Source organism: Brachypodium distachyon, chromosome 3 (genome assembly GCF_000005505.3).
Source record: "Brachypodium distachyon strain Bd21 chromosome 3, Brachypodium_distachyon_v3.0, whole genome shotgun sequence".
Classification (NCBI taxonomy): Eukaryota; Viridiplantae; Streptophyta; class Magnoliopsida; order Poales; family Poaceae; genus Brachypodium; species Brachypodium distachyon.
Genome location: NC_016133.3, coordinates 14,369,400 through 14,428,361, shown reverse-complemented (window position 1 = coordinate 14,428,361; position 58,962 = coordinate 14,369,400). Strand labels below are relative to the sequence as shown.

Genomic DNA, 58,962 nt, shown 5'->3' with positions numbered 1-58,962 from the left:
CAAACTTTAACAATTTATTAGTCAAAAGTTATACGGCTTAGTAGTAGGCTGAATGGAGAACTAATAAAAACAGTCCGAGGTAGACCTTGAGTGTGTACACTTTCCATTTCCACATAGTACGGCCTGGGAGGTTTCAATGCAGGGCAGGGGAGAGCGCTCCCTGCCATCATAGTTCCTCCAACCACAAACTACCTCACTTTCCTTGACACTGACGGACAGACCAGGCCACACCTCTCTCTCTAAGAAAAAAAATAATTTCCAGAATAAAAAAAGAAATGCTCAGAGCCAAACAGCAGCACACATCATCAGCAGCAGCTCCACTCACGTCCCCTCCGTCCTCTTCCTTTCCTTCCCTGTCATTTTGGTGTTCTCCTCGGAAAGAGAAAAAAATTTTGGTGGAAAAGGACTCCTCAGTTTTTGTACTGCCAGTGGGGTCGTCACAGTGACGATACTGCCGACCATGTGCCTTCTGTTTGGCCTATCTGCAACAACACGTACCACTACCGATAATTACCGTCGGATAACTACTGACAGGAGATCTTAGTATGGTCCTTCTCGCCTAGCCAGGATCTGGGCAAAGATTTCAGTTGTCCGTACACGTACTCTATTTTGACTGACCTTGACAAGATCCTCAGAAATGAAATTTGTCAGATTTTATCTAACGAAGGAAAATGATAAGATAGAATTTCGTGGGTCAATATTGAATTCAGATTTCAGAATGGGGGATGGAGATGGCTGGGTAGTACACCAGTGACAATGCTTGAGCATTTTGGTGGAAGTTTCTGTGCCCCATACTCCGTATATGTATTTCCCTTTTCTTTTGCAAGAGTATATGTATTTCCCTTGACACAAAACATTGGTCCCGCAGTCCTAGGTGCCAATAATTGAGGGAAATTTGCTGGCGACACCATCTCTTACCAATAATTGGTGAGAATTCTGTAAAATTCATCGGCGATCGATGACTCCTTTTTCCCCAGGGAAAGTTCGATCGAGCACACCTAATGAAAGGATCTTGATGCTCTATAGTTTTATCTCTTGGCTAGCCTAGCAAAAAGTATCTAGCTAGCGATCAAGCCAGCTTTGTTGAGCATGATTAGCCTTTCTCTATTGTCCTAATTACAAAGTCAGGTCCCGGACTGGTACGCCTAAACGACAAACAAACCACGTTGATTAATACAAATAGCCAAACTGGAAATCTAGCATCAGGTTTCACATCAAGATGGTGACTTATACCGTACCAAAAATTAGCTCCCACGGTGCCTGTCCAAATCAGCACGCGTTAGCATCGGTACGACCAGCAAACTTAAACTTTTTATATATAATGTTCAGACGCAAGGAAAACGTCCAAGTGATGTGATTGTCAGCATGGAATCGTCAAAAAAAAAAACTGGAAATCTTCTTCTTCTTCCTCTTGCAAAGAAAACTGAAAATCATCATTATCATGGATTCTATTTTTGTATAGATTCGCCAAATTTCCGCGGTGACCAAAATAGCAGGATCATTCTGCTCCCTCTTCTTGCCACTCGCACAGTTATAGCATAACAAAAATACTCCCTCTGTTTCCTCAAAAAAAAAAACTCTGTTTAAATACGACACGTACAAAAGAGCATGATGGATGGCTTGTCCCCATCTAATGCACCCTATAACTTATCCTTTTTGGGAGCAAGCAGGTGTGGTTGTGGGGACACGTGGAGCTAGCCAGGCCTTTTGAAGCAGGTGTGAAATTCACTTGTCCATTCTTTATGCGTTGAGAGCAAGAGAGAGAGAGAAATAGATGGAGAGTGAAAGCTAGAGAGAGATCTTGGTGCTCACTCGGCTAACAATATTTTGAGCAGCCTCGTGATACAAGAGAACCATGGGTTTTGGATGCCCCCTGCTAGCTCCGTCCTCTACGCCTACACATGCATGTGGCACATGAAATCGGGTCCAAACAAGACTAGCCTAGTCCATACCCTTTCTAAATATAAGAGTAAATCAGTAGCTTTGTTCTAAGTCAATTTTTTTTTAAATTTGACTAAGTTTACTAAAGAAAGCATCAATATCTAGAATATCAAATAAATATCTTATGAAATATATATATCATGGTAGATTTAGTTAAACTAATTTGGAGTCGTATTGTTGGTAATTTTTTTGTATAAACTCGGTAAAAGTTCAAAAAGTTTGACTTGTTTGCGGCTAATTTTATAAATGGAGAGAGCATGACACAAAAGAATACACATAGTTTCTTATGCACTTTAAATAGACAGATCGAGACATGCATGTATATACGCCTAGATTGTTTTGCGTGGACATGTACGTGGGGTGGTTGTAGCAAAACAAGACCCACTAGGTGGAGAAAGGCGCGTCCTAGCTACCCGCCGTACACACGTTTGACGGTACGTACAGTGCACTACTAGTAGTAGTACTAGCAGCAGCGTAGCACGCACATGATGGCCCCAACCCAATTATGGCGTACCCAACAGTTTACCCCCGTCACATTCATCCCTCACTCCACAATCTCTCTCTCTCTCTCTCTCTCTCTCTCGTGCGTGTCCGGATCTGGGCAGGCGCTCCACTTGCAATTTTTTTTTATTTCTCTAGTTCTGTCTTTCTTTCTCGTTGCTTTTAATTACGAAAAGTTGGAAGATGGGCATTCGGTACTACTGGATCCATGCACGTACTAACACGGCAGAAGTAGCAAAGAGATATCCTATCTGCATGCAATTTTGATGCACTGCTTTATTGGCTTGCAGAAGCATTATTTTTAACCTGGAGTAATAAGTATAGTACCGGCAGTACCTAGCTATAGTAGGATCGATCTAATTTTTCTGCGGATGTAGTCCGTGTTGACATCAAAATTCGTCCTTGACCATCCAAGGCGTACGTACTCGATTGCGCGATTTAGTTTTCCACCTTTTGGGTATAATCTTTAATGTTGTGCATTTGCATCGGAGAGAAAAAAAAAGTTGTCCTCAGGCCTGTTGTGCTTGTAATAACGCACAGCGGGACGAACAAATTAACGTTGCACGTGTAGTAACAAGGTCCGGTATGACAGTAACGGGTGAGAAAGCAAAGCCCAGTTATATTTATCGGGTTGCAGACTAGATAACCTATACGCAGTTGTTTGTACGGAGCACAATTTTAACCTGTGCTGAAATTGGTGCTACAAATACATTACGAGGTTTGTACGATTTTTCTACACGAAACCAGTACACCACATTACTTTCTCACTATTAACATAATGTTGATCAAGCTTATACCCAAAAAAAATCACGCCAGCCTTATAAATCCGGACAAAGAAATACCGAGATCGCACATAAAAAATTGTGGCCCTAGCTGCTTCTGCTTCACACGGACGCCTAATCCAAAGGGACTTTCCGGCCAACGGTTCACGAGCCACAAACTCGCAACTATGCAAGATAGCATCCAATTTTTCTCTTCCAAGTCTAGCTTTGCATTCTTATCTAAAGTCTAGCGTCCATTTCCCCATGGACCCAAGGATCTGCCGTAGCGAAAACGGACAAGCAACCGTTCAATGAACTACTCCTGACCAACTAACTTTTTCTCGACGTTAAAAACATCATAATTCCAAAGGAAAGAAAATCTCTATCGCCCGTCGACTTCACTGTACGCGATCCAACGAGAAGAAGCCAGCCACAGACGATCCCGCGCCACACGCGCGCATGCATGTGATCCCCACTGCCGCGCAGATACGGACGGGGGGGCCGCGATCGATCCCACCACACCAGAAAAAAGGCACCCAGGGATTCCCTTTCCTCAGCCCCGAATTACCCCTCCGCCATTCCCGAGGCAAAGTTCCCCTCAGTGGCATTCATCGTAATTACTTCCAGTCCCCGAGCCCTCATATTCCGCGTCCAGCCCGTACAGGCACACGTAGTGGGGCCCTGCTTCCAGAGCGGTCAAAGCCAAACTCGGTACGTGAGCAGGTGGTCCAAGGACCTCGCCACGTGTCAGAGCCTGAGTGGCACGTGAGACGTGGCGGTGCAGGTTTTTTCTTCCTTTTCTTTTCCCTTTTAAAAAGGAATTAAATTCGGGACGGAACCGGACGCATGGATGGATGAACGAATGCGTGGCCAGTTGTCTGATAAGGTCCTGTACTTATATAGGGCTTTTGATAAGGTATCTGGCTTATAACGTGTTAAAGGCTCGACAGCTACTCGCTCGGCCACTACTACAGCGCAGAGGGAAAGCGACGGCTCCCGAAATCCGAAATAATTGCCCACCCGTCCTGCCTCCCTGCTACGCGCACCCAGTGGCTCCCACATGCTTTCCTTTTTTTTTTTGTTCTCTCTCTCTCTCCCCTTTGCTTTCCTGTGGATACTCAACTTCGGTTCTTTTGGCTGAGTGAGTACGTACACTTTCTTTCTCACCAAATTTATCTCTGATCTTTTATTTTAAAACTAGACATATCTGTGTTTTCTACAGGAATTTACTACGGAGTACTTCTTTCGTACCATATTAAGTGGTTCAAATTTAACTAAATATGGATGTATCTATGTATTAAAATACGTTTAGATAGGTTGATATTACGATAGTTGATATGTGACGAGTGAGTAAGGTTAAACAACTGACAAACAAATTCAAGTTTAGCCCTGGCATGTTACTTTCATTGCTACTGTAATGTAGAACTACATTAAGTCAGCTTTCATGCCCCACTTTGTAAAATTCTTATCATTGTCTGCATTTTATATTAAAAAATATTATGGTGTCGTCTTGCACTCACATGGTCAAGGAGAACATTTGTGTATTACACTTCTTGCATTGCATAATGCATACATGGTAAACGAAAGTTGTGTGGATATGCTGGTATACATTTTAATTTATATATGTATTTTTTTTCTAATTGCAGATCCTGTTGTTCAATCGCATTCCTTAGATTCACAAAAAAAAATCATTTTGGGCATTGACATAGTATCAAAAATCTAGAAATAACCAATGATTCCTATCGAATACTCCTTTTCGGACTAGAGGTCAGTTAAGAAAAACTTGTATCACAAAATTCCTTGGGTAGGCTGTAATCACGTCTGGAGGGAGTATATATAAATATCTGTCATTAATTCTTGCTTGACATGCCACCCACCCCTCAATCTTCGCCACCATTAATTATTATAACATGCACGTAATTGAAATGCCCTAGCCCATGCTCACTTGTATGCCCACCTCTTTTGCTGGACGCACTACCTAGCCCTCGATCTCCACATGCCACGTTCGCCAATCACCCCTCTCTTTGAGATGCCTTAATTAGTTACAACACGTGCTCAATTAAGCGACACACATCGTGTACTTCCCACGCCTGAAGGCGCTTGTTTTAATTGTTATTGCGGGCCACAACAGCTGCACGTGTGTAGTTGCTCCAAATCGCCGCCCCCTAATAATAGAACTAAAAAATCTCAGGCACCACCTAAAACATGAAAAAGCAAGTATATGAATAGTAACCACTATAGCTATAATAATATGAAAATTCTTCCTAAGACACGTATACGCATATAATACATACTTGTATTGATAGGATGGTCCAAATATTCAAGTTTAACTGAAGGCATGTGTGTAACGCTACTCCGTACGTTCCATAATATAGAAGGCATATAAATATGTGTGCGATCGACGATGTAGAAGTTTGACCACTGTTATAGGCCAGAGTATATGGATTGAGCATACAAGCGTGGTCTCATTGTATTTTTCCGCAAATCACTCGTATGCCACAAGTTCTTGTATGAATCATGCAAACATAACTTGTCAAACATCTTCATTGGAGCCCGTAAAAAGCCAAACGTTCCGTATATTTTGGAAAGAGGGTAATTTTTTTTGTTAACTAGAGGTAGTACGAGATAATGTTTCTCCGTAGCCTTGATATTAATGCTCAAGGAACACAAAACAACGAAGAAAAAAACATAACATCTTGACGCCACGTCTGGACCATCACACATATTTGCGCACAACCATTCATCTTGTGTGAGAAAAATAGGCTTCATGTCCTCCATAAATTCCTTCCCTCTAACTATGTGAATCCACCAGAATAATAACCATGTTCGACAATAGAAAAAAAACATATGGACCACATGGATAATCATTCCACGTTTCCTTATCATGAAAAATACAGTCTTGGTAGTGAGTAAGTACATGCCTGAAAAGCTGGGTAGCCAGTACGGGGTGCGGCTACCACCAACCCCCCCCTCCCCCCTGCGTGCCAGTTCAAATTTCGAAACCGGGGAGAGCGGATACAGAAAGAGAGAGAAAATTAATGCGTACGAGGAAGGATGACGTGGCGTGCCGAGAGATGGCTCACCAGAAACGGAAGCCAGCCAGCGGACGCGGTCGAGTGCGCCTGTCTAATGGGCCCCCCACGTACCCGGCGGGGCCCGCCCCAGAACGCGACGCGGAAATTTACCAAACTGCGCTGGAGATAAAGTGGGGTTTGCCCGTTTTGCCCCTGCCGCAAGTCGTTTTCAGTGGCAGGCGGAGTGAATAGAGCCGAGGGGCGAGGGTGCAGGGGTAAATTGGGGCGGCTGTCTGGGCGGCTATATAACGGGATGCGTGGAGAGGGTGGTTATAAAACGCGGCCCCGAAAAACCAAAAGCAGAGCCGGAAAATAAAAGCGAGAGAGAGAGGGACTGCTGGTTTTGGAGAGAGAAGAAAGCGAAGGTGGAGAGAGAGAGAGGTTGGGGGTAGAAGAGAGAGAGATAAGGAAGGGAAACGCGGCGGCTAGAGCGAAGGAGAAGGAAGCGGCGGCGGCGGGTAAACCCTAGCCGACGAAGCGCCGCGAGCGGTCGAGGGGTTTGGGTTGGGTTCTCCAGCCGCCGGATTCGCGCCGGCAGCTGCAGATCGGCGGTCGCGCCGCCGGAATCGGGGGAGATCCCGTCTGGATGGGCCTGCTTGGGCTGTGAGCTCGCTCTCGCCGTTCGGTTTGGAGCCTCGCTAGGGTTTTGAGCTGCTCGTGGGGGGGCTGTTTGGTCCGGGTTTTCGGGGGCGGCGGTTGGGGGGCCTTGCGGTGGTTTTTTTTTCTTCCGAGATTTGGGAGGGGATCTGCCGCGCAGGCGGGAGTTCTCCCTTTGTCGTGAGCGCTGGAGACGCAGGGCGGGATCGGGGGAGCCATGTCTTCGCTGAGCAGGGAGCTGGTCTTCCTCATCCTGCAGTTCCTGGATGAGGAAAAGTTTAAGGAGACGGTGCACAAGTAAGTGCGACTGCCGAGTTGATCGAGTCAAAAGGTTTTTGTAGCTATCTGGAGTTGTTGAGGAGGCTGGGTTTTTGAATTAATTTTTTTTTGTCCGCCCGTTTTGGTCGCGCAGGTTGGAGCAGGAGTCTGGGTTCTACTTCAACATGAAGCACTTCGAAGACATGGTGCAGGGCGGCGAGTGGGACGAGGTCGAGAGGTACCTCAGCGGCTTCACCAAGGTGGAGGACAACCGCTACTCCATGAAGATATTCTTTGAGATCCGCAAGCAGAAGTACCTCGAAGCCCTCGACAGGTGACTCATATTTACTTGAGCATTTCTCATGTCCATTTGTCTGTATCTGCTGTGATTTGTGCTGAATTGGCCTGGTGTTTGCAGGCATGATCGGGCCAAGGCAGTGGAGATACTCGTCAAGGATTTGAAGGTGTTTGCGTCCTTCAACGAGGAGCTGTTCAAGGAAATCACACAGCTGCTGACTCTGGATAATTTTAGGTATGATGCTAATAGTTCATCCGGAGCAATTTGGTATAGCAAAATGTTTGTGCATTGGATTGATGTGGTTGTGTGCCAATGATGGCCAGGCAAAATGAGCAGCTGTCCAAGTATGGTGACACTAAGTCAGCCCGGAATATCATGCTCATGGAGCTTAAGAAGCTTATTGAAGCAAATCCTCTTTTCCGGGACAAGCTTAATTTTCCTCCATTTAAAGCATCAAGACTGCGCACGCTGATCAATCAAAGGTATTTGGTCGATTTAAAATCTGGCATGCTTTTAGTTCTGTGCTAGTACCCCTTGTGTCCAATGGGATACTATCTCTATGAACATTATTTATGCTATACTTTTAAAGCAAATAAATGTTGCCGTGACTTAAGATCCCACATATAAATTTGTGTGCATAGCTGCCAGCTCACGTCATAAGTTGGGAAAAGAGCTGTCACTAAACTGCTATACTTGGAGGGTTTCCCTTTCTGTTCTTTGTTTTCTTCTGGTTGAGTTTCCATCTTTCCTAAAAATGATCAATCAAATAGGACAAAGGGGTGTGCGGTGCTTATATTGAAATTAATGTGGAGTTTTAGCACCTAACATAATGGAAGGACATTTATGGTTATTGCATGATTGGTTGTTCTGTTCAATGGACATGCCCAACCAATTAGTTTGGAAATTAAGAGTGATGGTTGCTTTATCAAATTAGCATCATTTGGTGCTTTATCAAATCATGGTTGTACACGTGAAGATGGAGGAGTTGCCGTGTCCACATATTGTAAACATGTCAATTCTTAAGACATTTGGCAAGTTCCAATTTTAAGCGCTCATCCTTTCAATGTCTTATCCAGGAAATCTACTTGATGTATTTTCTTTTTGCTTTCAAGATTTGTTTGGTGTCAGTTTGATACGCTGTATGTGATTCTCCCAGTTAGCAAGTTCGGATGGAATATAACGGATATATGTCAGTTGGTGACGTGTCAATGGTTTTATATTGGACTTTCTACACATGCAATTAAATGCTTGTCGTTTACTGTTTGCGATAACGAAGACCTACTAGGCTTCCAGTATGCCTTCTCTCGCTTCAGCTTCTTGTAAAGGTAACACTAACTTGACTTGTCTGTTTTCTTGTGCCATGTAGTCTTAACTGGCAACACCAGCTCTGCAAGAATCCCAGACCAAACCCTGATATCAAGACACTCTTTACCGATCATTCTTGTGCTGCTCCTACGAATGGAGCAAGAGCTCCTCCCCCTGCCAATGGTCCTCTTGCTGGACCAATCCCCAAATCAGCTGGATTTCCACCAATGGGTGCTCATGCTGTACGTATTATAGCAACAGTTAAACATTTGACTTATTTCTATCATTCTATCATTCACTATATCTCAATCTTGCAGCCATTTCAACCTGTGGTTACTCCAAATGCAATTGCGGGTTGGATGACCAATGCCAATCCTTCTTTACCACATGCTGCTGTTGCTCAAGGGCCATCTGGTCTTGTTCAGCCTCCAAATACAGGTAGGGTAAATTGCAATATGCTGAATGGCGGATATCACTATTGCAACGTTATTTGATTTTTCATTTGGATGCTCTATTTGTTTGCAGCTGCATTTCTGAAACATCCAAGAACACCCACAAGTGCGCCTGGCATTGACTACCAATCGGCAGATTCTGAACATCTGATGAAAAGAATGCGTGTGGGCCAACCAGATGAGGTACGTGGGTGAACTTGGACTTACCTGTGTTTCTGCTCTTATGTACTCATTTCTGCAACATTGTCTCATGAAATAATTTCTATACATAAAAAAACTATGTTAGGTGTCATTCTCCGGTGCAAGCCATCCTCCCAATGCTTATAGTCAAGAAGATCTCCCCAAACAAGTAGTTCGCACACTTAATCAGGGTTCTAATGTTATGAGCCTGGATTTCCATCCTGTTCAGCAGACCATTCTTCTAGGTACATGCTTCAAACATGTCGCTCGGTTCTTGAATCATTACTTTATCAGTACATATTCTGCTGTGCTAAAGTTTTTGATGTAACACAGTTGGAACGAATGTCGGTGACATCGGGATATGGGAAGTTGGTTCACGGGAGAGGATAGCACACAAGACATTCAAAGTTTGGGATATTAGCTCCTGCACCTTGCCTCTGCAGGTCCTTAGTTCATTGATCAACTCAGTCTATTTTATTCTGTGCTTTTACCATCTTTGTTTGTGCTGCAAGCTGTAATTACCTGCATTCTGCCTTGTCATTTGTTTGTTCTGATGCCCAATTTGTGCTCTTATGTGTCCAGGCTGCACTAATGAAAGATGCTGCGATATCTGTCAATAGGTGTCTGTGGAGCCCTGATGGAAATATTCTAGGTATAAAAAATGGACCACTTAAGTGCTATTATTATTCATCTATGGTCATGCCTATTTTTTCTAAAAAAGGACAGCATTTGCGTGGTACTTTGTAATTGGAAGTGTTCCATTCCTTTTCATTTTCCTGCTTATCTGCAAGAATGATTCAATAAGCTTAATTTGATTCTCAGGTGTGGCATTTTCGAAGCATATTGTTCAGACATATACATTTGTTCCGAATGGAGAGTTAAGGCAGCAGGCAGAGGTACATTCATAAGGATCGAGAATGAAAAATCAACATACTTTTTCCTTACACCCCCTTGGGGAACTATCAAGTCTCCATAATACCCAAACTAAGCCTTCACATCCAAACACCCTCTTAAAGGATCTTAACTCTTTGGCCTTTTTTTGTAAATTGCACAGATTGATGCTCACATTGGTGGGGTTAATGACATTGCCTTTTCTCACCCCAACAAGACCCTGTCAATTATTACATGTGGTGATGACAAACTCATTAAGGTGAGATTATTATTCATATGACATGCTACTGTTCTTAAATGTAAAGAGAACATCGTTAGCATTCTTGTACATTTCATTTGCAGGTATGGGATGCTCAAACAGGACAAAAGCAGTACACATTTGAAGGCCATGAGGCTCCAGTCTATTCCGTTTGTCCTCACTACAAGGAGAACATTCAGGTACTTTCTGATGATTTCAACTCTGATACTCGAGATATGCTGTATCCATTTTGTACTGGTACTGCACTTATTATCGTTGTCCACCAATTTTTATTTGTTTCATGTTCAGTTGGTTTAATTTTGATATGCCATAGCTTCAATTATTAGATTAGCATCATCTATTCTATGGGTTTCTACAACTTTTGCTTTATTTGCAGTTTATCTTCTCTACTGCCATTGATGGGAAAATCAAGGCATGGCTGTACGACTGTTTGGGCTCGCGGGTCGACTATGATGCTCCTGGACATTGGTGTACTACCATGTCTTATAGCGCTGATGGAACAAGGTGAGAAGCTTCAACTGTTAAATAGATTAGAATGGCTATCAGATATTTCCAAATTAAGTAAACATTTTAAGGGATGAAAGATCATTTCATCATCTGGATTTCTCAGGTCCCAATTTAATATTTTTCTTCACTTTTTTCCAACCCATATAATTTATTTAATATAAATTTTTCTTGCAGGCTCTTCTCTTGTGGAACTAGTAAAGACGGTGATTCCCACTTGGTCGAGTGGAACGAGACCGAAGGGGCTATTAAGAGGACATACAATGGCTTCAGGAAGCGATCACTAGGTGTTGTCCAGTTTGACACAACGAGGAACCACTTTTTGGCTGCTGGAGATGAATTTGTTGTTAAATTCTGGGATATGGATAACACCAACATACTAACAACAGCAGAGTGTGATGGTGGACTGCCTGTGAGTATATTTTCTGTGGCTTCTATTAAACATGTACCGACTTAAGGTTTTCACATGACTTTTTACTAACATGCGCAGGCAAGCCCTCGCTTGAGATTCAATAGAGAAGGCTCATTGCTTGCTGTGACAGCAAACGATAATGGAATAAAAATTTTAGCCAACACTGATGGGCAGCGTTTGCTGAGGATGCTGGAGAGCAGAGCTTTTGAAGGCTCTCGTGGACCTCAACAAATTAATACCAAGGTAATGATAGGCATCTACTTATCAGTATTGGTCGATTCGATTATTAATATTACATAGAGTCTTCTTTAGCTTGTTTTCTGGTATTTGTTTTTCCTTTGCTCCCAATTGAGATTTTTATTTGAGCATATAATTGCTGCGTGTTGTCTAAATAACATTGGCATCTGGTGTATCCGTGAGATGCACTGAAGATGGGTTCCAATGAAGGATTTTGGGACAACTGATCTATCTAACTACATATAATTCCACTTTTAATGCAGCCCCCATTGATCAACACCCTTGGTTCTGCTTCAAATGTATCTAGTCCTATAGCAGTGAACTCAGAACGACCTGACAGGATGTTGCCTGCTGTTTCAATGAGTGGATTGGTTAGTTCCACAGCCTTTCTTGTTCTTCAATATGTTGGTTTGCTAAATTTTCAAGCAAATTCGCAGGCACCTATGGATGTTAGCAGAACGCAGGATGTTAAACCAAGAATAACAGATGAAGCCGAAAAGATGAAGACCTGGAAGTTGTCCGACATTGTTGATTCAGGACATATTCGGGCACGGCGTTGTCCAGATACAGCATCAAATCCGAGCAAAGTACGTTAAACATTTGCTGTTTTTATTTTGATATCTGGATGTGATTAACTCATTATTGAGTAGTAAATACTATGCAATATCAACTTAAACATACGATCTTATCTTTCTTTTAAAGGTAGAGAGGAGGTTTAAATTTGCCCATAGTTTTTTCAGAAAGGTCAATGTTTGACCTGTTGTTCAGGACAATGTTTGTCTGTTTTTGTGAACAATAAGCAGTTCAGCAGTAGGCAAGCAATTATGTTTTGTGCTCCTGGCAATGTAAAATTTCTGAGTGAGGCAATTATTTGTTTGTTTCACAGGTTGTCCGTTTGCTATACACAAATAATGGGATTGCACTATTGTCTCTCTGCTCCAATGCTGGTCACAAGCTGTGGAAGTGGCAACGCAGTGACAGGAATCCTACTGGCAAGGTTAAACTGAAGAACTGCACCTATTTGGATTTCATTTGCAATGTTATTTTGCTTGTGTTCTGAATTGTCTTCACAATCTTTTGATAGTCTACCGCATCTATTTCGCCTCATCTGTGGCAACCGCCAAATGGGATTCTAATGACAAATGACACCAGTGATGGTAACCCAGAAGAGGCAACTGCCTGCATTGCATTATCCAAAAATGACTCCTATGTAATGTCTGCATCTGGTGGCAAAGTCTCATTGTTCAACATGATGACATTCAAGGTAATGCTTCTTGAGCATATAGCACAGCAAGTTGTGTAGTTTGATTCCCCGTCTCTCTTTGGTATGCAGCTTAATGGCAAACATAGCTTCCTGATAGATCATAACTTCAAATAACAAGAACCACCTAAGTTTGTCACTGCCTTCCTCCACATTTCTGATTAAATGTGTGGAATCTCTTACAGGTCATGACTACGTTCATGGCACCTCCACCTGCTGCAACTTTCCTCGCGTTCCACCCACAAGACAATAATATCATTGCTATTGGAATGGAGGACTCAACCATTCAGATTTACAATGTCCGTGTTGATGAGGTGTGTACAATTTATTTTAGCTTGTGATCCTCACTCTAAGTAGAGTATTCCTGTTTAATAACGTGTTGCTTATTTCACATTTTGTATCTCCTCTTGCTCCCGACAATCTTATTTGATGTATCTGAGGCTTGAAGCTTATTAGACACTTAAAGATGAAGTTTTGCATGTTCTTTTTTATGGTTACAAGGTGTAATGCTCAGCAATCATCAACTAGCATTTTTAAAGAATTGGGGGCTTCTTGGACTTGATGTTTATTTTTCTTGCACCAAATCATGATCCAATAGACATGCATATATGTATACTCACCTTAATTAAATTACGTAGGTTAAAAGCAAGCTCAAGGGCCATCAGAAAAAGATTACTGGACTAGCATTTTCTCAGTCAATGAATGTCCTTGTATCTTCAGGTGCTGATGCTCAGGTATGAATCATTATTCCATTGGATTCTTTTTTAAATGTTTAAATCTCTTTATCCGTACATTTGCTTAATTCGTAGTACACAAGCCAATCCATCTATTGGTCTGTTCTGTTGAAATCTTCTTTGTGATTGGTCTTCCAACTACATTTTATATTTGATTCATTCATTTCTGGAATGGAAATTTTGCAGCTGTGCGTTTGGAGCATTGATGGTTGGGAAAAGAAGAAATCGAGATATATCCAACCACCGGCAAATCATTCTGGTGCTTTAGTTGGCGATACAAGGGTCCAATTTCACAATGACCAAACACATGTTTTGGTAGTTCATGAGAGTCAATTGGCTATCTATGATGGGAAGCTCGAATGCTCACGCTCGGTTAGTCATCACCAAAATTCTTTATATCTCGTTACTTTCCGTATTCAAATTATGTCTTAGCCTCTTAGGTTTACATTAGACCACTGCTTGTTATCGCTACATTTATCAGTGTGATTATCTTATTGATTTCTCCCTTTGTTACTTGATAATGCAGTGGTACCCTAGAGATGCACTCCCGGCCCCAGTTTCAAGTGCAATATACTCATGTGATGGTCTCCTGATTTACGCTGGATTCTGCGATGGTGCTATTGGAGTATTTGAAGCAGAGTCTCTTAGGTTACGTTGCAGGATTGCACTTTCTGCCTATATACCTCCTTCAATGCCTAGGTATGCCTAGTCTCATGAGTCACTGCTCTTATTTTTCTTTTCATACTTGTGTTTTGTTAGTCATATTCCAGGTGAACTTACTGTTGATTTTGCATCTTCTTATCCAACAGTGGCGGAAGTGTGTATCCGATGGTTATCGCTGCACATCCCTTGGAGCCTAATCAGATAGCAGTGGGCATGAGCGATGGTGCAGTTCATGTGGTGGAGCCATTGGACACGGACACAAAGTGGGGAGTTGCCCCTCCCCAGGACAACGGAGCCCACCCGTCAATGTCATCAGCGCCGGCAGCATCTAACAACCAGGCGTCTGATCAGCCGACGAGGTGACTCGGACCAGCAGCGCCTAAATTCGTTAGCCCAAAGAATGGTAGGACCGTAGGAGATAGGGAGAAAGAAGAAACAGTTAGATTCATGAGGTGAGGTGAGGTGATATGCATCAAGTCCGTACCACCGTCTCCCTTGCCTGTGGCATCAGCAGCAGGACAGGTGGCGATTCATGATGACTTGTCTAAACTAGTTTTTGGTTCATTTTTGGCCCCAAAAATCTTAACCTCGTCACCTGGTGTTGCTTGACATGGCTGGCATCTTTCCTCATCGTTTGTAAAGCTTTCCTGCTCTGAGCTAGTGGTGGTACCTTAGAAGAAGCTGTTCTTTGTTTCTGCCCCTTTGTTTGGTGGGGCAGCTATTTGTAGTGTAAACTGTTAAACGTGGTCGGCATGCTGGATTTACTTGGCCTGTGATGATGGATTCGATCAAATATTCGGTTTATTTGATGAAGTTGTTGTAATGTTCATGGGTCGGAAATGATTTGATTTGCCTTGTTTTATCTTTGCCGTGCGTGAAATTTGACACCGAGGACTACATTATGATCGTTAAGATAGTTTTGTTTGTACCAACTATTACTTCCAGCTTTGTTGATGTATTCTTTTGTCGGATCTCGCGTCAATGTTTCCCAAAAATATACTCCCTCGGATCAAACTCACTTATTATCGATCAGAGGGAGTACAAATGATTGATCTTTCTTCCCTTCTCACTAAGTTTCATCATATTTAAGCCCTGTCTTTTCGTGACTGCTTCATTTGATTTCTTTCTCACCACTATTCACATTCAATAAAGTCTTAACAAACTCATAGTAGATCTTTAGCTTTGGTTAGTAGTTACTTCTTCCGTTTCGTAAAGATTAGCATGATTTTGAATTTTTTGATTTACCTTTAGTTTAAAACTGTGCCAATCTTTATGAAACGGAGTGGGTAACAAAATAAATAAATATAAGTTGAGAACTTAAGTGCCAAGAATGTCCAACAGTTATTTCATTCAAGATTTCAGATATAACTTCTCCAAATTTCATCGTTTTCCTTGAGTTTTCATATTCAATTTATTTTTCTAGAATGTATTGTGAAATACTCATATTTGTTTCATGAGTTTTTTTTTTAGATATTTTGTGTCGAATCCGTTTTCAGTGATGCAAAAGGTCTTCCGCAAGAATAATACTATCCGGTATCCGAGGTAATACTGAAAAACGGTTCTCCTTTGTTTTTGCCTTTTCAAATTTGCTAGGAACAAAAAATGGCACAATACTCACTCTGATTCTAATTTAAACTAAAACAGCGGTAATAATTTAGAATTACTCCCCCGTTTCATAAAGATTAGCACGGTTTTGAAATAGCCTATTTCAAAACCACGCCAATTTTTTTAAACAGAGGGAGTAAGAACGTTGGAAGGCAGTACCATTTGTGCGGGAAAGCAATCAACCTGGAGCGAAGCATGTTTGTGCTATCTCCCCTGCCGGGAGCATAAGTCTCCGACGAGGACAGAGGCACCAGCCGGCCAATGCCGACGTCTACCGCCGCGTCCTGCGTCAACTCGCCGTTGACGCTGGCCATCCGCGCCGCCGCCGACCAGGGCCGCCCTCGCCGGGCGATCGCGCTCTACGTCTCGTCCTTCCGCTCCGACGCCGCCGCCCACCGCTCCTGCCCCTTCGCCCTCGCCGCCGTCCTCAAGTCCGTATCCCGCCTTCCCGCCCACGCCTTGGCCGCCGCCTCCTTCCACGCCCACCTCCTCCGCCTCGGCCTCCTGGCGCACCCGTACCCGCACGCCGCGCTCGCCCACCTCTACTCCCGCGACCACCCGGACGCCGCGCGCAGCCTGCTCGACGAAACGCCTCCCGCGGGGGCACGGTCGGCGCACTCCCTCCTCGTCTCCCGCAACTCGCTCCTCGCCTCCCTCCTCCGCTCCGGTGACCTCCCCGCCGCGCGCGCTCTGTTTGACCAGATGCCCGTAAGGGACGTCGTGTCCTGGAACTCCATGGTTGCTGGCCTCGCCAAGGCCGGCCGGCTCGACTGCGCCATCGAGCTCTTCCACCAGATGCCCGAGCGGAACGCCGCGTCCTGGAACGCTGTCATGTGCGGGCTCATCGCCCATGGCCACCTTGCCCGAGCGAGGGAGTGGTTCGAGCAGATGCCCGTCAGGAGCAATGTCTCCTGGATCACGATGATCTCCGGGTATGCCAAGGCTGGTGACGTCCAAGCTGCTGCCAGCCTGTTCGAACGGATGGAGAACCAGAACGACCTTTATGCGTGGAACGCGATGATTGCGTGCTACGGGCAGAATGGTTGCGCACGGGAGGCTATTTCTGTTTTCATCCGGATGCTCAAGCCTCATATCTGTGTGCTGCCCAATGAGAAGACTTTTTCGTCTGTCATCTCGGCTTGCTCACAGCTGGGGAACCTGAGGTTTGGGCTGTGGGTCGAGAGCTTCATGTGTTCCTTGGGAATTGAACTCGATGATCACCTGCGCACCGCTCTTGTAGATCTGTACACCAAGAGTGGCCGGATTGATAATGCCTTTAAATTGTTCAGAGGCTTGAGGACAAGGGATGTGGTGTCTTATAGTGCAATGATTGTGGGCTGTGGGATGAATGGCAAGTTAAGCGAAGCTATTGGTCTGTTCAAGGAGATGTCCGATGCAAAGATTGTCCCAAATGCAGTCACCTTTGTGGGATTGCTGTCTGCATACAACCATGCTGGGCTAATGGAAGAAGCTCGAGCTTGTTTTGCTTTCATGTCAAGCAAGTATAATATTAGACCTTCCATGGAACACTACACCATCATGGTAGATCTTCTTGGGCGCAGCGGAAAGTTGGACGAGGCGTTTCAGCTGATCATGAAGATGCCGATGCAGCCACATGCTAGTGTTTGGGGTGCTTTGCTTCTTGCTTGCCGGTTGCACACCAATGTTGAGCTTGGGGAAATGGTTGCTTCCAAGTGCTTTGAATTGGCACCTGGAGAGAGTGGATATTACATACTGTTGGGTAACATATATGCACAAGCAAACAAATGGGACAAGGTTAAGAGTTTAAGGAAGACAATGATGGAAATGGGCTTGAGTAAGATGCCTGGGAGTAGTTGGGTGCAGGCTGCATAAATTCATTCTGTATTGATCTTGCTCATTTTGATGAATTGGGTCAGTCAGTAACTCAATATAAAACTCTTCATGTTATAGGGTGGTTGATTCCTCCTTTGTTCAGTTGTTCACCTTCATCTTTCCTGACTTATCCTTGTAGGTGCAGATAATGGATTCAGTTGATTCTGCTGGCTCCTGCTTGGGTGGCTTGATGCATTCATCTTGGTACCTGAGAAATTTTGATCATTTCAAAGTAAGTTCATGATCGGTCCGTATTTCAAAGTAATTTGCACCGGAGAACTCTATCTTTTTCAATGTCCTTCGCGGTTGTGCACTAGCTATCTGCCTTAGATAATTGACACTAACTTGCCCTTTACATGGAGAGCTGTTCATTGCGAACTGTGGATATCTTCAAAAGTTACTTTCCATAGTGTAATACGCCAGCTTTTGTCAAGTGTTCGGCACATAGCCTTTTTATATAGTCAAACAGTAAACTATTTCTATTCGTTCTGATTGTATGCAACATCTGTTAACAAATTGTAAAACTAATATTACACACCACAAGGTTGTTTATAAAAAAAACTACATCTCACTAATTAAATTGAATAATTGATGATTTTGACAGGCTATTGACCCTTAGCTTGCTGTCTTGTAATGCAGTTTTCCCCCCCTTCAGGAACTATATCTGGAGAAGGTATTCACTGCAACGTCAGTAAGATGAACCAGGAGATTGGCATGTCCACTTAGTTGTGCCAAAAGAGGTGCCTCACTGCCAGTATGAGCAACAGTACTTGGCAAGTACATCGTGAGAGTATCTGGTTTCTACTCGTTACTGATCTGGCTCTAATATTTCCATATCTCAATCAAACTACATCACATTAGAAGTCGGAGAAGAATTTGGATTGGAATTTTCTCGATCACGTAATGTATTTCATCTTCAGACGCCTCTCAGGTATGAATTTTCTGATACCAAGATCTAACGGATGCTGACTGCTGAGTTTGTAAATGGTTAAAGCTCCATGTGTGTGTGTGCATATATTTCGTCTTGCTTAGTTTCTTGTTAGTTCCCATGCCAGTCATCACTATTTCGTAGTACTCCCTCCGATTCATATTACTTGTCTCAAATTTGCCTAAACATGGATGTATCTATGTTTAAAAAGCGTCTAGATACATGTAATGGCAAGTAATTCCAACAGGAGGGAGTAGTAAGTTTCTAGCGAAAATATTTTCTGTAGCTAGGGAAAGAAAATGGGTGTACCTGCACATGTTTGTTTCTGAATGTTACTGCTGAACGAAATTCTGCAGCAATGTGTTCCTAGCGTGGTCAAGAAGAAGAATACCAAAATATGTCCAATCCCCGGCACATCGTTCAAGCACTTCCGTCGGCTACCAAATAGCGGCAGCTACAAGTTCTTTATTTCGGTCCTTTTGTTGTAGTGTATGAGGGGCAGTGATGTTTGCTTGCCCTTGAACTATTATGACAAATTTGATCAAATACTCTGCTACGTACTGCTACTCTGGTTCATAAAAAGTGTCCGTCCATTTTGTACGAAGTTTGTCAAATTTTGTACTAAGGGGACGACACTTTTTATGTATCGGAGGGAGGGAGTACTTATCTACTAAATGTAATTGTCCTGTGGTTGAACTTTTTCTACCCTAGGTGTAGGTAGCACTAATCTGCGTCGTGTTCGAAACTGGAGACCTCATGTAAGCATGTATGCTTGAGTGTGAGTGACTGAGCGTGATCGTAGGATGACTGATGTCTACGTTGAACTACCTTCTGCTCTTATTTAAGCCACTTCAAGTTTTCAAAAGAATTATGAAAATCAAATCATCAGAACAGTGCAAGAAATGATTACTTGTGTTGTGTTCCGCACCCAAAAAAAACACTCAAACGAGTAACTGTATTAAGGTTTCGTATGGGATGCAATCAGTCAAGTTGTGCAATCGTGCAATCAAATTAGCACGATCCATCCGACAGGCGATCTGCAGCCTGGAACAAATCCCGGAACTCCCATCGCCAAGTTGAGTTTTGCGAAACACGCCTCGCATTCTCGGCTAATGCTGTGCAGAACCCCACCCCCTTGAGGCCTTGACCATCCCCAAACCAGCTTCTTTCCCGTCTGATCCTATCTCGCCTTGATCGATCTATCTCCTTCTCCCTCTCTGCATGGAGCAACATCAACTGTGCGTTTCTTAGGAGTCGACGGCCTACCTGTTCCCCCTCTCCTCGTCGCTCCATCCCCTATCCTTTGTCTTCCACATCTCCAACCGTGTGGGAAACTTCAATTCAATTCCCTAATCCCCGTTCATAACTCGATGTGCAACATGGTCTGAGACACCATCGTGCAAACCGCTTGCGTTTCTAAGTTGTAGAGGATCGAAGGGAGGACGCATCAATTTGTTCTCTGTAATTAGTTCGTTCTTGTCAGGTCGCTGTTTGGTCAAAGCTGCAATTGGTACTTGAAAAAGTAAAACAAACTGGAGAATAAAGTTCCTGAGTTGTCAACGGTTGAGCAAAGAAAACAAATCCCCAAATGCAACAGGAATCACTGCCTACAAATGCAATTGATTTTGTATCAAGAGTATGCTCGCAATGCCTTTGTGGGGGTGTGGGGGCTGGGGTGATCCCCTTCACCTCGGATAAGCGGGCAACCAGAGAAGAATCTTGCGCAGCATCGGCCGGTGGCAGCTGTATGCAGCCCTAGAGGGATCACGGAGAAGAAGATGTGAGATGGCCGATTTAAGACGGTCGAAGACGAGGAATTCTGCGCAACATCAACACGTTCCGCGAAGGTTCTTTGCAAAAGTCTGATTTACATGGATGCGTCAGATCGTGGGAGTAACCCAACCGATTTCTGGGCCGTAGTTTATGTATCGGACGGGGAGTGTTAATTTGATTGCAGGATTGCACCGCTTGCCTGATTGCACACCAGACGGACCCCTGTATTAATTAAGAGTAAAAAAAATCGTTTTGTGAGATGTACGAGATGTTTGTTGAAACAAAAAAAGCTTTTTTGTTCTCTTGTACACATAGAGGGTCAGAGGGTTACGCACCCGAACTGTGAGCTCCGAACCCACACGCCCGATTGCACAAGCGGGATCGAAGAGGACCAAAGAGCAAGCTCTCGGTTCCGTCGGTAAACTCCCAGCACACTGAGCTCGCGGGTGACCCTCATGGACGCGGGCGGAGGAGCCAGCCGCCGTGGAACAGAGATCATCCATTCGAAGCTCTGAGCAGTGCCGGGCGTTATTCCTGCGGCACTTTGCGGTGGGGAGGCCGCGGCGGCCTGGGAGTATCGGGGCCTCCTGCACACCAGCTGTTCGACGAGTTGCCGCGACGATGTTGACGCCGATGCGCATGCTGCTCCGCTGCCGTCGGCCGCCGATCGCGTCAGCCGCCGCCTTCTTCACCAACTCAGGCAGCGCGCCCCTCGCGCCTGCTCCTCCTCCTCCTACTCCGCCGGCGGAGCCCGCTGACGAGCGGGAGCAGGAGGGCTCGCTGGCGCAGCGGCTGGAGCGGGCGTCGTCGGCGTGCGCCGCCATCCGAGGCTGGATGGCCGCGGGCCGCGCCGTGCACCGCGGCCACGTCTTCCACGCCATCAACCGCCTCCGCCGCCGCCGCCTCCACCGCACCGGCCTCCAGGTCCCCCTTTCCTCTCCCACTCGCATCCCTTGAGCTTTTGGTTCGTGTTCATGCCTTCATGGTTGATTTTAGTGGTATATCACCTTGGCTCCGCACGATGTTGCATTTTCTTATGGACCAGTGATCGCCGTTGTTGTGCATGAATGTGTTGAAAAATGTTAAAGTCGTCTTGCATTTTGTGCTGCTTGTCTGTGTGTAAAGATGCAGAGATGATCTGATTTTTTTCTCCAGATGACTGTTAATTATTCCTTCTCTTTCATGGCATGATTTCTCGGCACATTATGATGAAATTAGCTCATCACTATGTACGGATGATGTCAACTAAATCAACATAGATATATTTTTACTTTCTTCTGTTTGTTCAGGAAGTAACAGGATTTTGCAATTTTCTTGCTACAGGTCATGGAGTGGGTGATAAGAGAGAGGCCCTACAAGCTGAGTGAGCTTGATTACTCATATCTCCTAGAGTTCACAGCTAAAGTGCATGGTATTTCTGAAGCCGAGAGCCTCTTCCTTCGCATACCTCAAGAATACCGGAACGAGCTGCTCTACAACAACCTTGTAATGGCTTGTTTGGAGTTAAGCTTGATTAAGCTTTCATACGGTTACATGAGGAAGATGAGGGAATTGTCCCTTCCGATTTCGCCGTATGTTTACAACCGCCTGATCATCCTCCATTCTTCTGAGGGTCGTAGGAAGACTATCCCCAAGATCCTCGCTCAGATGAAAGCCAGTAAAGTGACCCCTCACACGTCTACCTACAACATCTTATTGAAAATACAGGCCAATGAGCACAACATTGATGGAGTGGCGAGGGTGTTCAATGATATGAAAAGAGCAAAGGTCGAGCCGAATGAGATCACATACGGAATTCTAGCAATTTCACATGCTGTAGCAAGGCTATATACCGTTTCCCAGACATATATAGAAGCCATCAAGAATTCTATGACAGGTACTAACTGGTCTACGCAGGAAATTCTTCTTATCTTGTATGGATACCTTGGAAAGGAGAAGGAGCTAAAGATGACATGGAAACTCATGCAAGTCCTCCCTCATATTCGATCCAAAAGCTTCACACTAGCAATTGAGGCATTTGGAAAGATTGGTTCCATTGAACAGGCAGAAGAGATATGGGGAGAGATTAAATCAGCAAGAAAGCTAAGGCTTACAGAACAGTTCAATTCCATGTTATCAGTTTACTGCAGGCATGGCGTTGTGGATAAAGCATCGGCAGTGTTCAAAGAAATGAGAGCAAGTGGTTGTCAACCGAATGCTATTACATATCGCCACTTGGCATTGGGTTGCTTGAAAGCAGGCCTTGTGAAACAAGCTTTGAACACGATGGATATGGGGAAAAAAGAAGTCGTCACCAGAAAGGTGAGAAATTCAACTCCATGGTTAGAGACCACGCATATGTTGCTTGAGAACTTTGCAGAAATTGGTGACTTGGAAAATGCAAAGATAGTTTACGCGGAACTGAATGAATCAAAGTACTGCAGGAATTCCTTTGTGTATAATACTCTTCTAAAAGCTTATGTTAAGGCAAAAGTTTATGAGCCAAATTTTGTGAGGACGATGATTTTGAGAGGAGCAATGCCTGATGCCGAGACACATAGCCTTCTGAGACTGATTGAACAGTACAAGACATGATTGTGTATGTACATAGCTGACTACTGGGCCTTCTAAGGATCAGGATGAAATGGAAAACACCAGTGCTAATTGAACCATTTCTTTGGCACATGATTATCTAATCACCAATTTTATGGTGGGTATGGTAGATGGCCATCCCAGCATGTGTGCGATCTAATTGATGAAGTACACCTTTTTTTCCGCTATCCCAAGCACTTTGTGCAAGGTAAAACATGCATGATATGGATATTGACCAAGGTCACTGATTCTTGGTGAAGACCATGATCCCTATTGTAACTTGGAGTTTTGTTTTCTGGAAACCTCGCAAGAAATGTGCATTTCGTTTCAGAATAGGGTAAAAGGGCACAAGGCAAATTACATTAGCTGGAGTACAAAGATCTCAAGCAAGTGGAATCGTCAGCATATTACAATGAAAAAACGTGCATTCATACAAAGATTTCAAGCATATTATGGAAGAGTCTTTGCAGGCCCGCGGAGATGGTGCCCTGTAGCTCACTGCTGTCTAGATTCATATTGTGCCACTGAGGAAACAGTCGCTGACTCTCTTTGCAGAAGCCATGCTGAAGAAAAAGGTGGTGATCTGCCTCCAGCAAGGTAGTTGCAAGTCAGCAGCCTGACATTTTGTCTTGTACAAAACGTCCATGCAAAGACATCACAAATCTACAGTTCAACAGTGTCCATGCTAACATCTGGCAGTTGATTGGATACATTAAACACTGGACGAATTCATTCAATCGTCCTGACATCCAGCAATATGTTAATGATGATCCTTCTGGAGGTTGCGAAGGAACCCACGATCATTATCTTCATGTTTCATGAGGGAAATATGCTGTAAAATGTTCTGGCAACCAAATGATACAGCTGAAATGTAAATGACATTCGTCCATTTGCACCAATCTGATTGTCTTTCCATTTGCAACAAAAGGATGGCCGGCTTCAGATATGAAGGGCCCGGCAAATGATGATATTGCCCCATGTGAGATTCGGTTCAAACTAGACTTATTCTATTTTCGGGAAAAAGTAGACTACTGTTGCCATTACCAGTACAAAAACATAACATCCTATTTATGTGTTATCTACTTATACCATGACATGTTTGGTTAGTACTTAGTAGTCATATTTGGCCAAACATTGCAGACACAGTTGTAGGGTGCCACACTTTCTTATCCTCACCCCATCTATCATGGACTCGCTGTTAGCTAACTTCGCCACACTTGTGGCAACCAATTTGGGCGTTGCGAAAATTGTGGCTTGCTATACTAGTGGCACAAAAGTGTGGATGCCCCCATCAGCCCATGTCACTGCAAAAATACACCTGTTGTGGCTTGCTATACTAGTGGCACAAAAGTGTGGATGCCCCCATCAGCCCATGTCACTGCAAAAAATACACCTGTCGTTACAAAAGTGGCAAATCCAAAAGGATTATTCTTGTTCTGCAGCAGCCTTAACATAAAATTCTTTATTTGGCAGTGGCATGTACATGGAAATCTAAGAAAGAGATTTATCCAGATCTGGATGAGACAATCTTTCTTTGACACTAGATTAGTAGATTAACTACTGACATGAACTGATCACTATAAGAGGAAAATAGAAGGACAGTGCATTGGTTGCTATCTTCATTGGTCTTTAGTCTTGACAACACAAAAACTGTAGCTCAGCAAAGATGCTCACCTGACAACACAGAAACTGTAGCTCAGCAATGATGCTCACCTGACAACACAGAAACTGTAGCTCAGCAAAGATGCTCACCTGACAACCTCCGAATTCTGAGTTCTCAGTATCAGGAAACAAAATGGCATACCCATACACAGCGCAGAGGTAACTCTTAGTAATCCACTTTATATATAGGTAACAGATGCAATATCAAGAAAATTTATACCAGCATACACACTAAGAACTAACAACACAGCAAAGTATGCTGAAACCGGAAGTTTAACTCATTTGCCATGAAAAGAGTACACATGAGCGAGCGATAGCATATACAACAAACATGATATACAAACCTACATTAAGATCCCAACATGTTTTGGGAGCCAACCATGGTAACAATGGGGCATAATCTATATAAGTTTTAGGGAACCCCTAAGTTTTATTGCTGAAAATGGCAGCACCACCTTTACCTACTGCTGCTGCTGCCTCCTCCTTGTTCTCCTTGTGCTTATGGCGTACTCAGAAGGCCTCGATCTCCTACTTTGGGCTGCCTGCCCCACTATAACAGCCACGGTGCTGGAAGTCGATGCCTGCTCCATAGATGATGATTGCTGAGGAATTGCCAGTGCAACATTATCAGCACTAGAAGATGGCAATGTAACCTGATTGCCACCCTGAGGGGCATCATTGCCCCCGTGCTGCAGTGTTGGCGAAGCCATATTACCCACTTGCAGCACTACTGGGGAAAATGTAACCTCATTGCCACCCTGAGGAGCATCATTGCTCCCGTGCTGCAGTGTTGGCGAAGCTGTATTGCCCGGATGCCCCAGTATTGGGGAACGTGAATTAAGATTATCTTGTCTTTGCTGTCGCCGAACCCTAGCCCTTGGCCGGGCTGCAGGAAGCACAGTCACCTCAACCCCGCCTGCAGGTGCAGCAGAATGGGCTCTCACTGTATCCTGATTTTCTATCAACCGCCTCACCATGTTTGCGATGCCTCTTGGATCTTGCGTTTGCAGCTGCTGCCTCAAGCTCTCAGTTCTGTTAGCACGAGGCCTAGGAGGGATGTCATTGTTGGAGGCGCCCCGTTCATCATCTGATCTTCCATAAATGGGTGTGACGTTTACTTCGAGCACCTCTCCCTTGCAGATAGGGCACTCAGAGTGGACTGAATATCCATGGAGCCACTGGTACAAGCATGGCCAGCAGAAGAGGTGGCCGCACGGCGTAACCACTGGCTCTTTGGCTGCTTCTAAGCAGATATTGCAGTCAAAACTGGAGTTGCATTCGCAGATCTCATCGTTGACAGCACCCTTTGATGTGCCTAGAGAGTTATGAGACCGCTTGATGGCCTGCAGCAGTCTATCCGCTCCTGGACTGGTTGCCCGCTGGTTACGGGTCACTGGTCCCGGAGTCCCGATGCGGTGCTGTTCGCTCACCTGGATCAGCCTCTGCAGGCGGAGCTCAGGCGTCATCTCTTCAAACGTGCCGCCACCACGCCCGGGCGTCGTGCTGATCATCTCCCCTGGGACGGCAGGAGGCACCACAGCAGGGTGCGAAAGCCTTTCCACCCATTCAAGACGAACCCCTTCCAACCCAGCAAGAGTAGGCGGCAGTGGCGCCGGCACCGGTTGGGAGACATTGGCATCACCTGAGAGGGCGTCAAGCACCGCAGCTGGCTCACCAGCAGAAAGAGCTTCTTCACCGTCAGCAGTGAGGCCATCAAGCCAGTCAATGATCATGGGATCTATCAGCGAAAGCTCCGGAGTGGAGAGCTCCGGCATGGAGAGCGCGTTGGACGGCGAGTACACCGCGGGCTGTACCTCCTCCGGCTCACCCGTTCTTGGAGCTTCAGCAACCGGCATATCCGGCAGCTGCGCCGGCGCCGGCGCCGGACAGTCCATAGCCGCACCCAGCCGGCCTGGAGGCCGCGGCAACGGAGGGAGGCCCAGGTACAGGTTCAGATCCATCCGCCTCCTGCTCCGGCTTCCCTCCGCGGGATCCTCCCCCGCCATGTCCGAACACCTGCACGCAGGGGCCGGAGGACGCAGTAGGGCAAGGTAGGGCGGCCGCCGTACCTCGATTCTTGGCTCAGTTACAAATCGGGGAAGGTTTAGGAGATGGAACTGGGAGAGATGGGAGGAGAAACGGTCGGGAGCGAGAGAATCGAAGGGGGATCCACCGGCAGCGGCGGCGCTAGCTCGAGGAAGAAGATGAGCGAGGGGGCTGGGGCGGTCGGCAGCGAGATGGGGCAGAACGAGGGCTCGGTGCGGCTCACGAAGGAAAAGATGGAGATAGATGAAAAAGAAAGCAGAGGGGAGACCGGAGAGTCGGAGACCGGTTGCGGAGCGGTGGTCCGGAATTCATCTTCTAATTAAAAGGAAACTTGTAAAATTTGTCTATTTTCTCGTTTTTATTGAGCGTTTTTTCTTCGACTCTTTTGCAAGATCGATTTCAATTCATACCTAATTAACTTAGAAACAGCGAGTTGGACCACTACATGCTGTCCGCACGCTATGTGCACGTGCTTTCAACCCTTCGACAAAACATACCAAATTAGCACCTCTACACGCCAATGCTAACCCGAGCAGTAAAAGACGAGATTGCTGTGCCGGGGACGGTTGTGACGGCCGGAAAGCCGTACGGATCTAAGCATAAGACGAAAAGGACGGGACCAAAAACTAGGTATTTGGCCTAACCTTACAGGGATTCTTTGAAAGTTCACAAGCGTCGGGTTGAATCGACGGGATGCTGCCGGCAAGGGTTTTGCCCATGGACCGCGAGCAGTTCTTGCGGCGGGGAGGTGAATCGCTTTGCTCTGGAAAGCTTTCCGCTATCAGCGGTGGGACGGATTTCGGCAGGGATCCATATGATCATGTGGATTCAGTGGCGTAGACGGTATGCTCCATGGTCTGTGACGCATAGGACAAACCATGTATTCTCTGATCTACGTTATGGATCAATTTAGCACTCGTTTATGGGATTGCTGGCATGTGTATGTGTGCATGTTGGTGCGAGAGGCGGTGTGCGTCAGCCTCTGATAGAAGACACCCCCTATGTTTATTACCAGGGTTCCAGGGTGGTTAATAAACAAAAGGGGATTTCGATGCGGACCTACCCCTTTCGATCGATTGCGGGCTGAGACTATTGGAGCCCTTACATCAACCTTCTGTATCCCTCCGATTCATAATAAGTGTCTCAGATTTTGTACTAATTTAGTACAAAGTTGTACTAAATCGAAACACTTATTGTGAATCAGAGGGAGTAGGACAGAGTGAATGGATCATCTGACGTGCAGTGTTCGTGACTAAACCGTAAAACCATATTGTGTGAACCTCCAATTGATCTTCCTCTTGACGCTCATTCTTCTTCACTATATTCCCACCATAGCCTTCTCCTTGTCTCCCCAACATTCGCTCGCTTCCCCCCTTTTCATATTGCTTGTGCGCCTCACTGCATGCCTTGCTCTTTTTCACACTTGCATTGCTAGATAGATGTGGTGCCACATTTCCAAAACTATAGGTCTAGCACATCTGCACTCTGTAAGGTCTTTGGTGGCATCAACCTTGCCGCCTTCTCCTCACTCTGTAATGCAATCTTCTTCCCTTACAAAAGTGGCAATTCCAAAAGGATTCTCCATGTTCTGCAGCAGCCTAGCATGTAAAACTTCTTTATTTGGCAGTGGCATACTGGCATGTACTATATAATGGAAATGTGCCGCCATTCATATTGGAGCTGGCATTTCAGACCACTTAAGGGGAAAAAAGAGATTCACATCCAGATCTGGAAGCCAGTCTTTCTTTGACACTTAATTAAGATTAACTACCGATATTAACTGATTACTATAAGATGGTAATAGAAGATGAATACATTGACTGACATCTTCATCGGTCTTGACAACAAAACAAACTGCAGTGGATAGCTAGGCAAATGGTTGCAAACATGAAAACCTCCAAATTCTGAGTTTCTGACTTTTCTGTATCTGGAAACATACACAGTGCAGCAGCAATAACTCTTACTAGTCTACTTGAAAGTACATGTTGCCCCATGTGTGGTTTTGGTAATTAATGACAATCCCTATGGACTAATGTTTTAGTTGAGATATATTTGAAGGAATGTTTCATAGGCAATGAAGGAAGACCACTTGGTTAATTCAATGATAAATGTCATGAAGATAAAGATATACATTGAGTTGTTGACAATTGGATGTGTGGTTTTGGTATCCGATGACAATCCTTTTGCATAAGTGGTTTGCATTGAGCTTTAATTCAAGGAATGCTAGTAAGAAAAGTATATTGAATTGAAAGCATGAATTGGATTTCAATGAGTGAATCAAATATTATCAAGAAGAAGAAAGTGAAGTTCCCGTGAAGGATTAATATCTTGAGAGAATGATTACAAAATAAGGATTCAACATATGGTTTCATGATAAGGTTATGTTGAGCTCATGAGTTGAGTCATGGTTGACCGAGTTATGGAGCAAGCACTCAAGTGAAGAATCCATTATGTGTCTCAAGATATTGCGATAGAGAGAATAAAGAAGACCAAAGTGATATTCATGCTGAATCCCATGTATGGTCCTGAGAGTGCATTTGGTGATTAAGTCTTGAAGCAACGAAGGTTAAGTGAAGAGTTCATTATTGGCTTCAAGCTATCATAAAGATGGAAAGTGAAGCAAGTATGAAGGTTGACCGAAATGAAGTGCACACAAGCATAAGTGATGTACGGCGTGTGATCTAGTGGTATGGTAAGCATTTGTCAATTGCCTTTGTGAACTAACCCATAAATTATGTATTTGGTATATCGATATGTGGGTTAGGTGCAACTCATGGGTTTGGATCAAAAAGGAAGATTTCATATAGCCCATGAGAGATGACATCAAGTGGTGATTATTCTGAAGGTTGAGAAGAGCAAGTTCAAGAACAACACCTCGAGGATTATATGCATGAAGCATATGGTAAGCAATCGTATATTGAACTTGTGGACTAACCCATATTATGTATATGTTACTTGGTTGAGGGTTAGGTGATACATATGGGAGAACTTTGAAGGAACAACCTTTTATAGCCCATATGGAGGACGGTCATCAAGGTCGAATTGTGCAAGTTCAAGATGAGCATACAAAGAGAGTACATGCTTGAACCTTGTCGTCTAATTTTTGGTAATGTACTTGTGAATATTTGCTTAAAGTAATGGTCTCCCACATTGGAGTATGGGGGGAGCAAATTGACAATCTTCACCAAGTGACCGTGATCAAAAGAAGTATTCCAAAGTGAGACAAGCATGAACGTCAAGATCAACTTAAAGTGGATTGCTCAAGGCAAAGGTATATTTAGCTAGGTTTTCCTAGTTTTACCGGTCTCAAGGAGTTTGGTGAGAGACCGGTTTATAGGTTTGATAGCCATTCTATCAAGAGGGTCTTTCGGGCAGTAACTTGAACATGTCGTGCATAGAGTGCTCAGACCTTTGCATATCTTGCATCATCTCTTTTGGTTCATCTTTTCTGGTTTTCTGTGTTAAAATGTAAAGCTCGTTGTCTTCTTCGAAACGAGACCAAGTTCATCAAAATCAGAGTTCGTTTGCAAAAGTTATCGCCGTTTTCGTGTGTGTTGTGCTGCAGTTTTGGGCAGCCCGGATTTAAATCCGAAACCTGCGGGATTGCCTCCGGGTGTGTCCAGTAGCTTCGGGTTTGGTCCGGAATGAATCTCGGAGCCTCCGGGATTGCCTCTGGGTCGCAAAATCTATGTCTAACGGGTAGATTTTGGGGGCCCTATAAATAGGGGTCTTCTTCCCCATCGGGTTTAGGGTTCCAAGAGCCGAAAATCCCCATTCTTTGAGAGCTTTCTCCACCTCCCCCAAGCCCCAAATCTTCCATCCATTTGAAGGGAGTTTGTAGATCTATTTGGAGAGTTCATTTGTTGATCTCCTCCTTGTTCCTACTCTCTATTTTCTCCAATCCATTTGTTGATTTGGGTGAGATTTGGGAGAGAGGGATTTGAGCATTTCTTGTGTTCTTGCTTTGCATTTGGTGCATTGGTTTGAGCTCTCCACCTTGATTAGTTCGAGTGAGAGCTCGTGAGGTTGTTACTCTTGGAAGTTCTCCTCCTAGACGGCTTAGTGGTTGTTGCCCCGATGACCTCTTCCTGGAGATTGTGAAGAGGCCCGAGGTTCTCCTTTGTGGTGCTTTGTGAAGTGTTTGTGGAGCTTGCCATCTCCGGAGTGGAGGAAGAAGCTAGCCATCTTAGTGATTGAGTTCCTACTTTGGTGTGGGAGGCTCAAGGAGTTGGGTGTGCCCTTTCACGGCTATTCGGGCTTGTGGTGCCCGCACCTCTCCAACGGTGATTAGCTTCGTAGGAAGTGAACATCAGGATAAATCATCATCTCTGCGTGCCTCGGGTATTCCTAAACCGAGTTCATTCACTTGTGCTTTAATTTGTGATAGCCATCATGCTTGAAGTCATATATTATCTTATATGTGCTTTGTGCTATCTTATATATTGTGCTAGGTTGTTCTTTAGTAAGTGCTCATCTTGCTTTAGCTTTTATTGTGGGTGCACTTAGTTAAGCCTAGCATATTTATAATTTGTGCTTGAAAATGTCTGACTAGTTTAATTCCACATTTAGGATATATATAAAGCCAAATCCGTAGAAGTTTTAAAACGCCTATTCACTCCCCCCCTCTAGGCGACATCGAGGTCTTTTCAATTGGTATCAGAGCAAGGTTGAAAGAGCATTTCGATCCCTAAGTGTTTTGGTGTTAATGACAACATGACTCGTGGACTAACCGTGTGCTCGAGTGTTTCAGATTTGAGATCATATGGCACAAGACGGTTCGTTGCCCTCAAAAAGGAAAGAAGCGTACCGGTGTTTAGTGGCTTTTTATTTATATTGAGTCGTAGGAACTCCGTACTATTAAGAGGGAGTCCACAGGGGAAGGTAGTGGGTGAATCAACTTCACCTACACAAACTATCATATTTGCACCCACATAAAGGCTACCCGTGCGAGAGAGAGCCACCCAAAGTCTAACTGTGTTGCCAGGTCTGTTCCAGGCCCGGAACTTCCGGCCTATCTCCGGTAGGGAGGAACTTCCACCCAAAGTCCGGCCTACCTCGTGATGCTACTGGAATTCATTTGTGTTTGGCGGAGGTTGGACCGGAACAAGGACGGAAGTTCCGGGTTACCGGAACTTCCGGGGTATGACCGGAACTTCCTCCCCTGCCAGACTTAGTGCATAATGGTTAGATTTCGGGACCCCCATAAATAGTCATCCCCTACCTCGGGATGAACTTATCTGAAGCCCAACTCTCTCCACACCATTTCTAAAGCTTCAAAGTGCTATATCTCCCTCCATAGAGCTCCCCCCTTGTTGATTCTTTGAGGATTGGAGGAGGAGATCTAGATCTAGGGTTTCACCAAAGCAAAATGTTGATTCCCCTTGTTTCCTTTGTGGACTTTGTTACTCTTGAGATTTTGGGATCCCTAGCCGGAATGTGTCTCTTCAAGGCCTTCAATCTTGTGAGGAGGTGCTTGAGGATTCGGGAAGGAGCCTCCAATTAAGTTGTGAAGTCGTGCCCTTCTCTTTGTTTGTAAGGGTTCGGCGTTCGCCCTCAAGGAAGCCACTAGTGGAACTCACCTCACCTTTGTGGTGTTGTGAGAGCTCATCCCACCTTTGTGGTGTGGTGAGTTGGAGAATAGAGTGATCCTTTGTGGCGCCTCTACCTTTGTGGTAGAGCATTCCTCCAAACGGAGACGTACACCGACCCCAATAGGTGGAACTCCGGTGAAATCTTCGTCTCCCCGTGTGGTATCATTCTTGCCCCTTTACTTACTTGCAAAGCTTAATTGTTTATCATGTGCTTCGGCTATCAAGCAAGTTTCAATTGATTACTTATTGCTTGTGCTCGTGCTTCGGTTATTGCATCATACTAGGGGTGTTCATCATTTAGACGTTTTAGTGAACCCATGTATTGATGCTTGTATCCCATAAAAGTGAAAAGAAAAAGTAAAACTTGTTAGTCGCCTATTCAACCCCTCCTCTAGTTGACCATACTGATCTTTCAAAGGTCTCTCTTGCTTAGGCTTAACCGCCTTGAGAGTAAAGATGTTGACTAGTGGTATAGTGCACGATGACACTTTTCGTTTAGATGGCACAAATTATCACTTGTGGAAAAGTCGCATGCTTTGTAAATTTAGGGCCATGGGTCCAAATACTATGCGAGTTGTTGTTGTATGTGAAATCATATGTGATGTGTAACATTGGCAAGTGTTTTAGATGAAACATTGATGTGGATACTTTGGATAATATGAATATTTAAGTGATGACATGTATCTTGTTTGGACTTAGTGCTTTGCTAGTGGTGTGCTGATCCATTAGTTTCTTATGTGATAACATGGCGTGAGTTGGGTGGAACTTACCCTGAGTCAAGTCGTGGACTTGTGCTCGTACTGGTTATTTGTGTGTTCGCTTTCAGGTGTTGCCGGAGCTAGAGGAACGTGGTCGATGACGGGATCGAGGGACGAAGCTTGGGAGAAGCTGAGATCGAGGATCAAGGTCATGCGGGACGTTTGTGCGAAGGAACAATGGAAGTGAAGGCTACGATGATCCGAAAGGGCACCGGTTTGTCGTATGTTGTTTATACCGGAGATGTACGGTATTGGAGATATTCGATACGTGATGGTCGAGTTTTGAAGACATCACAAGAAGAGTTGATGGCATGAAGTGACATCGAGGTGAAGATATGTAGGTCCAGCCGTGGCTGGATGAGAGCTGTTTAAAGATTAAACAGTAGCATCATCAAGATGGCGTCGGATGGAAAAGTGATCCACATGAAAATTGTGCGCGTCGTCGAGACGAACAACTTTTCTTTTGGAGTCATCTCAATCCGAGGTCGTATGCGGGACCCACGGGCAAAATACTGACCGAGACAGAGGAGTCCGTGTTGGATTCGGATTCGGTTTAGGGTTGCGAATTTTTCCTTATAAATAGAGGGCATCCTAGCTAGGGTTTTAGCAAGGACGTGAGGGAACTCAAATCCTTAGATCTAGATCAATTCTTGGAGAGTTCTTCGATGCATGGTTGCATCTTTTGTAATCGATCGACATCGTTGCAATAAAGAGATTCGTTGGCGGTGTCATCTCTGTTCTTTTCGGATCTTCGTGAAATCTTCGTGCTAGATCTTTCTAATACTGTGGTGCAGGTTCATCACAAGTTCATAATACTTTGCTGCAGGTTTATCACGAGATCAAGAGAAGATTGCGATTAATTCATCTTTTTTGTTATTACTCGAAATTGGTTTTAGATTAATCCTCGTAACTTTCTGTCAGCTGTTACTATTTTGATCATATCTTTTGATTGGTAAGTCCGATTGAACTGATTCTTGTTGCGTTGGTTAGATAATTTTAATACCTTTCTTTTCCATACTCATACGTATTTTTTGGTTCATCCAATCAAAAGTTACGGCTGTTTTACTATCACGGACAGAAAGGTGATTTAGGGTTTGAACTTTCGGAAAAAGTTTTAATTTGCTTCCGCGCAATCATTCACCCCCCCTCTGATTGCCTATCTCGATCTCACATTGTAGGTTCTTCCTCTTGGGATGATTGGAATGTTGACATTGAAGCTAAGCTTGCCATTGACCGAGCTATAACTTTTGAAGTATTCTTGTCAATCAACCATTGTAAGACGGCTCATCAGGAGTGGACCAAACTTGAAGAGACATTTGGTGGGTGCAATCTTCATGAGGATAATATTCATTTGGAGGAATCAATTGAGGAGCTCTCTACTTCTTCATATCATGAGGAGCTTCCAATTGCATCCACCTCCGAGTGCTTGGACATCACAACCCCATCTACTTCACCAACATGTTGCTTATTACAAGGTAATGACATGGTGAGTGGACAAATCATATGTGATGATGATTTTGTCTTAAAAGCGATGATTCTTATGCTACCAATGCTTGTAGTGTTTTTTTCTTGGACTTCAATATATCTAGCACCGAAGATGTCATAAATTCTTTTGTTGATAGTTCATGCATATCATCTAGAAATTGCTTGAATAAGTTTTGTGATGATATGCTTGCTACTCCTTGTTGCTATGATCAAAATTCTTATATTTCCTCTAGTTCTTGTATGCCTAACCATGTAGAGGAAATCAAGAAAAAGATGTCACGCATTATCAATGAAGAATCATCTTCTCTAAAAGAACCTTTATCATCTTCCGATTCTCTCATGTGCCTCATGGCTAGGGAGTCAAAAGTAACTCACACTTCGAGTCCTCATTACTTCACTAATAATCCTGATATATCTATTGATAGTGATTGTAATAATGATGATGATAGTGATGATGAGACGAAAGCCACCTTTGATGATATGATTAGATTCATGACCACTCTATAAATTCAAATTTCTCATGGATTTCATTAATGAACATGGTGAGACCATTGAGGAAATGGAATCCATTATTGATGAGGAGAAAAGGGGAGTTAAACTCCTCGAGAAGAAGCTCCACAAAGAAAGGATTAGAAATGATTCTCTTAGCTTGTCTAATCAAAGTAATGATGCTTGTGCTACTAACTTTATTTCTTGTGAAGTATCTAACTCAAAAGGAGAATGTTGAGCTAAGAGCTCAACTTGAGGTGCTAACTAGCAATTATGGGAAATTGGAAGAAATCAATAAAAAGATCTTGAGCTCTCATGATAATCTTCTAATCTTTCATGGTAGGCTAAAGTTAGCTCATGAGGCTATTATGACAAAGGTAACATCTTGTGACCCTCATGTGGACATTAGCACTACTTCTATATCACATGCTTCATTGACTTGTGCTAGTCCTAGTAATTCATCTAAACATATTAATGTTGCTACATCTTGTGATGAATTGCTTTCCATGCCTTGTTGCTCTAACAATGAAGCTTCTAGCTCCTCTAGTTCTTTTGTTGATACTAACCTTGTAGAGGAAAACAAAGAGCTCAAGGCTCAAGTCACTAATTTGAAGAAAGACTTGGAAAGATGACATGATGGGAAATCCACACTCAACAATATGTTGGATATGCAAAAATCACCTGATGACAAGAGTGGATTTGGATTCAACTCCAGTAAGAAGAAGTCCAAGAGCAATAACAATAAGAAGAAAAAGAAGGGCCAAGATAAAATGAAGAATTTGGCCAACATCATTTGCTTCAAGTGCAATAAAGAAGGACACTATGTTAGAGATTGTCCATTGAAGAAGTCACTAAATGAGAAGCAACAAGGGAACCGGCCTCAAGTTCAAACTCAAGTACAACCTCAATTTGAAGAAAGGCCACTACCCATGAAAAATCAAGTTATTGCTCTCCAAGTTGAGAAAATAAAGAAGAAGAGAAAGAGGAGCACATGTTGCTATATATGCCGTGAGAAGGGACATATAGCCAAATCTTGTCCCAAGGGTAACACTTCTTATCCTCCAATTGTACTTAATGATTATTCTCTTAGGAAGGATAAGGTTGGTAATGTGTTTGCCAAGTTTGTTGGTGCCCAAAGTGGTTTGGAAGTGAAAAAGACCATTTGGGTTGCCAAGCCTATTGTGACTAACTTCTTAGGTCCCAACTTGGTTGGGGATCATCAAGCTCAAACTTGATCAATAGGTGTTGTGGAGGTCATTGGAGACTTGACATGAACATGGAGAGAAATGATCTTCATATCTTTTGGAGATCAAGCCAAGTCATGTGGATTATCATCATACTATTAAACCAATGCTCCTCCTTGCGGTAACTTCTTTTTGTATCGCTTACATTGAAAGTTGCTAGACCCATTTGCATGTTTAGGTTTTGTACCTATCATGTGTATGTATATGTTGTGCCTCTTACCTTGCTTAGCTTGAGTAATCTTGCATGTGTAGGGTTGCATTGCACATCATATACTTGTGTTTGTTGTGTTGAGCCTTTATTGCATCTTATTTGTATCTTATTCGGCTCTTATGAGAAATTAATGGATCATCATATTATGAGGGAGTGATAAGCCTTTGGCACTTCACAATCCTAAAATGTGATACATGAGAAATACCACTTAGTATTGATATTTCAAAATTATCTAGTCTCTATGTGGTATGTCAAGCTCATATGAAATTCAAATTATCATTGTGTCCATCAATTGTTTCTTGTTGAATTTTATTTGCCTCTTGTGGAAAATAAATGATTTATCACATTATGGGGGAGTGATATGCTTTGTGCACATCACAAGCCTAGAAAATGTGAACATTTGAGGAATGTCACTTAGTATTGATATTAGAGATTATCTTGTATCTTTGTGGCATGCAAAGTTCAAACAAACTCCATTTTTATATACTAGTCTATTGTTCTTCATTTGGATTTTGTTTGAGAGATATTTCTTGATGTGGTTTTTCGTCCATGTTTATCTCAACATTTTATTTGGGAAACCGCTTGCTTCATGTTATTCAAATTGTTTCTATCAATGATCTTTTGACTAACTGGAATCTCAAGAATCTCTATCCAAGCATTGTGCTTAACTCTCATATCTTTTGATATGCTTTTTATAGTGAAGTTGATCTTGCATATGTTTGCAATCTACCAATGAGTGATATTCCAAATACCAAGTTGTTCTTTTACATTTGGTATTCCTTTGTGTGGTAGAATTTGTTGATCATCTTCACCTTGGCTTTTGTTTCATGTTATCTTATCTCTTGCCAAGAAAATGTTTTTTGACTCCCGTGTCTTCCTTGCTTTCTTGTGGATCTTTTTGAGTTCTTTTCTTTTTGATTCATTCCAATTGTGTATTGAGGGGGAAGACAAACCTTTTCTTTTGGTACTTGGTGCCATCGTGAAAAGTGTATGAGCTTATTTTGGTCGTTTTAGGAAACCTTGCGCTTTTGGGAGTTTGTTATCTCATTGCTTGTATAATTCTTTATTATCTTCTTGAATGAGATATGGCTATGAGCATGTATGCAATCTATACCTATTATGCTCATTAGTTTGCTTAGTTCATATGTTGAACTTTGAGATCTATCATGTGTTGATTTGGTTCTTGGATATAATTTGAACACCATATTTTATTTGCCACATGTTTGTGATTCTTTTGTTGTTATCCAAATTGTGTCTCCTTTTGGATTTTGGAAGCCTTGTGCATATGTACTTTATGTTTATTATCACGGATTGCTTGCTTTCTTTGATCCAATATATAGGGGAAACTCCTTCATACTTAATGCCTAATGCCCTATTTGTTTGGGCTTCTGCTTTAGCGCTTCTAGCAATCTCAAAAGCACTTCTTCTGGTTACACATGAAGCTGAGAAGCACCTCCGAACGTGCTTCTCAGATACACTTCTCCCGTTTACACATGAAGCTGAGAAACACCTCCGAATGTGTTTCTCAGGAGAAGTGCTTTTGAAATTGCTAAAAGCACCAAAAGCTGAAGCAGAAGTCCAAACAAACAGGGCCTAAGATGTGCATGAAATTCTAGTTCATATAGACATGTACATATTCAAGTGGAGTTTGTCCTATGTATTGTAGTTGATTCTAACTACTTCGGACCCAATGAGTTTGGGGACCAAATGTACTTAAATGAGTTGTAGGTACATTGGAGATGCATTGGATGCTTGGCTCATACATGTGGAAGGAGATGACACCATGTGCAACTTGGAAGCCAAGCTATATATGATTATTTGATCTACTATACATCTTACCAATGCTATATCGGTAACAGGTATTTAAATTCATGCATGTATGGAAATTGTTCAACCTTGTGTAGGTTGCATCATGGCATGAAAAATGTTTGCAAACTTTGAGTTTATTGCAAGTGCTTAAAAACCTCTTTAGCGCAAATGAGAGCAATTTGAGAAGTAGCATACAGTGTGGGATCTACAAATCATGTTCATGATCCATTAATCCCATATATGCAAATAGGCAATTTATTGCATATCAAATACCCAAAGTGCTCTCGTATGCAACATTGATGGAATTTGCAAAAGGTTTTATCCTCAATTGGTGAAGCGATCCCTCTTCACCAAGGGTTCGATCTCTGTGCTTACCTGTGCTAGTCCCTGGATCGACTCACTAGCACACACAGTTCAAGATGTAATACCAAGATACAATGGTCAAAAGTACTTTATTACATCGTATCATACAGAACTTAAATTGTACTTACAAACTTGCATGACCTCCTAGGCCAGCATAAACAAATAATGTTCAAAATCATGATAACAAAGTATCACGAAGCTGCAGCGGAAAAGTAGAGAAAAAGGGCCTCATCTACTCCCAGAGGAGAGAGCATGTTAGAATGTAAGCACATGACCCAGAGAAATATCGACGAACCTCACTCTTCGTCAGTTTCACCTGCATTATTAATTGCAGCCACTACGTGGTCAATACATTTGAATGTATAGGCAAGCTCAGAGTTATAAAGGACCTACCAAGTACATGCATAGTTTGGCTAGGTGGGGTTTGGTTATTTTGCATAAAAGCATCATTATTCAAATCCTATCATTTTTAGACAAATAGTTTTGAATTCTATTGGACATGGGGTAGAAACACCCATGCTCCTATTAACCTAGGCACATTGAGTAGAAACATCAATGCTCCTACCCAGTTCAAACCATTCATTTTATTAGGAAATTAAAATGAGTGAAACTTTCCTTACAGCTCCAATATCCAGTTGCTCATAATTGTCCGTAACCGGGGACACGGCTAAGTACTTAGTTTGACACTCTCGAGAGGTGGTACACTTTACCCACAAGAATTCGACGTGTTAATCCCTTGCTGTCCTCTGGGTGGAGTAGCAACGGCATCGACTTCAAGAATTTTCAGAACATGTTCACCCAAACCACCTGAGGGACCCGCGCTCCTACCTACACAACTACCTCAGTACAATCCCTCGGATCTGGGTAAACATTTCTTACTCCATCCAGGCAGAGCCCATATTACCATGTGGTTGTACTGGAAGCTACTAAATAGGAAACTAGTCCAGTCTCTGGTTATCCCGGGTGGCATCCCACATTGTGACGAAGGCGCTCCCCGAATCCACGGGAGAGACGTCCATGGACGATCCATCTCCGAATCCACGGAGACTCGACTCAGAGGGACCCATTGAAATGGACCTAACGTCACGACATCCGAATACTCAAAGCAGCCCACTCAGGATGGTTCATTGAATTACTTGTTTTGCCATACACTAGGAAAACTATATTTGTAATTCAATAGTATCACATTGTAATAATACCACCCTCGTATATTATCATAGCATAGCATTTTACTACTACGATGGCAATTGGTGGTGAAGTCATGGCAAAGGTATCCTATACTACTAGGACAGATCATAACTAGCATAGATACAATAATAATCCTGACAATGTAACTAATAAAATCTAGTGCACAATAAAATAATGGGTAAATGATCAACGTGAACTTGCCTTGATAGTAGTTGGAGTTTAAACACTCATCACAATCGCAAGGTTCGCTCTCCGAGAATAATATACAATCAACAAACATATACACACACATAAACACACAATACAAACATGACAAAAGAATATGTATGCCATGATGCGATGCAAAACATGTGACATGAGTGGGTTGGTTTTATTTGGGTGATCTACTGGTCCAAGGCGTTGATAATTAAGCACATGCAATTAGGGTTTTTAAATAAATTGCAATGGCTAGGATTTAAATCCTAAAATGAGGTTTTATTTGCATCTGCAAAACAATTTAATTCAAAATATTTATTTCTCTGCCCCATTGGACAGAGGACATTAAAACAAAATTTTGGGCACTGGTTTCATTCAAAAAGGACTTCTAAAGTTATGATTTAAATGGCATAAAACCCTAATCTGTAATTTGAATGTGATTCAAATATTCAAATTTGAAATTGGACAGTGCCAAAAGATTCTACACTTCCTAAGGATTCCAAAAAGGTGTGGATCACTAAATTTGGCCAAACAGATTTAAAATTATGATCATTTGAAATAACAGGGGCCTATCTGCAAAATGCCATTTAATTAATCCGGGAAATTAAAAATTAGATTTTCATTTTATTAACTAGGGCCACGTGGCGCGTTCTCATTGGTGCGTACCGGTTCGGTTTAAGTGGATTAATCCGAGCCGTTAGATCTAACTTATAAAGATCGGACGCTCCACAGTGCGTACCGGTTCGTCTTATAAGTGATCTAATCCTAGCCATCGATCTAGATCGGACGGACGAGGGGGGGGGGGGTTCTAGGGTTTACCGGGCGGCGCGGGCGGCCGGAGTCGGGGGAGACGGCGGCGCGGGCACGGGCGAGGCGGCGCGGGTTGCCGGAGTCGGGGGAGAAGGCGGCGCGGGCACGGGTGAGGCGGCGCGGGGTGCTCCGGCGTCGCGGGCGGCTCGGGGAAGTCACGGGGAGGCGCGGCGCGGCACGGCGGAGACGGGGGTGCGGTCGGCGGCGCTCGGGGACGGTGCGGTCGGCGCCTAGGACGAAGAGGATGCGGCGGCGCGGGTGCGGCTCCGGCAAAGGATTCCGGCGGCCTGGCGGCGTGCGAGCGAGGGAAAACGGGGGGGAAAAGAAGAGGGGGTCGCGGGGGTTATATAGACGTGCTCGGGCGTGAAAATGGAAGGCCGGAGGAGGAGATTGCGGCGGCGGGCGCGCCGGGATGGCGGCCGGAAATCGCGGCGGCGGTGCGAGGGTTTCCTTCCGGGGAAGAAGCCCCTGACAGGTGGGCCCCACCTGTCAGCGGGTGCGGGCGCGCGCGGGCGGCCGGGCGGGCTGGGCCGGTCGGGCGCGGTCGGACTGGGCCGGTTCAGGCGCGGTCGGACGGGGCCGGTTCGGCCCAAAGTGGCCGGGCCGGTCCGGTTTACCCTTTTTTTTTCTTTTAGACCTTTTCTTTTTTTTGTTTTTCTCATTTCTTTGATATCTTTTGAGTTTGAACTCCAAATTGGTCCAAATAAATCCCAGAAAATTTCTAAAATCATATTCTACCATGATACACTTTTGGAAATAGTTTATCTTCAAAATAAAATATATAAAAATACATTTGCCCTATAAATGCCTTTAGGGCCATATATCTATTTAAATAAAGTACGTTTTCAACTCTAAATAATTGTCCAAAAATTATGGGATAGCTTATATATGCATTAAACCCTTTTTATACATCAACCCTATTGGTTTGAAAATCCAAAGGTTACAGGGATGTAAACAAAATCTCTTAAAGCTTTTTGTGATTCAAAATTTGAATTCAAACATGCAATTGTGGCATGATGCTCATGGATGCAATGCACATGTAAAAGTTTGAAATTTTGAGATGTTACAATTGGCATCTTCAATTGGATCTGCAAAAGATTTTATTTCCATTTGGTATCTTAATTGGTTATTTGATTTTAAGCATCTCAACTATTTTTCAAATTGATTCTTCTTACTAGTAGGGATGGCTAGAATGCTCTCATGCTTCAATTCATGATTATGCAAATGAGATCACTGTTGTGCCATGTGCCATGCTTGTATGCTAACATCAAATTTGTGTGATTATGAATACCTTTCTTTTGAACATCTTGATCTTGTCTTAAAATTGCTTTTTATGTGTACATGTTTCCTTGTGTATGGACATCTTGATGACTATTTTTGTCACTTGGAAAATTTTATATGTGAACAAGTGCATATCTCTATTTGAAGTTCACTTTTATGCAAATGAGATCAAATTTAGCCGTGGGCTATGCTTCTATGCAAAGATCAAATTTGTATATTTTTGTCATTGTTCTTGGATATCATGTTGCTTTCTTTTGTAACTCTTTTGTGTGTACATGTTTCTTTGAGGATACATATCATCTTGATTATTATCCACCTAGAAACTTATACATATAAGAAAGTTCATGTCTTTTCTTGATATCCTCATTCCTTGTCAGTCACCCATCTTATCCTTTTAATTCTTTGGTGACTCGAATAAAAATTTGCTTTATGAGTGCTTGTATTATGAATTTCATCTCTCTTTATGCACTCATCTGTTTTTGGATGTATTTTGAATCCATGCTTGACTTGGTGATCTTATTGAATATCTTTGTTGCATCTTGTCCAAAATATGTCATTTGGATCCTGAATGAATGTTTTACATGTTTGATGCTTTTATCTTATCATATTATCTTGTTGCATTCTCTGATCCTCAATATATTGTGAGCTCCTCCAATTGTTCGTAATTGAATATGTGCATTTGATTTCAATGAGTGAATCAAATATTATCAAGAAGAAGAAAGTGAAGTTTCCGTGAAGGATTAATATCTTGAGATAATGATTACAAGATAAGGATTCAACATATGGTTTCATGATAAGGTTATGTTGAGCTCATGAGTTGAGTCATGGTTGACCGAGTTGTGGAGCAAGCACTCAAGTGAAGAATCCATTATGTGTCTCAAGATATTGCGATAGAGAATAAAGAAGACCAAAGTGATATTCATGGTGAATCCCATGTATGGTCATGAGAGTGCATTTGGTGATTAAGTTTTGAAGCAATGAAGGTTAAGTGAAGAGTTCATTATTGGCTTCAAGGTATCATAAAGATGGAAAGTGAAGCAAGTATGAAGGTTGACCGAAATGAAGTGCACACAAGCATAAATGATGTACGGCGTGTGATCTAGTGGTATGGTAAGCATCTGTCAATTGCCTTTGTGAACTAACCCATAAACTATGTATTTGGTATATCGATATGTGGGTTAGGTGCAACTCATGGGTTTGGATCAAAAAGGAAGATTTCATATAGCCCATGAGAGATGCCATCAAGTGGTGATTATTCTGAAGGTTGAGAAGAGCAAGTTCAAGAACAACACCTCGAGGATTATATGCATGAAGCATATGGTAAGCAATCGTATATTGAACTTGTGGACTAACCCATACTATGTATATGTTTACTTGGTTGAGGGTTAGGTGATACATATGGGAGAGATTTGAAGGAACAACCTTTTATAGCCCATATGGAGACGGTCATCAAAGAAATAAGAAAAACAGAAAAAGAAAAGGGCTAAAGGAAAAAAAAGAGAGGAGAAAACCGGACCGGCCCGGCCACTTTGGGCCGAACCGGCCCAGTCCGACCGCGACCGACCGCACGCGAGCCGGCCCAGCCAGCCCGGTCCGCCCGCGCGCGTGCCCGCGTAAGCCACCGACAGGTGGGCCCCACCTGTCGGGGTCTTCTTCCTCGCAAGGAAGGCGGCCGGAAATCTTGCGCCGCGCGCCATCACCGGGATCCGCCCCTCCCGACCTTCCCGAACCGAGCCGCTCGCGTCCTTTTAAAGCCAACGCGCCCCTCTCCTCTTCTCGTCTGCTCCCCCTCGCTATCACGCCACCAGGCCGTCCCGATTCTTCGCCGAAGAGCTCCGCCGCCGCCGTTCACCGCGCCGCCCGGACCTCGCCGGTGAGCATTACCGCCCGCGCTTACAAATTTCTGGAGCCCCTCGTCCAGGCGCATCTTTTGACGCGTGTGTTTTTGACCATGGTGCCCTGCAGCCGCCGGAGTAGCGCCGCCCGCCGCTCGCCGGAGTCTGCGTCGCGCCCCCGCCCGCCCGCCTTCTTCCTAGGCGCCGACCGTGCCGACCCCGAGCGCCGCCGACTCCGCCGTGCCGCGCCGCGTCGACCCAGCCCGTCCCCGAGCCGCCCGCCGCCGCACCCCGCCGCTCGCCGGAATTCCCCCGGCCGAAACCCTAGCGTGAGCCTCCCCGATCAATCTCGTCCGTCCATCCATCTCCAACGGTGTAGATTAGATCTCTTTTATTTCACTTAAACGAACCGGTACGCACCAATCAGGAGCCGCCACGTGTCACTGCGTAAATAAAATGAAAATCTAATTTTTAATCCCCCGGAATTAATAAAAGGCACTTTTGCAGAAAAGCCCTTGTAACTTCAAATGTTCATAACTTTAAATCTGTTTGGCCAAATTTAATGATCCACACCTTTTTGGAATCCTTGGGAAATGTAGAATCTTTTGGCACTGTCCAATTTCAAATTTGAATATTTGAATCACATTCAAATTACAGATTAGGGTTTTATGCCATTTAAATCATAACTAATTATTTAGAAGTCCTTTTTGAATGAAACCAGTGCCCAAAATTTTGTTTTATTTTGAATTAAGTAAATTTGCTGATGCAAATAAAACCTCATTTTAGGGTTTAAACCCTAGCCATTGCATTTTGTTTAAAACCCTAATTACTTGTGCTTAATTATCAATGCTTTGGACCAGTAGATCACCAAAATAAAACCAACCCACTCATGTCACATGTTTTGCATCACATTATGGCATACATATTCTTTTGTCATGTTTGTATTGTGTGTTTATGTGTGTGTATATGTTTGTTGATTGTATAGTATTCTCGGAGAGCGAACCTTGCGATTGTGACGAGTGTTTTACTCTAACTACTATCAAGGCAAGTTCATCTTGATCATATCCTATTACTGTTTGTTTTTAAAGTACTTATGCATTAGAGTTGTTTGTAGAAATGCATTGATAGGACTATTACTCGTACTTATGCTAGCTATGATTGACCTACTAGCTATAGGGTTACCTTTGCCATTACCCTTCCACCAATTGCCATCGTGAGTAGTTGATTTGTTACGTTATGTTAGTATACGTGGGAGGAAATCTCAATTACCATGAAAGTGTTATTATAAAGTATTTTGGAAACTTGGCAAAAACAACCCTAATGAACCGTCCTGGGTGGGCCGCTTTGAGTATTCGGTTGTCGTGACGTTAGGTCCATTTCTATGGGTTCCTCTGAGTCGAGTTCCTGTGGATTCAGGAATGGATCGTCCATGGACGTCTCTTCTGTGGATTCAGGGAGCGCCTGCGTCACAATGTGGGATGCCACCCGGGATAAACAGAGACTGGACTAGTTTCCTGTTTAGTAGCTTCCAGTACAACCACAAGCTAAATGGGCTCTGGCTGGATGGAGTAAGAAATGTGAACCCAGATCCGAGGGATTGTACTGAGGTAGTTGTGTAGGTGGGAGCGCGGGTCCCTCAGGTGGTCTGGGCAAACATGTTGTTGCTACTCCCCCAGGAGGACAGCAAGGGATTAACACGTCGATTTTTTGTGAAAAATGTGTACAACCTCTCGAGAGTGTCAAACTAAGTACTTAGCCGTGTCCCCGGTTACGGACAATTATGAGCAACTAGATATTGGGGCTGTAAGGAAAGTCTCACTCATTCCAATTTCTTAAATACAATGAATGGTTTGAACAGGGTAGTAGCACTTGATGAATCCACTCAATGTGCTCTAGGTTAATAGGAGCATGGGTGTTTCTACCCCGTGTCCATTAGTTAACAATATTGTAACAATCACTTGTAGTAACATAAACTATGTTTTGCTACCACGCCACAAAGCCTGAACTCCACTCTACCTCAATGACATATATTTGGTAGGATCTGTTATAACTTCCAGGTGAACTTGGCAATATATTCAAATGTATTGACCACGTAGTGGCTGCAATTAATAATGCAGGTGAATCTGACGAAGAATGAGGTTCGTCGATGTTCTTTGGGTCATGTGCTTACATTACAACACGCTCTCTCCTCTGGGAGTAGATGAGGCCCATTTGCTCTACCTTTCCGCTGTAGTTTTATGATACAATGTTATCATGGTTTTGAAACAGTATTTGTTTATGCTGGCCTAAGTGGTCATGCAAGTTTGTAAGTACAATTTAAGTTTTGAATGATACGATGTAATAAAGTACATTTGACCTTTGTATTTTGGTATTACATCTTGAACTGTGTGTGCTAGTGAGTCGATTCAAGGACTAGCACAGATAAACACAGAGATCGAACCCTAGTAAGGGGGCGGTCGCTTCAAAGAATTGCAAGGGCAGCATTATCAGCACTGCAAGATGGCATTGTAATCTCAATGCCACCGTTAGGGGCAGGATTGCTTACTTCCAACAGTGTTTGGGAAGCTGTATAGCCCGCGTGCAGCGGTACTGGGTCAGCTGAGGCGATGCCTCTTGGGTCTTGCGTTTGCAACTGTTGCCTCAAGCTCTCCATTGTGTTAGCATGAGGTCTAGGAGGGACATCATTGTTGGAGGGGTCACATTCATGAACTGATCTTCCATAAATCGGTGTGACGTTTACTTCGAACACCTCTCTGTTGCAGACAGGGCACTCAGAGTGGATTGAATGTCCATTGAGCCACTGGTACAAGCATGGCCAACAGAAGAAGTGGCCACACGGTGTAACCACTGGCTCTTTGTCTGCTTCTAGGCAGATATTGCACTCAAAACTTGAGTTGCATCCGCAGTTCCAGTTCTTGATAGCACCCCTTGATACGCCTAGTGAGCTATGAGACCTAGTGATAGCCTGGACCAGTCTATCTGCTTCTGGACTACTTGCCTGCTCGTAGTGGCTCACTCGTCGAGGTCTCACAATGCGGTCATGTTCGCCCACCTGGATGGCAAGCTGCAGGCGGAATTCAGGCGTCAAATCTACAATTGAGACACTGCCGCGCCCTTGAGTCGCACTGGCCATTTCCATCCTTTCAAGACCAACCTCTTCCAACCCAGCAAGAGTCGGTAGTAGTGGCGGCGGCAACGCTGACGAGGCATTGGCATCGTTTGATTGCACCACAACTGGTTCACCATCATCAAGACCCTCTCCATTTCCTATAATGAGTCCGTCGAGCCACTCGAGGATCATTGGATCCGTCAGCAATGGATTGGAGACATCTGGCATGGAGAGCGCATCGGACACCTGCCTCCTCAGCGATAGCTCCGGAAAGGGCTGTAGCGGTGGCTCCTCAAGTACCAACAATCCTGGTGGCTCATCCATTCTTAGAAGTTCAGCGATGGGCATCTCCGATAGCTGTGTCGGCTCAGGACAATCCATAGCCCCACCTAGTCGGCCTGGAGACCATGGCAACGGATTGAGGTTCAGATCCATCCGCCTGCTGCTCTGGCTTCCCTTTGCGGGCTCCTCCCCTGCCATGGCCGAACACCTACACTCTGCGGTGCAAATGTTTGCTAACCTCGACAAAACAAACCAAATTAGCACCTCTACACGCTGATCCGAATCTGGGCTGTAAGAACGAGCTCGTTGCGCCGGGGACGGTTGCGATGGACAAAAGCCGTACAGATCTACGCATATGATGAAAAGGGCTTGAGAAAAAATGGGTATTTTGCCTAACCTTAAGGAGACACTCCGTAAATTCAGCGGCGCCTGCTTGAATCGATGGAGACGTTGTCGGTGAGGGTTTTGCCCACCGCTCACGACGATCAGCGGTGGTGCAGTTTTCGGCAAGGAGCCATGTGAGTAGGTAGATTGGGGAGGAATAAGATTGGGATTTGGTGGGGTTTGTGACGGACTCGGGAGAGTGGCAAGAGTGGATCGAGCCGAGACAAGGATGGAGAATGGAGCTGGCGTTTTACTTCCGCTCCTCTTCTCCTGTCTCTCCGGCTGGCATTGCGGTCTTCCAAAACACGCCTCCATGCCAATTTATTGATCTTTTGAAGAAGAATTTTTTTTATAGATCTTTAAAAAACACAATTTATAAAACGTTTTGTACTTATTTTTTATTTTGAAAAAATTGGAAAACTTTAATTGTCGCTGAATATATCGATCATTTAATAGACAGCCATTAATTAAAAATTTACATTTCATCATTTATTCGCAAAGATTTTGATCCTAAAGCACTGTCTCGACAGACCCACACTATAGTTGAGATAGCACAAAGACTTACTTGCAAGACATAATCGTATAAGTTTTAAAGATCAATTCAGTGTGCGAGTGGCCAAAATCCGTAGAAGAACGTAAAAAGAGGAGTAAGTTCTGTTGAAATATTGATATTCTTTAACAATCAAAAGTTTATACATTCTTTACCAAGAATAAGCAAATGCAAAATATGCTGATAAAATGGCCTCCTGCCGAGTTTCCTTTGGGAAGGCATCCGGAGAAGACGGCCGTCCGGGGAGTTCGCCGCCGGAGGGAGAGAGGAGAAGGCGGAGGCGTGGATTGTTTTCTCGTGGAAACGGCATGGATCGGGCCGGAAAACCCCTGGCGAGTATAGCTGGGCCCGGCACAAAGTTAAGGGCCGCAGGAGGCATTTGGGCCCGATTAACTTTGTACTGGGCCCATACCAACTCGGGCTGGAGAAGCCGGTCCTCGGGGCGTTTTCTTGGGCAGCCGCTCGACTGCCTCCCTCGCCCATCCATTTCCTCCCACGCCGCTGTCGCCTCCGCCGGTGGCGGCCGTTTCTTCGCGACAGATCTGCAGGGACGCCCGCACAAGCTCTATGCACGTTACTCACAGGATGTTGATCCAAAAAATGACGCGATTAGATGCGAATTGGTTTCCTCTTCATCCCAATTTTTTCTTTCCAGATCAGCATCCTTGCCGGCCGTGGACTCCGCAGTTGCCAGATACGAACTCCAGGGACCAAGCCATGGTTTGCTCCCAATACGTGGCGCCGGCCGGTTGACTTCTCCGGCGGCCTGGACAAGGCATTAGCACGATATATTTTCTCATCGATGGTTGCAGCACAATATAAGTGAATATATGAATGTGAGTATGTAAAATCCTTGAATCAATTTCTTTTTGCTTTATGTGGATCAACAACTTCGGCGGGAGCTTAAATAGCATCCACACCACCAGACCAATTGTTTGTCGCCAACACCAAATAATTTTTTCCACTTGAACTATAGTTATAATAACTCGCAATCAAGCATTATGAATAATGGATTTCAAAAAGTGTGACAAGACATGAACCTTGCCTGTTCACATAGTTAAAGGCTGCTATAAGCTTGTATGCACTACGATGGATTTCTTTGAAAATTAAAGGGAGAAAAAAGTTCATCTCTTCCATGCTAAATGATTTTCTTTTGCATATTTCCAGTAATTTAGGTGAAAACTCATCAAACATGGTTTCATGGCACTCTGTATCTACTTGATGGAATTAAATTTATGCCAACTTCGTTTAAATTTTGTAGCTCAGTTGGTCTTGCATTTTGTTTATGTTGGATTCTTTTATTATCAATACGATCTGGTTGCCTGTGCCCTCAATTGTACATATGGAGTATTGGTTCTCGAGTACACAAGATATACGCATGGTACAAGCTGCTTCTCCGCGTGCCATCTTCTGACTAGCAGGTTTGTAAGCTTCATGGAACACAATGGTTTTTCATTTCCCCTCTGGTTCAAATTATTTCGGTGCCTAATGATGAGTTCTTTTATTTTTAGGCCATTTTTTGGCACGATTTTTAGGCCAATTTTTGAGAAAGTACATTTGTTTCTTTACCCAGTCTTGGTTATACAAAATGATGTTAGATTTAGTTATCTCTCAGCGGTTTGTTCTGTTGCAATCTTCAGAGTTTGTATGTAAATTCTGCCTCCAACGGAGCTTAGGTCTCCTGCTAGGCTGCTATGCGCATAAACAAAATATATGAGGGCATATTACTCTTAACCCCTGTACTATGATGACAAGTGTTTTTTGTATTGACCTGACGCTATGTACGATAAGTACATGCTCACTGCTGAATTTGTCAGCGCATAATGCGATGTGTTTTCTATAGCACAACCTCTACATACCTGATGGAGAAAAGAATGCGTCAAATTTCACATCCCTATGAACCTGACAACAACCTAGAAAGCAGAAAATATCACGGAAAAACAACAGCAGCAAAGCACGTTGATAATGGGACGGAAAAGTGCACATCTACTTCTGGGATGTTCTTTCGCGAAGGAGCTGTGGCATGCTAGCGGTACTAGATGGCCTCGGCTTGCCGCTATTGCAGCGTCTAGCTTCACAGTGAGATCTTGGTGGCGGCGCATCGTCTCGGGACCAAAGTCGGAGACCAAGAAGAAGGAAACTACGATGGCTGCCATAATTGTGTGGCATTTGTGAAAGGAAAGGAACAACAGAGTGTTCCAACAAAAGGAGTGTAACACCTTTTCTCTGTATACGTTGATCGAGGATGAATTATGTCTCCTTTTGGAGGCGATAGAGAGGTAGTCTGAGTGTGTGTTGTTGTCAACTTGCACTTGCTGGTCAAGTTGATGTTATTTTTCCTGGAGCTTTTCTCAATCGCTGTAATTTGTACTAGGTGAATTTGTTTCTTGTTCTCGTTCTATTTGAAAAGGCAGTACAACTGCCAGGTTCGTCAAAAAATGGGACGGAAAAGGCCTTTCATTTCTGTACAAGCCGAATGAAACCGGATTGTGCTTTTGTGTCCGAATGGGTCTGCAATAATATTTTGTTAATCTTTTTTCTCTCTTACTTTTCCTCCAGCCGATTAAGTCTTTGCATGAAAACATGGAGGTACAGTTGCTATTTATGTGTTATCTATTTATATAATGACCTGTTTGGTTAGTAGCTAGATCTGGAAGGCAGTCTTTCTTTTGACACTAGATTAGTAGATTAACTACTGATATTAATTATAAGAGGGAAATAGGAGAACAACGAGAAGAACAATGCATTGGTTGGTTGCCGTCTTCATCGGCCCTGACAGCACAAAAACTGTAGCTGAGCAAATAGATGCACACCTGAAAGTTTTCAGTATCAGGAAACACAATGACATACACTAATCTATTGTACATACAGGTAACAGATGCAAAATCAAGAAAATTTATACCATCATACATGGTAAAGAACTGACAACACATCCATATGCTCAAAATTTCCCAAATATGCTGAAACCGAAAGTTTTACTCATTTGCCATGAAAAGGGTATACATGAGCGAGTGATAGCATATCATTCCTACATTAAGATCCCAAGATGTATCGGGAGCTAACCATGGTAACAATTGGTCATGATCTATATAGGTTTTAGGGAACCCCTAAGTTTTATTGCTGAAAATGCCAGCATCACCTTTACCTACTGCTGTTGCTGCTGCCTCCTCCTCCTTGTTCTCCTTGTGGTTGTGGTAGACTCCGAAGGCCTTGACCTCCTACTTTGGGCTGTCTGCCCCACTATAACAGCCACGGTGCTGGAAGTCGATGCCTGCTCCATGGATGATGACTGCTGAGGAATTGCTAGTGCATCATTATCAGCACTAGAAGATTGCATTGTAACCTGAATGCCACCCCGAGGGGCAGGATTGCTCACTTGCTGCAGTGTTGGGGAATTTGTATTGCCTGCATCATTATCTTGTCTTTGTTGTCGCTGAACCCTACCACCCCTTGGCTGGGCTGCAGGAAGCACAGTCACCTCACCCCCACCTCCAGGTGCAACAGAATTGGCTCTCAATATCTCCTGATTTTCTATAAACTGTCTCACCATGTTTGCGATGCCTCTTGATTCCTGCATTTCCAGATGCTGCCTCAAGCTCCCAGTTCTGTTAGCACGAGGCCTAGGAGGGATATGATTGTTGGAGGCGCCACGTTCATCACCTGAACTTCCATAAATCGGTGTGACGTTTACTTCGAGTACCCCTCCCTTGCAGACAGGGCACACAGGGTGGACCGAACGTCCATGAAGCCACTGGTACAAGCATGGCCAGCAGAACATGTGACCGCACGGTGTAACCACCGGCTCTTTGGCTGCTTCTAGGCAGATATTGCACCCAAAACTGGAGTTACATCCACAGTCCCTGCACTTTATAGAACCCCTTGAGGCGACTAGTGAGCTATGAGACTCCTTGATGGCCTGCACCAGTCTATCCCCTTCTGGACTAGTTGCCCGCTGGTTGCGGGTCACTGGTCCTGGACTCATGATGCAGTGGTGTTCGCTCACCTGTGAGAGCCTTTGTGGGTGGAGCTCGGGCGTCATCTCTTCAATTGCACCACCGCCATGCCCTCGCGTTGTGTTGACCATCTCCATAGGGATGACATGAGGCACCACAAGAGGGTGCAAACGCCTTTCCACCCATTCAAGACCAATATCATCCGAACCAACTAGAGTCGGCAGCGGTGGCGGCATCACGGGTGACGACACATTTCCATCATTTGCGGGCACCGCAGCAGGTTCACCAACATCAAGACCCTCTCCACTGTTTGTAGTTAGGTTGTCGATCCACTCAATGATCATCGGATCTATAAGCGATAGCTCCGGAGTGGGGAGCTCTGGCATGGATAGTGCATTGGATGAAGAGTACACCGCGGGCTGTAGCGGTGTCTCCTCTGGTGCCTGCAACCCTGCTACCTCACCCGTTCTTGGAACTTCAGCGATGGGCAGCTCCTGCAGTTTTGCCAGCTCCAAACAATCAATAGCCCCTCCCAGCTGTCCTAGAGGCCGCGGCAATTGTGTGAGGTTCAGATCCATCCGACTCCTACTCTGGCTTCCCTCCACGGGCTCCTCCCCCGCCATGGTCGAACACATGCACACTACGGTGTAGGTGCTTGCTATCCCTGACAAACATACCAAATTACCACGTATACACATTGATCCAAATCCGGGCAACGAGAACGAGCTCGATGCGCCAAGGAAGGCTGCGATGGCTAAAAGTCATACAGATCTATGCATAAGACGAAAAGGGTCTGAGAAAAAAAATTCAATATTTGGTCTAACCTTAAGGAGATTATTTGAAAGTTCAGCGATGCATGCTTGAATTGATGGGGACGTTGTCGACGAGGGTTCTACCAATGGACCATGAGCAGTTCTTGCTGTGGGGAATCGCTTGTTGTAGAGAGCTCACGGCGATCATCAGTTGTGCGGATTTCAGCAGGGAGCCATGTAAGCGGGTTGATTCAGGGAGGAATCAAATTGGGATTTGGTGGTGGGATTTGTGGCTGATTTGGGAGAGTGGTCGGGATGGATCTAGCCGGGACAAGGATGGAGAACGGAGCTGGCGTTTTTCTTTTCCGCTCTTCTTCTGTCTCCAACTGAGCTGATGTCTTCCAAAACACGCCTCCTAGACAATTTATAGATATTTCGAAAAGAAAAAAAATACAGATATTTCAAAAACACAATTTATAGAATGTTTTGTATTTATCTATTTACGAAAAAAATTGGAAAGCTTTAATCGTAGCCGAATATATTGATCTTTTAATAAATGATCATTATTTACTGCTACACTAATTTATAATCTTTTAGATTTTGTCATTTATTCACAAAGATTTTTATCCTAAAGCACTATCTTGACATACCCATACTATGGTTGAGATAGCATAAAGACTTATTCGTAAGACATAATCGTATAAGTTCTAAAGATCAATTTCATGTGAGTGGCCAAAATCTGTAGGACACAAAAGATCGTATAAGTTCTAAAGTTCTAAAGATCAATTTCTTTACCATGTATTTACTGCTACAGTAAGTTCTTTTGAAATATTGATATTTTTGAACAATCAAAAGTTCAAACGTTCCTTTGCAAGAATAAGTAAATGCAAAATATGTTGATAAAATGGCCTCCTGCCGAGTTTCCTTTGGGAAGGCAGTCGGAGAATGAAACAAGATGAAAAATGAAACCAACTTCCACTTTTGTTCATGCTTCCATCGATTCCAGCTGTTCATAGAGATTGGATCTTTAATACTTGTATATGTATGTGGTCCTACTATCTCAACCATAGAGTGTGGGTCTCAAGATTGGTGCTTTAAAATCCATATCTTCTCAAACATATGGGAAAATATAGAGATCAAGGAAGTAATGTTGCATTAATTTATGGCCTTTTATTAAAAGATTTGATATGGCCATCTTCTACATCTTTGGCTATATGCAATTTACAAACTGTTCCATCAAACCTATATGTGTGGTTCATAGGCAATGCAAGAAGACCACTTGGTTAATTCACTGATAAATGTTTAAAGATAAATATATACATTGAAATTTGACAATTGGACGTGTGGTTTTGGTAAGTGTTGGCAATCCCTATGGACAAATGTTTGCATTGAGCTTTATATGAAGGAATGTTAGTAAGTAAAGTGTATGAAATTGAAGACATCAAGTTGGATTTCAATGAGTAAATCAAATATGCTCAAGAAAATGAAAATGAAGAGAACTTGAAGGCATGAAGATGATCATGTTGGGCTCATGAGTTGAGCCATGGAGGATTAATATCTTGAGAGAATGATTACAAGATAAAGATTCAACATATGGTTTCAAGACAAGGTTATGTTGAGCTCATGAGTTGAGTCATGTTAATATAACCAAGTCTTGGAGCAAGCAATCGAACGAAGAATCCATTTAGTGTCTCAAGATTTTGTGATAAAAATGAGGACCAAAATGTTATTCATGGTGAATCGCAAGTATAATCATGAGAAAGCTTTTGGTAATCAAGTCTTGAAGCAATGAAGATTAAGTGAAGAGTTCATTATTGGCTTCAAAATATCATCAAGATGTAAAGCAAAGATGAAGGTTGACCAAGATGAAGCGCAAAGATCAACCTCAAGTGGATTGCACAAGGCAAATGTATATATTAGCTAGGTTTCCTAGTTTTACTAGTCTCAAGGATTTTGGTGAGAGAGTGGATTATAAGTTCGATAGCCATTGTATCAAGAGGGGCTTTCGGGCAAGTTGCTTAAACTCGTCCTGCGTAAAGTGCTCAAAGCTTTTCAATTTTGCAAATTTTGCATCATCTTTTTTGGTTTATATTTGCTGGTTTTCTATGTGAGAACATAGAGCTCGTTGTTATCTTCGAAACAAGACCAAGTTCATCGAAATCGGAGTTCGTATGCAAAAGTTATTGCCGTTTTAGTGTGAGTTGCTGCAGTTTTGGGCAGCCCGGATTTGAATCTGGAGCCTCCGGTTGGCCTCCGAGTGAGTCCAGTAAGATTTTTCTAAGCACATTGTTTCATCCAGAATTTGGCATGGAGCCTACAGGATGGCCTCCTGGTCGTGGAATCTTGTCCGAACGGGAAGATTTGGGGATCCCTATATAAGGAACTTCTTCCCCAAAAGTAAGAGGGCTTCTTGGATCTAAAATTCCCCCATTTTCTTGAGCTTTCTCCACCTCCCGAAGCCCCAAATCCCCCATCTTAGTGAAGGGAAATTTATGGATCTAGTTGGAGGATTCATTGGTTGACCTCCTCCCTTGTTCTTCCTCTCGAATTTCTCCCAAGCATTTGTTGCTTTGGGTGGGATTTGGGAGAGAGGGATTTGTGCATATCTTATGTTTTTGTTTTGCATTTGGTGCATTGGTTCGAACTCTCCACCTTGATTAGTTCGAGTGAGATACCATGAGCTTGTTACTCTTGGGGGTTCTCCTACTAGATAGCTTAGTATTTGTTGCTTTGGTGACCTCTTCGTGGAGATTATGAAGAGGCCCGAGGTTCCCCTTCATGGGATTTGTGAAGTGGCATTGGAGCTTGCCATCTCTGGAGTGGAGGAAGAATGTAGTCGAAGTGAATGAACCACAACTTCGTGGAAGAGGCTCAAGGAGAATAAGGTGAGCCTTCGGCGGTGCTTCAGGGTCTTCGGTGTATACCCAGTACCTATTCAATGGTGACTAGCTATGGGATCACTGGATATTTGGATCAGTGGACCTCATTTAGACATAAACTGAACACGAAGGCCACATGCACAAATCTAGTGAACTTTTTAGGACATTCATTTATCATCTCCCCTACAAAGCATGGATACGGTTCAAGACGTGGTTAATGTATGTAATAGCCATATATCAACCTATCGGGTGTAGTTGCTCCCACGTACGTTTCACATGAATTAGGGAGAATATGGCACAATTGGGAGTATGTAGAATGTAGAATGTATTATATAGTGCAATTGGCAGTACGTAGAATGTAGAATGTATTATATAGCGCAATTGGGAGTACGTAGAATGAAGAATGTATTATATAGCACTGTTGAAGCAATCCCCCTTCACCAAGAGTTCGATCTCTGTGCTTATTTGTGCTAGTCCCTGGATCGACTCACTAGCACACACAGTTCAAGATGTAATACCAAGATACAATGGTCAAAAGTACTTTATTACATCGTATCATCCAGAACTTAAATTGTACTTACAAACTTGCATGACCTCCTAAGCCAGCATAAACAAATAATGTTCAAAACCATGATAACAAAGTATCACGAAGCTGCAGCGGAAAAGTAGAGAAGAAGGGCCTCATCTACTCCCAGAGGAGAGAGCATGTTGGAATGTAAGCACATGACCCAGAGAAATATCGACGAACCTCACTCTTCGTCAGTTTCACCTGCATTATTAATTGCAGCCACTACGTGGTCAATACATTTGAATGTATTGGCAAGCTCACTAGAGTTATAAAGGACCTACCAAGTACATGCATAGTTTGGATAGGTGGGGTTTGGTTATTTTGCATAAAAGCATCATTATTCAAATCCTATCATTTTTAGGCAAATAGTTTTGAATTCTATTGTACACGGGGTAGAAACACCCATGCTCCTATTAACCTAGGCACATTGAGTAGAAACATCAATGCTCCTACCCAGTTCAAACCATTCATTTTATTAGAAAATTTGAATGAGTGAGACTTTCCTTACAGCTTCAACATCTAGTTGCTCATAATTGTCCGTAACCGGGGACACGGCTAAGTACTTAGTTTGACACTCTCGAGAGGTGGTACACTTTACCCACAAGAAATCGACGTGTTAATCCCTTGCTGTCCTCAGGGTAGAGTAGCAACGGCATCGATTACAGGAATTTTCAGAACATATTCCCCCAAACCACCTGAGAGACGCGCCCCCACCTACACTGCTACATACCGATGTCACCTCGGATCCGGGTTCATATTTCTTACATCCATCCTGGCAGAGCCCATAATACCATGTGGTTGTACTGGAAGTTACTAAACAGGAAACTAGTCCAGTCTCTGGTTATCCCGGGTGGCATCCCACATTGTGACGCAGGCGCTCCCCGAATCGCACGGGGAGACGACCATGGACGCTCCCGAATCACACGGAGAGACGACTCAGCGGGCCCCATAGAAATGGACCCAACGTCACGACATCCGAAAACTCAAAGCAGCCCACCAGGACGATTCATTGAATTACTTGTTTTGCCATACACTAGGAAAATCATATTGTAATTCAATAGTATCACATTTGTAATAATACCACCCTCGTATATTATCATAGCATAGCATTTTACTAGCACGATGGCAATTGGTGGTAAGGATCATGACAAAGGTATCCAATACTAGTAGGACCGATCATAGCTAGCATAGATACAATAATAATCCTAACAATGCAACTAATAAAATCTAGTGCATAATAAAGTAATAGGTGAATGATCAAAGTGAACTTGTCTTGATAGAAGTTGGTATTCAGACACTCTTCACAGTCACACAGTTCGCTCTTCGAGAAAGCTATACAATCAAGCAAACATACACATACATAAAACACACCATACAAGCAAAAAATATGTATGCTATGATGCAATGCAAATCATGTGACATGAGCTTTGGTTTATTTTATTTGGGTGATCTACTGAACCAAAGCATAAAATAAATTAAGCATATGCAATTAGAGTTTTAAACGACAAGCAAAAGCTAGGCTTTTTTAAACCCTAAAATGAGATTTTAATTGCATCTGCAGAATAATTTAATTCAAAATGTTTATTTATCTATACCATTGGACAGAGGACAATAAAACAAAATTTTGGCACTGGTTTCATTCAAAAAGGACTTCTAGATAATTAGTTATGATTTAAATGGTATAAAACCCTAATCTGTAATTTGAATGTGATTCAAATATTCAAATTTGAATTTGGACAGTGCCAAAAGATTCTACACTTCCTAAGGATTCCAAAAAGGTGTGGATCACTAAATTTGGCCAAACAGATTTGTAGTTGTGATCATTTGAAGTTACAGGGGTCTATCTGCAAAATGCCTTTTATTAATCCGGGGAAATAAAATTACATTTTTATTTTATAACTCGGGTGCCACATGGCGCATTCCTATTCGTTGGTACCGGTTCGGTTTAAATGAATAAGGACGATCTAATCTACACCGTTGGAGATGGATGGACGGACGAGATCGATCGGGGGAAGCTCACCGGCGGGTTAGGGTTCCGGCGACGGAAACCGGCGGCGGCGCGGCGCGGGGGTGCTCCGACGTCAGGGCGCGACGGGGAAGTGACGGGCGATGACGGCGCGGCACGGCGGAGACGGGGCCGTGGTCGGCGTGGGCTCGGGCGGCGCGGGTCGGCGCCTAGGACGGGACGAGCGGGCGGTGCGGTCGGCGGACGGCGGCGCGGCCACGGGCGGGCGGCGGGCGGGGTGCTCCGACGAGGCGGGCGACGCGGGGAGTTCACGGGGAGACGCGGCGCGGCACGGCGGAGACGGGGGCGCGGTCGGGGACGGTCGGGGTCGGCGCCGTGGTCGAAGACGGGCGGGCGGCGCGGTCGGACTCCGGCGAGAAATCGGGGCAGCCTGGCGGCGCGATTGGATGGGGAAACAAGGGGGAAAGAGAGAGGGGGTCGCGGGGATTATAAA

At 43.8% G+C, this 58,962-nt stretch overlaps 6 protein-coding genes across 7 annotated transcripts; 3 read left to right on the top strand and 3 right to left on the bottom strand.

Moving 5' to 3' along the window:
- Positions 1 to 6,545: 6,545 nt before the first annotated feature.
- LOC100832352 (protein TPR2) lies at positions 6,546 to 15,190 on the top strand. Its single transcript, XM_003573401.4, has 25 exons — positions 6,546 to 7,171; positions 7,287 to 7,466; positions 7,551 to 7,664; positions 7,754 to 7,912; positions 8,797 to 8,977; positions 9,053 to 9,173; positions 9,261 to 9,370; positions 9,474 to 9,612; positions 9,701 to 9,810; positions 9,950 to 10,019; positions 10,190 to 10,263; positions 10,422 to 10,517; positions 10,601 to 10,696; positions 10,894 to 11,021; positions 11,199 to 11,433; positions 11,512 to 11,676; positions 11,934 to 12,041; positions 12,108 to 12,257; positions 12,557 to 12,667; positions 12,755 to 12,934; positions 13,117 to 13,245; positions 13,570 to 13,665; positions 13,852 to 14,037; positions 14,192 to 14,364; positions 14,475 to 15,190. Exons 1-25 carry the CDS (start codon positions 7,092 to 7,094, stop codon positions 14,689 to 14,691), a joined length of 3,408 nt encoding a protein of 1,135 aa, XP_003573449.1. The 5' UTR covers positions 6,546 to 7,091; the 3' UTR covers positions 14,692 to 15,190.
- Positions 15,191 to 16,107: 917 nt separating this feature from the next.
- LOC100832057 (pentatricopeptide repeat-containing protein At4g22760) lies at positions 16,108 to 19,539 on the top strand. Of its 2 annotated transcripts, none has more exons than XM_010236069.3 (4): positions 16,108 to 17,826; positions 17,933 to 18,019; positions 18,427 to 18,718; positions 19,072 to 19,539. In XM_010236069.3, exon 1 carries the CDS (start codon positions 16,195 to 16,197, stop codon positions 17,785 to 17,787), a length of 1,593 nt encoding a protein of 530 aa, XP_010234371.1. In that variant the 5' UTR covers positions 16,108 to 16,194; the 3' UTR covers positions 17,788 to 17,826; positions 17,933 to 18,019; positions 18,427 to 18,718; positions 19,072 to 19,539. The 2 variants fall into 2 exon arrangements, with proteins under 2 accessions (XP_010234371.1, XP_003573448.1); XM_003573400.4 differs by having other exon boundaries at positions 17,927 to 18,019.
- A 1,294-nt stretch (positions 19,540 to 20,833) lies between these two features.
- LOC100846006 (pentatricopeptide repeat-containing protein At1g07590, mitochondrial) lies at positions 20,834 to 24,102 on the top strand. Its single transcript, XM_003571402.4, has 2 exons — positions 20,834 to 21,412; positions 21,812 to 24,102. The coding sequence occupies exons 1-2, from the start codon at positions 21,110 to 21,112 to the stop codon at positions 23,060 to 23,062; spliced, it is 1,554 nt and encodes a 517-aa protein (XP_003571450.1). The 5' UTR covers positions 20,834 to 21,109; the 3' UTR covers positions 23,063 to 24,102.
- An 803-nt stretch (positions 24,103 to 24,905) lies between these two features.
- LOC100845701 lies at positions 24,906 to 27,052 on the bottom strand. Its single transcript, XM_010236068.3, has one exon. It carries the CDS (start codon positions 26,725 to 26,727, stop codon positions 25,183 to 25,185), a length of 1,545 nt encoding a protein of 514 aa, XP_010234370.1. The 5' UTR covers positions 26,728 to 27,052; the 3' UTR covers positions 24,906 to 25,182.
- A 19,435-nt stretch (positions 27,053 to 46,487) lies between these two features.
- On the bottom strand, positions 46,488 to 47,615 carry LOC104584038. Its single transcript, XM_010238136.1, has one exon. It carries the CDS (start codon positions 47,613 to 47,615, stop codon positions 46,488 to 46,490), a length of 1,128 nt encoding a protein of 375 aa, XP_010236438.1.
- A 3,881-nt stretch (positions 47,616 to 51,496) lies between these two features.
- Positions 51,497 to 52,927, bottom strand: LOC100845400. The gene has a single exon (XM_003571400.1). It carries the CDS (start codon positions 52,925 to 52,927, stop codon positions 51,497 to 51,499), a length of 1,431 nt encoding a protein of 476 aa, XP_003571448.1.
- Between the last annotated feature and the right edge of the window lie 6,035 nt (positions 52,928 to 58,962).

Excerpts from the sequence above, each read along its gene's own strand:
- LOC100846006 (XM_003571402.4), top strand. The coding sequence starts at position 21,110 with ATGTTGACGCCGATGCGCATGCTGCTCCGCTGCCGTCGGCCGCCGATC. Across the intron at positions 21,413-21,811 it reads TCCACCGCACCGGCCTCCAG|GTCATGGAGTGGGTGATAAG; the intron begins GTCCCCCTTTCC and ends TTCTTGCTACAG.
- LOC100832352 (XM_003573401.4), top strand. The coding sequence starts at position 7,092 with ATGTCTTCGCTGAGCAGGGAGCTGGTCTTCCTCATCCTGCAGTTCCTG. Across the intron at positions 7,467-7,550 it reads TACCTCGAAGCCCTCGACAG|GCATGATCGGGCCAAGGCAG; the intron begins GTGACTCATATT and ends TGGTGTTTGCAG. Across the intron at positions 12,668-12,754 it reads ACAGGAATCCTACTGGCAAG|TCTACCGCATCTATTTCGCC; the intron begins GTTAAACTGAAG and ends ATCTTTTGATAG.
- LOC100845701 (XM_010236068.3), bottom strand. The coding sequence starts at position 26,727 with ATGGCGGGGGAGGATCCCGCGGAGGGAAGCCGGAGCAGGAGGCGGATG.
- LOC104584038 (XM_010238136.1), bottom strand. The coding sequence starts at position 47,615 with ATGGCAGGGGAGGAGCCCGCAAAGGGAAGCCAGAGCAGCAGGCGGATG.
- LOC100832057 (XM_010236069.3), top strand. The coding sequence starts at position 16,195 with ATGCCGACGTCTACCGCCGCGTCCTGCGTCAACTCGCCGTTGACGCTG.
- LOC100845400 (XM_003571400.1), bottom strand. The coding sequence starts at position 52,927 with ATGGCGGGGGAGGAGCCCGTGGAGGGAAGCCAGAGTAGGAGTCGGATG.